Source organism: Cibotium barometz, chromosome 63 (genome assembly GCF_041138505.1).
Source record: "Cibotium barometz isolate CiBa-2024 chromosome 63, ASM4113850v1, whole genome shotgun sequence".
Taxonomy (NCBI): domain Eukaryota; kingdom Viridiplantae; phylum Streptophyta; class Polypodiopsida; order Cyatheales; family Cibotiaceae; genus Cibotium; species Cibotium barometz.
Window position 1 is genome coordinate 32,108,420 of NC_141108.1, and position 72,089 is coordinate 32,180,508.

General features: G+C 40.8%; 1 protein-coding gene across 3 annotated transcripts; it reads right to left on the reverse strand.

The window, feature by feature from the left end:
- Window positions 1-28,218: 28,218 nt before the first annotated feature.
- Window positions 28,219-47,772, reverse strand: LOC147603957 (N-terminal nucleophile aminohydrolases (Ntn hydrolases) superfamily protein). Of its 3 annotated transcripts, none has more exons than XM_086796024.1 (7): window positions 47,612-47,772; window positions 47,362-47,512; window positions 46,820-46,884; window positions 45,963-46,373; window positions 45,749-45,807; window positions 28,823-28,927; window positions 28,219-28,626 (listed from the first exon to the last, which is right to left on the reverse strand). In XM_086796024.1, the coding sequence occupies exons 1-7, from the start codon at window positions 47,678-47,680 to the stop codon at window positions 28,395-28,397; spliced, it is 1,092 nt and encodes a 363-aa protein (XP_086652150.1). In that variant the 5' UTR covers window positions 47,681-47,772; the 3' UTR covers window positions 28,219-28,394. The 3 variants fall into 3 exon arrangements, with proteins under 3 accessions (XP_086652150.1, XP_086652152.1, XP_086652151.1); XM_086796026.1 differs by having other exon boundaries at window positions 28,818-28,927; XM_086796025.1 differs by lacking the exon at window positions 28,823-28,927.
- Between the last annotated feature and the right edge of the window lie 24,317 nt (window positions 47,773-72,089).

Here is a 72,089-nt window from a genome sequence, read left to right on the forward strand (position 1 = left end):
ATGCACTAGAAGAACCAAAGTGGCTAAACTCGAAGAGAACTCTTTCTAGGAAAGATAAATTTTGTCCACAATATGAGAAAGTAATGGAGGGGATGAAAAAAGGATAATGGTTAAAAGTTAGAACCGTTACATCTATAGAGGGGCTCTAGAGGGGAGACTACCCTAAACCCTATGAGCCATCACATCCATAGAGGGGGGATCTAGAGGGGAGACTACACTAAACCCTATGAACCCTTACATCTATAGAGGGGAGACTACCCTAAACCCTATGAGTCAAATCAAGTCCTAGAGCCAAGGACAAAGGAAATGCCAACTTAAACCCATAGAGTTAGAACCATTACATCCGTAGAGGGGAGAATACCCTAAACCCTATAAAGCAACTCAAGTCCTAGAGCCAAAGGAAATGCCAATTGTTAAAACCCTAAAGATCTCTTTAGCTAATAACCATGCATAAACATGCATGAACCAGGCATATACTCATCCACCCAACCACCCCCGAGCCCAAGGGCGAGCCCAAGGGTGCACACATAAATATAATGAAGTATCACATATCTTACCTTCGTGTCCCATACCACCAAGAGATATGACTTCACTCCATCAGCACACTTAGCTCTAGCTTGAAATGGCAAGAGAGTAGACACAATGCTCTACACGGGAGAACATCCCTTGAGAGTGCCCCATGCCCCTACTATATAGGAGGGCCCTCAAGTGACTCTTAACTCTCCATTTCTTTGTGTGACCCTTTGTTGCCTAACCCTAACCTCAACCCAAGGTTAGACCTAACCCTTGCCCCACTAGAGCATGTTCCCATGCTCCCATGTTCACATGCCTAGGGTGGGTTACCCTCCTAGTATATGCACATATAATGTGCACATAACATACTTCCCCTCTCTCAAAACATTGCACTCTTGCAATAAAAAGAAGGAAAACTGCGATGAACCTTCTCACAACAACTGACTCCCAAGTCGAATCCTCAATTTCCCTGTCTTTCCACTTAATTTTAACCTTAGGGATTAGGCGACTATGAAGTTTCTTTTCCTTGAATTCAAGTACCTTTTCAGGTTCATGTGGAACATAAGACAAATCTTCAACTTCAACGAGTTCTTGAGGAGTAACTATGTTATCCTCACCTCCCAACTTCTCTTTCTATCTACCGACATGAAAGACTAGATGAACTCTGACATGTGGAGGTAGTTTTAATTCATACACAACCGTGCCAATCCGATGTATAACTCAGAATGGACCACAATATCTAGGAGATAATTTTGAGCACTTTCATGTTGACAAAGTCTGAGAATCTTTAAGAACTTTCAAATAAACCAACTCTCCTGGCTCAAAAGATCGAGGTGAGCATCCCCTATCAGCATAAAATCATACTCTATCCTGAGCACTCTTGATAGAATCTTGAGCTTGGGTCAGCATTTCCTACCCTTGATGCATCAAGCTCAATGTCCTTAAGACTGACATCAACAGGTGCCCTGGGTTGATACCCATACATAAGCATGAATGGACTATAACTAGTAGCCAAATGCTTAGAACTCTTATAAGCAAATACCATCATTGGAAGATATTTTTCCCAAGTCGATGGTTTTCTAGAGACATATGCATGAAGCATATCCTCTACAATCCGATTCACACACTATGTTTTCCCATCAGACTATGGATAATCAAAGGAACTCATACTGAAAGTAGTTTCCAATTTCTTGAAAACTTCCTGCCAAAAATGAGCCGTGAACTTAGAGTCCCGATCACTCACAATATCAGAAAAGGTAGACCATATACTCTAAATAGTTACTCGACAAATTGGTAAGCCAATTTTGAAGCTTTAACTGTTGTCTTTGTGGGTAAAAACCTAGCCATCTTTGTCAATCTTTCCACGACTGCCCAAATGGCATCATGACCCCCTGCTTGTATGTGGAAGTCCCGTAATGAAATCCATGGAAATACTTTTTCACTTTCGAGACAGAATATCCAAAGGATGTAATAACCGAACAGATTTAAGGTGCTCTACCTTATTAATCTAACACTAATGACATTTGACCACATAATTATGAACAAAATCCTTCATTTTTTGCCAATAAAAAATCCTTCTAACCAAAGCCAAGGTACGTTGTATGCCCGGATGTCCTGTCGATGGTGCATCATGACACTCAAATAGGATCCTTGGTTTAATTTTTAACACATCCGGTACACAAACCTTATCATTTCGAAATAAAAGACCATTCCGAATAAAAAATTAGTTGGCTTTTCCTTGATTCACCAAGTTTTAATCTACCTCATAGTTGGTGGACCCTGATTTTACCAAATTCTAATATTTTCCAAAGAAAATATCTGTATTGCATTTTCCCCTGAGTGAATCGTACAAGTTAGACGTAATTTCCGTAAAGCTAAGTTCATTAACTTCAGCAATTCAACTCAACGCATCAACAATGCTATTCAAGCTACCTTTTCTATATTTAATCATGAAATCAAAATCCTGCATCATTTCAACCCATCTGGCCTTTCTACCTTTCAAGTCCGGTTGATCACAAATGAAATGCAAAGACTAATGACTGTCAAGACCATAAATTGAGACTCGTAGTAGTAGAGATACTGTCTCCATGCCTTTAAAGCATAAATAATTATTGTATATAACTCTTTCTCCTGAATTGGGTACACGTAGTCTGTGCATCGTTGAGTTTCTTGCCTCTAGAAGGCCACAGGCTTCCCATCCTGGAACAAAGCTGCGCCTAATGCAAAATCACTAGCATCAGTCTCTTCAATGTAAGGCCTACTAGGATCTAGTAAGGCTAACACAGGAGTATCTCGAACTTTATGTTTCAAAGTATCGAAAGTTTCCTGTAGCTTCTCATTCCACTCAATTGGAGAATAAGACTTCTTATTTTTACCCTCAAGAAGGTTGGTAAAAGGCACTATCAATTTAAAATAATCCTTAATAGATTTTCAAAGAAATACCACAAAACCTAAGAAAGATCTTAACTGCTCGAACATACGTGGAACTGGCCATTCCAAAACCTAAGAAAGATCTTAACTGCTTGACCATACGTGGAACTGGCCATTCCAAAACCTTTTGGATGCGATCCAAATCTATACTTAAGCCATCTCAAGAGATCTTATGACCCAAGTATAACAATTCCTTTTTAAAGAAATCACACTTAGATAATTTACAATACAATTTCTCCTTCCTGAGCCTTCCTATAACCTCTTTAAGATGATTCTCATGCTCAGCCAAAGTTTTACTGTATATCAAAATATCATCTAAGAAAACCACCACGCATTTTCCTAACAGATCTTGAAATATATCATTCATAATCTATTGGAAAGTTGTTGAAGCATTAGTGAGACCAAAGGGTAACACAAAATTCATAATGGCCATAACATGTCCTAAAAGCAGTTTTAGGAATATATTCCTCTACAATACAGATCTGATGATGACCTCGCAAATCAATCTTTGTGAAATACTTAGCTCCTTGCAACCTATCAATAAGATCATCTGATCTAGGCAATGGGTATTGTTTTTTAATTATAATTTTGTTAAGACGTTTGTAATCAATACACATCCTGCATGGTACCTTGATCTTTTTTCTTAACCACGAGAACTGGTGCACCCTAAGGAGACTTACTTGGTCTAATTTGACCCATCCTCAAGTATTCAGCTAGTTGCTTTGCTACCTCGTCTTCCTCAATCTGGCTAAGCCTATATGGAGGAATACTAACAGTTTCTGCACTCGGGCGCACTAGCTCAATTTTATGGTCACCCTCTCATTTAGGAGGTAATCCATGAGGTAATTCATCAGGAAATACATCCTGAAATTCGCTCTTAATGGAATTTAACACTTCACTTTCCCAAACATCCATAAAAACAGTGTTTAAATCAAAATGAACACTGGATCCATAACCAATTGGAAAAGTTTATAGTTAAAAATATTTTCCATTAACTCCCAGCTCATTAATAAAAGTTTCCTTGGGTACAGCAATTTTTTCCTTAAGAGTAACAAGGTTTCCATTGTGATGGAAAGACATCAAATGTTTGACCCAATCAACAAAAAAATCCTTATTTTTTTAATGAAACCATTCCATCCCTAGAATGATGTCTACATGACCCAAGCTCATGACATGAAAATCAAGTCTATCTGAGTACAACTAGATGTCTAACAGCAGTTTTGACACCTTCTTGTCCCAAAATTGGACTTGTCCTCCAGCCATCCTGACCTTGTACATGTGATCATTCTGTGTGGTTTCCAGCTTCATCCTCTATACCACAATGTTATTAATAAAATCATGGAGTACTACCAGGATCAAACAAAATATGAACATGATGTCCATTTATTGATCCATAAACACGAAATAATTCGTTCGGACCAAAAACCTCTTTACTGAAAGTACAATCTGAACATTGGCTTCCTTCAAGATGTGTATTATTGACTTTAGAAAATTTACCTTGAAGTTTTGTAATGTGTACAGATTTCTTTGGTATGAATTTCTTCGGAAGCTTCTTGGGAGGAACAAGAACCAGAGACTGAAAAATGCAAAAGGAACGAAGAAGGTCCTAGCCCTAGTAAGAGAACAAGAACCAGAGAGGAACAAGAACCAGAGACTGAAAAATGCAAAAGGAACGAGGAAGGTCCTAGCCCTAGTAAGAGAAAGAGACTAGATGCCAAAAAAATCCAAGGTGGAAGGTCCTTAGACTATATGGAGATGCCTGCTGCTACTGCTACTGATGTAGGTACATTCCTCAAAGAGAGTATGGAAGGTCTTGACAACTTGATATTATTCCAGTTCCATCATGAAGCAGACAGTTCAGCCTCTACTAGCTCATCTTTATGGTCACAAGAACAAAGAGGGTGGCATTGTCACCCTCGTTACCACTCATTTACTGCATGACAGACATGTAGAATTATGGAACAGATCCAAGACAAGACAAACCAGGTGCAAGCCCTCAAAAACCAATTAGCTACAGCTAACGCCACACACAAGGATGTCATCATTAAAAGCTTAAAGGATTCCGAAGAATAGGAAGAAAAGCTCACAACCATGGAAGGGCACAATCAACTTTTGTGCTAAGCAAGACCATAGTTCGAACAACCAAAGAGAGTGAGGAGCTCAAAGCTCAATTAGATCAAGCCAAGGAACAACTTCAAAAGGAGGTGGCGCACACCAAAGAGAAAGAGGTTCAACACACACAATAGCTGAAGGATGCTCATGCCACATTCCAAGTCAAAGAAGAGGGGTACACCGGCCAAATCCATGAGCTAAAGGAAGCAATTGCTGCCTTGGAACAAAAGGTAACTAACCTCCAAATAGAACGAGAAAAACTGAACAAAGCACATGCAGAAAGACTAAGAGACCCACACAAGGTATGATCATCAGATTTGGCTTTGGCTAGCCAATTGTCTAAATTTCTGCACATAATTGTCAAAAGACTGATTTCCCATGCTATTTTTAACAAGCTTGGCAATTATTTTGAATTCATCCTCTGGTGGGACAAACTCTTTTTTAAAAGCTTCCTCAAAACTTCGCCAAGTGGTAGGAATGGAATCATCTTTGCGATCCTTCCACCAAGTTAATGCCTTTCCTTTCAATAAACCCTGCGCTATGTGCAACTTTTGCGCATCTGTGAATGGATGAAAAGAAAAATGTGTAGTCCACCTATTGAGCCAGGCATCTACACATTCCTGAGTCTTCTCCTTTTTCTTACTGCCATACACTTTTGGTGCAAATGACGAAGCAACCGCATTGGTAGGAGCACGAGGTGCCGCCAAAAGAGCTTTTTGCAAAGTCAAAATCTACATCTTTAGTGACTCCATCTCGTCATGGCATTTGGCAATAGTTGCCTCTCTAGACGCTCTGTCGCTTCCAAAAATTCACTCTTTCCAATAGCCTCCTCTTCTTCAAGTTGGAATTTTAGATCTTCCCCACCCAAGTTGGGATGATCACTCATCTCATCAACATTATCATTGACTGAGAAGTCAATACGAGCCATGGTAATAAAGTTCTTAAAAAATCAGGATTCACTTGAATTCAACTTCACTTGCTCTCTTTTGACCAAAATGATCTAGCAAATCAATTTGCTAGAACTGACTACACATAAGAAAAAATGCTTTAATTAGCATTTGGTGGCTAAGAGCGAGTCATAAAAAATGTTCACGAGTGAGTGACTAGTCATTTGTAATAGGCTATCTTGATTTTTCACTAGTCCTAAATATAAATCGATTTTACAATCTTTTGGAGACATTAAAGAGAACTTTTTTTATAACTTTTTGCAAAATAAGCATAGTTTTAAACTGCTTTTAAAAACTGTACATATTGCTAATTTCAAGGTGAAAATTTTTTCACTTTTCATGTCAAATAACAAAATGGAAAAAACAAGGTTAATGACAAGATCTAATATTCTTTAAAACTACTAATAATTCACGCATGTCTATGTAATCTATAATACATTCTTTACTTAGGATTACAAAAATGTGCTTTTTCTTGTACAAGAATTTAACTAACTTCATCCCAATCATTGCACTTTATCCCAATCATTGAATTAGAGCATATATTTTATATTAAGATAAGAAGGTATATGGAGTCCATCGCCATAGAAGACGCTTATTGAAAGAAACAATTTCTCTAGATTCAGATAGAAAACCAATGATCCAAACGGTCAAATTTTAGATGGTAGTGAGTACTACAATTTATTAGTTTACGTTATTTTGATCTAATAGGTTGATTTAAAGTTAGTCTTTGTAAAAACATAATTTTTAGTTTATAACATTTAGATTTTGAACCATGAAAATGACAGCAGTTATCGTTTTGAAAAATTAATGGAAATTTGGATTCTAGAATCCACTTTGTTGGACAAAGTAGATTCTGAAATCCAAAAGACTGACGTTTCTATCATGACAGTGAAATTTTCGTCCGAAAAAGAGAAATTTTGGTCCATAATGAAAAAAATTTCACTTTTATAAGATGAAAAATTTAGTTCGTCGACGGTAAAAACTTTTGTCGATGAAAAAAGCCGATGGGAAAAAAATTCCGTCGATGAGAATTCGGATTCTAGAATCCAAATTTCCGTTGATGAAAATTTCAATTCATTGATATAAATTTGGATTCTAGAATCCGAATTCTCATTGATGGATTTTTTTTCGTCGACAGAAAAAAAATTCGCTGACAAAATTTGAATTCTAGAATCCAAATTTTCATGCGCAAAATTTTTCCGTCAATGGAAAAAAATTTCAATCGAAGAAAAAAAAAATTTGATGAGAATTTGGATTCCCTCAACAAAATTTTTGAACGAAATTTTTTTTTCCGTCAATGAAATTTTTGACAAAAAAAGTTTTCAACAACAAAAAATTCAATCCATCGATGGAAATTCGGATTCTAGAATCCAAGTGGATTCTGGAATCCAAATTCTCATTGACAGAAATTTTTTCCATTAAACGAAAAAAATTCCATCGACGAAAATGTTTTCCACTGATGGACTAAATTTTTCGTTTAATAAAAATAAAACTATTATGGACCAAAATTCCTCTTTTTTTGAATGAAAATTTTACTATCCACGATAGAAATGTCAGTCTGTCTCACAGAATTTTGGATTCCAGAATCAACAAAGTGGATTCTAGAATCTAAATTTTCATTAATTTTTTAAAACAACAACTATTATTATTTTTATGGCTCAAAATTTAATTGTTAGAAACTTAAAAATGTGTTTTTGCAAAGACTATAACTCAAAATCAAACTATTAGATCAAAATAAAGTAAAGTGATATATTATAATACTCACTACCATCTAAAATTTGACCGTTTGGATCGTTGGATTTCTATCTAAATCTAGAGACATCTTTGCCTTCAATGAACCTCTTCTATGGCCAAGGACTCCATATACCTACCTATCTTAAAATAAAAATATGCTTAAATTCAACCATTGGATCAACTTTTTATACCAAAAAAAAATATTTTCTTAGATAATGCACTAGTCCCATGTAAGAGAGTTTCATCAAATTATATTGGGTCTAAAAGTAACGTCAATTTTACCACCTGTCAGTTTGTAGATAATACGCTACATACAACACGTAGTCTAGAAACGTGTATTGGTACAAAACTTATCCATGCTCAAGAGAAATTATGATCTAGAGATGCTTAAATAAAGCAAAAAAGGAAAGAAAAGTGTAATTCATCAAAGTGTGGACATACTTAATTTGTATGATATAGAAATTCGTGTATGGATTTAAAAAAATTATGGACACGTGTGTCAAAAAACACACGTGCCAAAAAAGTGTGGACATACTTAATTTGTATGATATAAAAATTCGTGTATGGATTTAAGTTAAAAAATTATGGACACGTGTCCCAAAAAATAATTGATATTTTTAAGCAAAAGTTCCAATGACTCTTCTAGTTGATTGGAAGAGTTTCTTCTCCTTTGTAATTCTTTTTTTAAATTGGATGTTTTAGAGTTTAGAGTAAAATGTAAGTAATGTTTAAAGCATTTTTTTCCATAAAAGAAGTAGTTTTTTTTAAATGCTTGACATGAAAGTATGTCTTTTGTCTCTATAAATTTAAAAAAGGTACATTTTTTGTTTTTTTTTCCAAAAATGGAGCTGAGTGAACGTTTGCACGATTTTGTGAACATTTTTCATGACTCGATATTGGCTAAACAACGGTAAAAAATAATGAAAACATAGTCTAGAATTAACCAAACGAAAATAACTACAAATACGAGGCACACTCGCATTAATTATACGTAAATAATCTGCATCTATCTAATGTTGACACGTAAAAAACGTACTTCAATACTAGATAACCCCTGAAAATAATAAACTCTCAAGAAAAAAGAATTATCATAATTTTTTCCTATTTTTCTAGGGCCTCAAAATTTGCTAATTTTTAAATCCACCAAATTCTATCTTATGGCACTCCAAATCTAAATTTTTCTAGAAAAGTTTAGCAATAAAATTTTACCAAAATACAATTGATATTTCAAAAATACCAATTTCTAAGATTTTTAAAATAATTTCTAGATTTTTTTTTATTTTTGGTAATTATTAAAAAAATTTACCCTGAGAATCCCATCGAACACAAAATTTTTTAATTTCACGTGACAATTCTCAAATCGAAGTTAAATTTGTAATTTTAATGAATTTACTAATTTTTTGGATTAAAAAAAGTTTTTTTAAGGAATTTGAACAGTCACAGGCGCCTGAACGAACACACCACATGCCGGTCACCAAACTGGATATTCCAAAAATTTGAAATAACCTTTGTCTCATCTCCCATCATCGCAGGACCTTCTCGCACCAGCTCAGTTTTACAACCTTGAGCACCATGTCACAGCAGATGTATTAGGGTGATATGAGAGCTCTCTGCTCATGTATTAGGGTGTCATGTCACAGCAGATGTATTAGGGTGATATGAGAGCTCTCTGCTCATGTACCTAGATCCGATTTTATAGTACCTTTGTCTCATCTCCCATCATCGCAGGACCTTCTCGCACCAGCTCAGTTTTACAACCTTGAGCACCATGTCACAGCAGATGTATTAGGGTGATATGAGAACTCTCTGCTCATGTACCTAGATCCGATTTTATAGTTCTAGATCTTTGTTATCTTTCTTTATTACTATTTTGTACCCAGGATGATGTACCTCATGGATATGATGTAACCTTTTGGTCTCATAGGTTATTTTGGCCTTTTGAAGACATTAATACAACTTTTTCTTCTCTCTCTCTCTCTCTCTCTCTCTCTCTCTCTCTCTCTCTCTCTATATATATATATATATTCCACGATAGAATTCAAGCCTCCATAGCTCTAGCCTTAAGGCCTGTGGCCTTCAATTGGTATCAGAGCTAACGCTTCCATCACCTACTCGCTAACTTGCCTCGGCTGTCACCTCATCTTCGCTACCTTTCAACAATTGTCTACATCTGTAGTGCGCTGCTGCCAAGATAAGGTCGCCCTTCGTAGCCCGTCTACATCAGCAGCCCAACTAGCCCACCTACATCATCGTGCAGCCACGTATTTTCACCTACTTTATTATTTAAGGTTTTAATAAACCTTAGGTGGCCACAGCACCGTGTCGGGGTTAAACCGCCGACATCTTTGACCAACCAGTGACACTGCCTTCATCCACGCGGCCAACACCCATGTTTTTATTTAAATAGTAAGGCTTATTAAAGCCTTATTGAAAGCCTTATTAAAAAGGCTTTTGACGGCAAAAATAGCCTAGTTAAAGCCACAACAGCTCTAGAAATTTAGGGCTTTTCTTGTTTTGACCTTCTACCAGCAAAATTGAAGGCCTTGGATTCAACAAAAATTGGGCTTTTTTATTTCAAGGCAAAAAAAAAACATCTAATTGAAGCTCCTTCACTTTATAAAAATTGAGGATTTTCTGAAATATGGTCTCATTGAAGCCTCTACAAATCCTAAAAATTGAGGGTTTCTCTAAAAATCAGAGAAATTGACGTAATTGAAGCCTACAATAGCCAGGAAAATTAGGGCTTTTTGTAAAAATCAACCCTTTGCATCGAAATTAAAGCCCCTACAACAAGATTATGGCTCTCAGCATTAGTGGAATAAGATTATGGCACGTACTCCAAGAGAATGGGGCATAAGGAGGCCAACTGCTTCAAAAAGCTAAAGAAAGAGCAAGAGAAATACCACGCAAATCTTGCAACTAAAGATAAAGAGGAACCTGCTGAAGAGGAGAACATATTTGCAGCAACAGCCCAAGTCTCCCTCGATGAGGTAGACGATGAGTGAGCATTCTAGCTGCCTTTATCAATGTGTGTGTCAAATAAGGGTTCTCTACCCTGGGTAGTCCCCCTAAAATCTGATTGTATCTATGTGTGTTTGCCTTCAGTTAATGAAAGGATTCTTTTTTTTCTATATCCCAGTTAGGAGCCACGGGAGTGACTAAGTGCTAACCTTGCTACCTTGATCTTACCCTAACTACCATGGCACGGGAGGTGCAGATGGTGAGGTAGGGTGGATGGGGTAGGTGATACTAGTGTTGCAACTTCCTTTGCTTTTCAGGTCTCACCACCTTCACTCCAAAGGGGGGATTGTTAGGATATATCGAAGCCTGTATGTGTGTGAACATCCCCTTAAATGGCTGTAAGTGTGTTTTAGAGTATTCACATGTGAACCACCTCTTATAGGTGGATAAGCTCACATTTAATAAGAGTCAAAGGACAGGTATTGCAAGAGAATGGGACATAAGGAGGCCAATTGCTTAAAAAAGCTGGAGAAAGAGCAAGAGAAACACCGTGCAAATCTTGCAACTAAAGATGAAGAAGAACCTACTGAAGAGGAGAACATATTTGCAGCGGCCAATTTTTCACGAATTTTTAAATTTTTTTTAAAAAAAATTAATGCATCCCGAATGCATTAGAATATGAACGGTTTATAAAAAAAATTTGGAACCCGAAAGGTCATCCTGGAATACAAAAAGTCAAGGGTCATGAGAAAATGAAAAGATAAAAAAAAACTCTGGAATATGGAAGGTAAAAAAAAAATTGCACCCCAAAGGTCAAAGGGCTCAACATGAATTTTTTTTTCAAAAAAAAATCATGAATATGAGGATTTTTTTTTCCTCTTTTTTGAAAACTTTAATCAAAGATGAATAAATACTTAATTAAAAGTTAATAAAGCTTTAACTAAGATTTTTTTTAACGAAAGCGTGGGAGGAGGTTGTGTGCCAGCGGCATGCAGAAAAAAGCCCCCCGCCCCCCAATAGCGCGTGATTGAGAAGGAGAGGGAAGAGGAGCATAAAGCTCACTCCCCCACTTCATCCTCCATCTCCACTCTCTCTTCCATCAATTTTTCTTCTCCACTCTCCATTCTTTGTGTGATTAATCCTAATTTTTTACTAATCATGATTAATACTAATGATAATTAATATTAATCAAATCTATCCCACCTAAGAGGTATTCACACGAGGGAGAAGAACATGAAGGAAAACTCGGATTTGAGAGATGGAAAAAATCCCACGCACACGGGAGAGAACCCGATACATCGATATGCTCCCCCTATTGCATTTCGGCAGAAAATCGACGGAAATTTGATACCATGCCCGCGGGAAACCTGTTAAAAATGCATTAAAAATGTCTAAAATTACCATTTTATGCTCAAATAATGTCCTGAAAATTAAAAAAAAATCCTAAATTTAGTTGAGATGTAGAGGAATCCTTTTATAGCAAAATATCCACATTATCATGTGTGGTATTTTGGTTTTAAAAATCCGTAAATGCTTATTTTAACCATAAAAATAAAGAAAAATAGCATTTCCACTCACTTTGAATACCCTTCCAAGAAATTTGGTGGAGTCTATATCCCACAACATTTTTAAGAAGGTGAAAAATGAGAAGTTGGTTTATCAGAGGAAAACAAAGAAGCTTTGATAAATGATGTAAGAAGCAAATAAGTAGAGAGAAGAATTGCAGGAAGAGCGAAAAATGGTAGAAGAAATGAAGGCTTTACTTCAAAAGCAGATGAACGTTAATAAAAGACTAAATAAAGAAAATTAATATTTGACAAGAAGAAAGGGGGACTACACATAGATGAAGATCTTCCAGAATAGTGATATAGAGCATAAAAGACGATTTATTGGTCACATTTCACTGCTTGCAGAGGGAATGATCTCACTTGGAGATATAGCACCAAAATATGGGGCTAAGAAGCATTAATTGAGATTTGAAGAATTAAAAAGAAATGACCCCATGCTAACCATAGTGGCTAACATTACTCTGGATACATGACTACACCCTTTTGCCATATCAATTTATAATGTGTAAAGCACATTACTCTAGATAGACTCCTACACCCTTTTGCCATATCAATTTGTAATGTGAAAAGCACATCATGTGACATTTGGGATATCTTCAAGCTTAAGACTTGCATAATCCTTGATTATAGTCATTTAATTGAGCTTATAGATGGTAGTGGTTTACTGAGCTTACAAATTATATATACTCAAGAAATAAGCCTAGCTTTTGGGTTATCCCAATAATTGGGTCTACTAGCTTTCGTGCTCTTGGGAAATACTTTCACAATTGAGTCTAGTAGCTTTCGTGCTCTTGTGTTCATGCTTACTTTTATGTTTTCTTTCTCTTTTATGCATGGTTTCTTATTTGGATTGTGTGGTAAGTGTGTAGAGTGATGTCCTCTTCTTCTTCTCATTTTCCCTCTCCCCCTCTATCTCTCCCCCATTCTTACACACATTAATATATTGAGGTTCTCTCTTTGCTCTCTACCCAAGTTCTAACATCCCTAATGAACATGTTTTCCACTATGAGGCATCCTAACTCCCTAGTTATAACTAGTCTCTAGTGTTTTGTTATTGCCTGGTGTTGGAATGCAAATCCACTAGTTTGTTTGGTCTAACTTGTTTGCTTTTGATGCTTTTTATGTTTTGATGGAGCTATAGGGCATGGGACTTTGGAGCATTCCTTAATATTGAGAGGTGTTCCAACTTCTTCCCTTTGATTCAAGCATCTTTTTTTTTGTATTGTAACATTTTTTAGTTTTTTAGGCATTTAGAATTAATCAAGCTATTAATAGTTATGCATACACAATTAGATTGCATTGAGAATATTATTAGGAAGGTTAGGGATAACTAAATTATTCTATTAAAAAAACATGCACCATTAAGTAGAAATTAGAGAGCAAAACTTGGCTTTTTTTTAGTTGCATAGATTTTTGGTGGGCCACATGCACTAGTCATGCGGGAGTGTATTGGTAATCCCCAGCCATCATTTTTATTGCTCTTACCTGAGTGACATGTAGATGTATGTTCACTTATAGGAATTCCTATGTTTGGCATAGAATAATATAAAGTCTACTCATTAAGGAGTATAATTAAAATTATTACTTCCATAAATGGACATAACATCCAAAACATTTGTTTCCTATGGTAGAGTGTGTCCTATTAAGAAAGCCATGATGGCACAACGAAAATCTTAACCACTACTAACATTAAGGTGTGGAATCAACCATATTTACAAGGATTTTTGTTTGAGAGCATCCTCTTCAAACTAGCCTAATACCCAAAACTAATGGCAAGTCTTAAATTGCTAAGTGTGAGAGATGGATACATCTATATCGTTACTCTCATGTAGTCGCACAAATGTAAAGCCAAAGAAGATGATTCGGATCATGCTTTGGGAGAGGCATCCATCTCTCTACTCAGGGGAAAGTTAAAAAACATGAGTACCTCAAGCAAGATGGCTATGGTGTGAGCTATGATGGTGGTTGAAAAAGTGCTAAGGTGGGTGAAGTCTAAGATTACTCATGATGATGAGTGTGTTGTGCTAATGAAGATTTAGTCAGTTAGGTTTACAAGATTGAGACTTGTACTCATAGAAAGACTTGAGATAGCTTGCATGATTTGAATGCTTGAAAATATCCCTTTTGTATGAGGTGAGTACAAATTGGCTTTGCTTGCTCATGTGGGATTATGACAGGTGCTTAACTCTCACTCCCTACTAAGACATGCTCCATGGCACCATATTTCTCAACACCCACCCTTTGGTGCCATATTCTTAGGCTACTACAAGGTGTTTGGATGTGAGGTGTTACAACATTTTATCACCCCCCCTTGGTGCCAACATACATAATTCAGGTGGTAAGGTATGATTGCCTACACCCACTCTTAGTGCCAAAATGGTTACTTAAGGTGGTGAGGTGTGGTGGAAATAATAGAATTTAGATCTAGTCATTTTGGCGACCTTTACAACATTTGAGATAAAATGGTTACTTAAGGTGGTGAGGTGTGGTGGAAACAACAGAATTTAGATCTAATAATTTTGGTGACCTTTACAACATTTGAGATTAAAAAACATGAGTTTTTTTTATATAGCTCTTAGAGAAGGGTATGTCATTGGGAATCTCCTCTTTGCTTGATGATGACTCCATGAGGTTGGTTTCTTGGTTCTTAAATCTACACTCCTCTTATTTGTGTCCCAGCAATGATTAAACTTTGGCTTCATTCACATGTGCTTAAGTCTTTATTCACTTGATGAAGTCTCCATGAAGTTGGCTTCTTGGTTCTTAAAGCTACACTCTTCTTTATGTCCTAGCTTCATGCAATCATTGCACTTTGGCTTGTTCTTGAGTCTTCATTCACTTTGTTAGTGTCGAATCCTTCTCCAGTGGAAGCATTTCTTGGTAGTTTTGTTGAAGAGTTCTTGTTCCACAGTTGTGCTTCCTTGATTTAGCTCCTTTTCTTCTTCAAGAAGAGAGGAGACACATCCTTCAAGGTTGATTGTGGGAAATTCTTTAGTGTAGTGCATTGTACTCTTTTGGCATGCTTTTTAAGAGAAGGGCTAATGCATCTTTATCTCCTATTGCACTATTATTTGGGCATTAAGTTTTGGCAGTGTAATGATGGCATTGTTATGTTGTAGACACAATACATAGAGACATTGTTGAAGAGGTTCAATCTTGGAGACTACAAACCTATTGCTACACCTATGGAACCTAGTTTATGACTTAGTCTTGAAAATGTAGATGACCCTTTTTATTCTTACCTGTATCAAGAAGCTATTCGATGCCTTATCTTCTTATGGAACACCAAGCTTGACATTCAATATGGTATTTATGCATAGCCCAAGCACGAAGCATTGGCAGTCTGTCAAATGGGTATTCCGTTAAATGGCACCAATGGGCTCTTAGTATTGAGTATATTTATACATAGCCCAGGCAAAGTATCAGCAGTTTATCAAACATGTATTCCTTTAAAAGGCACCAAGAACTTTGGGTTGTTATATCCCAAGGGAGTAAATCACAGGTAGTTTCATGCATTTACAGACTCAAACTAGGCTGGATGCTACGACACACAAGTGTCCATGAGTGGTTTTTCTTTCACCTTGGTGATTCATGTATATCATGGCTCAACAAGAAGCAACCCACTATGGCCACTTCTAGTTGTGAAGCTAAGTATAGGACAATGTTTACAGCTATAGTTGAGTGTGTTTGGCTCAAACTTATTGTTGATTTGGGTATTAATAAGTCCTTAGCCACTACGATCTTTACTGATAGTCAAATCCCTATGGAAGTTGTGAGGAATCCAGTTTTTCATACTCACACAAAGCACATTAAGGTGCATTATCATTATATCAGGGAGAGATGCTCTGTAGGGAAAATACACTTGGCTTCCACGCCAACACTGGACAACATGGTAAATTTATTCACGAAGGCTCTCTCACAAGAGAAGTTTGAAGTTTTTCGCAAAGCTTTAAACTTACTTCCATTTGGGCTCCCTCTCACAGTCCAAAGAGCCTGGCATATCTCTATACTTTTAGTGCCAGCTCACCCCTTGTTCACATCATCACACTCCCAGGGGAGATTTGTAGCCATATTTGGTAATCATATGTGTGAACATACTAGGACCAGCGGTGAACTTTTTCCCTCTTTAAGAGGTTTTTTCCCTCATGCTAGTATGCAGCCATCTTGGGGTATACTTATCATCTTTGTACACAGCACACACTCATTATCTATCTATCATCTCATTGTGTGCTCCCTTGAGCTTCTCCACTATGTGTGTGCATTATTGCAACCTTGTTTCCAACACATCAAACCACATCTCTTTATGGAAATAGGTGTGGGTGTCCCTTGTGGCCCTACCACTACTTGCCTAAATGATTTAGCACGTTTTTTGCTAACTCCTCCGAGTCACATAGTACACTTCCATAAAATGTTACTACACACAGTTGAAGGATGCAAGTGAGGAGGCACATAGTACACTTCCATAAAATGTTACTACACACAGTTGAAGGATGCAAGCGAGGAGGCACATGGGGGTCCATTGTATTCCTGTCACCGACAAGTACATAATGTATAGCCACGCATATCTATGAGTGCACACCCCGGGCCAATCAACAACATAAAGAAACATGTCCATTCTAAGCACATACATATCTTTATTATCAAGTTGATCGAGAAGGGGGATATACTTCAAGGCCCCTTTTTCACCTCCTCCTTGCTTTCTCGTGTAAAGTTTTTGCCTTCCATTGCACGCAAGAAAGATAAATTTGGATTGCGTGTCACACAACTCCTATTTTCAAAGGCTACTTGCAATGATTGGAGAAGTCATTACTCTCAAGGATGTTTTGTATGTACCTAGCATTAAGAAAAACCTTATTTCAATTTTGGCAATTGCATAAGCAAGCGTTGTCATTTAGTTTGTTGATGGCATATGCATAGTGCATGATCGTTCATTATCATTATTGGTACATCATGCCATGGCTTATATAAGCTGGATGTCTATGAGAGGAGTGCATGAGAAGATGCTTTGATAGTTGACACTGCAGTAATGGCACACACAGAGTTGTGGCATGCTCAGTTTAGTCATCTAAACTTCAACAGTTTACTTCGCCTCCAAAGGCATGACATGGTACATGACTTGCCATCACTTAAAGTGCTTGTAAAACATGTGTGTGAAGGATGCATACTTGGCAAAATGCAATGTGTCTCATTTCCCAAGGATGGATCCGTGGGAGCTCCCACAAATTGCAGCTTGTCCACAACAATGATGTATGCAGTCCTATGTGGATATCATCTATCAGGGACTATCTATATTTTGTTACCTTCATTGATGATGTTGTATGCCACACTTGGTGTATCCATTGAAAAACAAATAAGAGGTTTTTGAATGCTTTAAAGTTTTTTTGGACATGGCTGAAAATTTCAGCGGCGGTAAGCTTTAGACGCTTCACACATATCGAGGGGGAAAGTACATGTCACATGAATTCAATGCATTCTTGAAAGAGAGGGGTATTATACACCAATGTACTATGCCATACACACCTCAACAAAATGGTGTGGTTGAATGCAAGAACATGTCTCTTATGGAGATGGCATGTTGTATGATTAAAGGCAAGAGTCTTCCTCATAAATTTTGGATGGAGGCAATCATGTGTGCAACTTATGTTTTAAACACATGCCCCACCAAAGCTTTGAAGATTGTGATGCCGTATATGAGGCTTGGAATGGAAGGAAGCCAGTGGTGATTCATATGCATGTGTTTGGTTGTTTAGCATATGTTCAAGATTATGCTCTTGTGCCATCCTAACACTGACACAAGCTTTAGGACAAGGCCATGAAATGTATATTTGTGGGATATAGTTCTAAAAGCAAAGGGTACCATTTTGTATCAGCCTATGACTGGCAATATAATAGTCAGTTGGGTGGTGGTATTCACTTGAATACTCAGCATAACATTTGATAGAATGCAAAATTTCTGCCCATTGTGGGTCCACATAATGTGTTTGATTCTTTATTACCTTTGTTCCAAAGTTGTGTACCAGAATCTAACCATGTGAATCAGCCTATTGAGGCTTAAACATTCCAAAGTTGTGTACCAGAATCTAACCATGTGAATCAGCCTATTGAGGCTTAAACGTTCCAAAATTGTCAATGTGAGTTTTAGTCCATTGATCAGGCAAATGTTGATAATGTAGTGGGCTAAAGAACAAGTTGCTATTAGCAAGGAGTCCAAAGCAATCCCAAAATGGCTATTTTGTGGGACAACAAATTGTCTGCTCCTCTACCTAGTAAAACAAGATCAGCTACTCACCATGTGCACAAGGCTATCAAGTTGTAACATACAATGAGAGGCTTGTTTCTTTTAAAGATGATTCAAAAAGTAAACATTGGATAGCTACCATGCAATCAAAAATCAATTTTATTTATAAAAATGGCACTTGGGAGTTATGTGACTTGCTTGTAGAGGCAAGTGTGTCATAGGCACTAGGTGGGTTTATAAGCTTAAATGCACATCAGATGGTAGCATTGATTGCTACAAGGAAAGGCTAGTTTCAAAGGGGTATATCCAAGATTCAAGGAAGAAACCTTTGCACCCACTGCACATATGACTCCCATACATTGTGTCATTGCATTAGTAGCACACTATGATTAGCAAGTGCATTAGCTGGATGCAAAAACAACTTTTGTGATGAATGGGGATTTATAGGAAGAGTTCTATGTCACCCAACCTCTGGGTTTTGTTTAAAAGAATTCCGAGGGCAAGATATGTTGTTTAAGGCCTTGTATGGTTTGAGAAATAGGAACCATGGGCATGGTACCAAAAACTTCATGCTCACTTGTTGATTGCTCTTGGTTTCAGCAACATAGTGTGATAGAGAGCATGATTTATGTTCACAAAGTTGGTGAGGATTTGATTATTCTCATACTTTATGGGGACGGCATGCTTTTGACTGGTCCCACAATGAGGAGTAAATTGCAGCCCTCAAGGCTCCCTCAAGGCTAACTTGGAGAGTGCATTTGATGTGACTAATCTAGGTCTTTTACATAATTATCTCAACATACAATTTGTATTAGTCATTGGGGGTCTTACCATGCATTAGTTTGAAGATTGCAAGCTTATTTCTATACCTATAGAAATCTGATTCAAGTTTTTGCTGCATAATGCTGGAGAACCATTTGACACTTCTCTTTATCAGTACGCTATGGGATTCTTAATTTACTTATGCAACATTCAATATGGGGTTTCTTGATTGAGCAAATTTATGAGCAACCCTGACACAAAGTAGAATTTGACCAATGCCTTTGATGGCATATGAAGCATTCGTGGCACAAAGGACAGTGTGCCCATTAGATGCATCCTGTAAAGAGACAAACAACCAGCTTATATAAGCCATGGCATAATGTACCAATAGTGATAAATAAAAAATCATGCACTCTGCATATGTCATCCACAAATTGAATGACAATGCTTCCTTATGTAATCGCCAAAATCAAAATAAGGTTTTTCTTAATGCTAAGTACATACAAACATCCTTGAGATTAACAACTATTCATTACAAGTAGCAGAATTTGACCAATGTCTTTGATGGCATCTGAAGTATTCTTGGCACAAAGGATAGTGTCCCCATTAGATGCATCCCATAAAGAGACAAACAAATCTCTGCATGAGATAATGTGCTTAGAAGCACCACTATAAAAGTACTAAGCATCTGTGGATTCTACCACTGACATACATTCCGTTGGCTTTGAAGGACCATAAGCACATGTGACCACAAATGCCCCATCAAATAAAGCTATGTTCGCTAACTCATCCTTCGTAGCACCTGATGTGCTATATCTGTGACTATCATGATGTTTTATTTCTTTTTCTTTTCACTTTCAATGCACTTCCGGCATTCTTCGATGAGGTGTTCGAGCTTCTGACAATAGTTATACCTCTTCTTCTTCTTCTTGTCCTCCTCACCCTTGGTTGAGGCTGACTCAGTGGATGAAGAGGCCTTGCCCTTAGGCTTGGCGGGTGATAGCTTTCTTGACTTGCCCTTACCTTTATGTGAGGCAACAAAAGCCTGATCTCTAGAAATAATGCCTGACTAGTTTACTCGGGACTATTCCTCCTATAGCAATAAAGACACCAACTCATCAAAGGAGTACAACTTGGCATTGCCCTTGGCAATCAAATAAAGTGTAGTAGTAGCAAAGCTCTGTAAGGAATCCGAAAATCCACCAAGACATGTGGATACAAGAGCGAACTCTCGGCGAGTGATCTCATCTATGTTTGCCTACTGCTCCTTAAGATCTTTGATCCTCGTGATGTAAGCGTCAAATTGAATCACCCTCTGTCATGTGCTTTATCTCTTACTATTTTCTAAGGTAAGCCACACGTGCCTCATTGTGCACCTGATACAATAAAGCAAGTACATCCCATGCATGTTTGGCCAAAGGACACTACCTTATGTGTGGGATGATATGCTTCTTGCATAATAGGGCAAGTCAATGCATATGTATGTGCAACCTTTCCATCCCACTTGGCTTGTTCCTATGGGGGAGGGAAGCATCGGTAGTCTAAGATGGTGCTCTTGAAAGAGGACACACTTTTGAACTCGATACATGAACCGAAAGCTATTTTGCCCCTAATATGTGTCATATCATGTATAACCACATAGGACAGTTGGTGCCATCCAGCTTATCCTCTATTGGCAAGCATTTCTTGCCTTTATGATGTCCCAAGCAACTACACACTACTGCAAATGCATGCAGAAAGTATGAACAAGAGCGAGGGAAAAAGTGCTGGAAAATTTGCTCGGATTTTGATGAACGGGCAGGCGGGTGCACAGACGATAAACGAGCAGACAGACTGAGATAAGAGTCCAAAACTTGGATGATCGAACTACACGATCAAACTTCAGTAATCGCACGATCAAAGATCCAGAGTCAAACGATCGAAGTCGATGAATCGCACGATCAGACTTGAGGAATCGCCAATTGGAGATAAGTGATTGGACAGTTGGGTCGTCGAGAGCAAAGAGTTGGATCGCTGATTGGAGAGTTGGATTGCCGATCGCGAGAGTTGGATCGCCGAAGTTGGATCACTCATCGGAGAGTTGGATGGTCGAAGTTGGATCGCGAGCATGGCAATAGCAAAACTAAGAATCCTGATCGGATGATCGGAGTGCCTAAACAAGAATCGTGTGATCGAAAGTCTGATCGGACGATTGTAGAGATGGGCGATCGGACTACCTACAGAAGAAATCCAACACACACACACATCTAGCAATTGGAGGAGCGAGCAATTGCCAATTCGATCGATTGCAGAAGCGGGCGATCAGAGGAGCGAGCAATTGCAGATTAGAGCAGTTACAGAAGCGGACGATCGGAGGAGCGAGTGATCGCAAAAAACTTGTCTTATCCGCCACGCATCATCTTGGGGTGAATCGCTGTACCTTAATCGAATTGAACCAATTGCAAGCAACGTGGAATGATCAAATTGCTCACTGTGCTACCGATTATGCTTGTAGAGATGTCGTCTGCAAACTACAAAGCTGGAAAGCTTGGAGAAGAAACCAAGCTACGGAATCAACCAGGCTCTGAGCTCCAATGGAAAGCTTAACCTAGCTCCCGATACCACTGTTGGGTTGAGGGGGACCAAACCTCTCACACACAGAGCTTGAGAGAAAGAGAGCTAGAACAGTTCTTTTGGATGAGAGATATGAGAAGTGATCGTACAATATGCTTTAGGGTAGTCAAGTACCACCACTTAAATAGATATGCTTTAGGGTAGTCAAGTACCACCACTTAAAGAGAGCGGTCACACGGGAAAAAACCCTTCCCAACAAGAAGGTAAAAAGTGTGTGTGTGTGTAAGAAGGATGTGTGTTCCATATGGTATTCATTGTCTTGCAGATGATAGAGATATCGAGAGCTTAACATCAAGAGCGGGAAGATCAAGCACAACTAGGAAATGAACCAAATTATCATCAAGAAATGAAACAGGAAATTCAGAGAGTCAGTGGGGTAGTAGCCAAGGACAAGGTAAATCCATCCAATCAACCTCTGCATGCAAAAGGGTTAAACTACTTGGAAGAGGAAGAGAAGGGAGAACCCAGACTTCCTCTCATTATTTGAAGTGGATGTGGAATAGATCATCATGAGGTATTATCTAGAAATCTTGACTGTACAAACCGAAAAGACCACCTACTCAAGAAAGTCAAGAAAATATAATTGAAGGAGAAACATAAAAGACACTGGAGGATGGCATGAGGAGCTATCAGAATAGGACAAAACCATGATCGCATTCAAATAGTAGGAGGAAAAGGGGAAAAGACACAATGTGAGGGTGCAGGAGAACAAACCCATGCTCACATTCAAATAGCATGAGGAAGAGGGGGAAAGGCACATATCACGATGCAAGAAGATGCACTGACAAAGATCAATCTGGGTGATGATCGAGAGCCACGCATGGTCAAAGTGAGTGCCAAATTGAGTCACAATCTAAAGGAAGAACTACAGAAATTACTAACTTCATATAAGGATGTGTTTGCATGGAGTTATACAAATATAAAAGGAATTGACCCAAGCTTTTATCACAATACGATCAATTTGAAGAAAGATAATCTGAAAAAAGATTCAATTCCTATCAAATAAAGCAGATAGAAGTGGGCCTATGAAAGGTTGATGAAATTTATGGAACCCTAATCAATGGCTATGGGAGTGAACCCTAATCAGACTAATGAAGTTAATCGAATCTTATGGAAGATGAAGCCTAATTACAAACATAATGATGAGTTAATTGAACTAATCAAGCTTGAATCAAGTTCAGTTAGGTTACAAGATGGAAACTCGTACTCATAGAAAGACTTGAGAGAGTAGCTTCTATCCATTGCTCTGTTTATATGAGGAGTGTACACCTCTTACAAATGTGCTCATGTGGGATAATGTCCAAGTGTGATGTGGTTGCATTCTCATGATCTCAGTCGTCTACTCAAACCTTGCCCTCAATAGCACCACAAATTTCAACACCCCCCCCCCTTGGTTCCATGATGAATAGGCTACTGCAAGGTGGTTGGATGTAAATTACAAAAGATCCATCACTTCCCCTTATTGCAACATGCTACTCAAGGTGGTCAAGTGTGGTATTACAAGATATGACCCCCCTGGGTGCATAAATTACTACTCTCAGGTGGTCATGTGTGATAAGAAATCACAATACAAAGGACTAGTGTGACTCATTCGTGACCTTTTACAATCTTGGGCTAATGTCCAAGTGTGATGTGGTTGCATTCTCATGATCTCAGTCGTCTACTCATACCTTGCCCTCAATGGCACCACAAATTTCAACACCCCCCCCCCTTGGTTCCATGATGAATAGGCTACTGCAAGGTGGTTGGATGTAAATTACAAAAGATCTATCACTTCCCCTTAGTGCAACATGCTACTCAAGGTGGTCAAGTGTGGTATTACAAGATATCACCCCCTGGGTGCATAAATTACTACTCTCAGGTGGTCAGGTGTGATAAGAAAACACAATACAAAGGACTAGGGTGACTCATTCGTGACCTTTTACAATCACGGGCTAAGGTGGTGAGGCATGTCGAGGTAGCTTTGGTTTAGAAGAGATGCTCATCAAGGATCTTCTCTTTGCTTCATGAAGCCTCCACGTATTTGGCCTTCTAGTTCTTTTGGACTCAATCAACGTGTATAATTTACAATATAATGACATTTGCCTCTCATCAACTGAGCTCAATTTTGCAATGTCTAATTGCATATAATTTGGCAATGCAGTAAACTTTTTAAGTGCAAACACATGTGATGATATGATTTGAATGCATGTGAGTGTTTGCAAGTGTCAAATATCAATCCCACTTATGAGTTACAGCATCAATTTCTACTCTGGATGGTTAGTTGATTGCTAATTACACTATTAGGCCTTAATTATAATGATTAGTAAGACTAATCCTTGGAGAATTCAATTGAGCAAGAGGAAATAATTTTTTTATAACACCCTTGCCCTTATTAGAGGAAGTGGCACAGGTAAGGTCTTTAGCTCAAATATCTTCCATCCTTCCAAATCTACCCTACAACAGGAGGCGACTGGTTTTTTGTTCCCTGCAGCCAACACAACCAACCATTTGGCTCAAGATTTGATTTGTAGATACCTTATATCATGTATAACATACACCTCAGAGGAATTTCCCTAATTTGTAGTACATAGGACACAATGAGAAAAAGACCAGTCGTGGAGGAAATCACAAAATCATGCAGCGCAGTACAAATTCGGTGGAATGCTCTAGTGAAAAAGGTCGCCTAGGTGTTGGGAAGATGTGGTTAGAAGGTATTTGAAAATGGTGTAAAGAATGGCTAGATCCAAGCCTTGCAATCTCAGCCACTTTCTCAAGCTTGTAGAGATAAGCTTAGGATTAGTGAGATTAGTGATGAGTTTAACAACAAGCTTGAAGTGAAGGAAAACAAGAGTGGAATGACAATGGTGAGCTTGCAAATCTCAACAATGGTTGAGGAGACAAGGTATGTTGAATGACGTGATTAGTGCTAATATGCAATAGGATTAATGAGCTTAGAAAAGCTAGTGTGTAGCTACTAGAGAAGCTCAAGAGGAAAGGGAAGGCTCTGATAGCAAGATGAAATTTATGGAACCCTAATCAATGGCTATGGGAGCTAACCCTAATCACACTAATCAAGCTAATCTAATCATATGGAGGATGAAGCCTAGTTACAAACATAATGATGAGCTAATTGAACTAATCAAGTTTGATTCAAGTTCAGTCAGGTTACAAGATGAAAACTTGTACTCATAGAAAGACTTGAGAACAACTTGTATTCACTGCTTGAAAATGACCCTTTTTATATGAGGAGGGTACACCTCTTACAAATGTGCTCATGTGGGATAATGTCCAAGTGTGATGTGGCTACATTCTCTTGATCCTAGTCCTCTACTCATACCTTGCCCTCAATGGCATCACAATTTCAATAGAATTGACCCAAGCTTTTTTCACCATAAGAAAGGCAATCTAAGAAAGATTCAATTCCTATCAAATAAAGAAGATGGAACTATGCCTATTACAAGGCTCCTATCAAATAAAGAAGATGGAACTATGCCTATTAATGGATACTTTAATTCTCCAATAATTATGAAGGAAAAGAATTTTCCTTGGAATTTGTAGCTGGTACATAGTGTATGAAATCTTCCAAGGACATGAGTAGGTGCACTTACTGGGTAATAATATAAGATGAATCCGAACTATGCAGAGCAAGTGAAGAAAGAAATAGACAAGTTGGGTAATAATATAAGATGAACTTGAACTATGCAACGCAAGTGAAGGAAGAAATAGACAAGTTGGGTAATAATATAAGATGAACTTGAACTATGCAACGAATCGTCTATCCTAACGACAATGCAGAATGGCTATCACCAATAGTCATTGTCCCAAAAAGGAATGGGAAGCTTAGAATTTGTATTGACAAAACCGATTACTCGATAGTTACAATAGCTGGTCCATTTTCTCGTCTTTTTACATATTCCTTGCTAGATGCACTAGAAGGACATGAGATATACTCATTTCTAGATGGATTCAGTGGGTGGGTATAATCAAGTCCAAGTAGCCACACAGAACAAGGAAAAAATAGCCTTATGATTTTATTTTATTTTAATTCTGTTATCACAAGTACATGTATAGTAAGAGTAGGTGGGTCTATTGCACAACTTAGTCGATAGGGAAGGATAAATGACTTATGCAAAGCATCTCCCATGTGCTAGAGCTGGTGCAGTTGTAGATTGGCATGTGGTTCTACCAACCTCCAAGTTTGTGTCCCATCTTTGTCATGTTTATTGCTGTATTATAAAAAAGTTACTTGTTCAACGAAGTGTTGACTTCTTACTTCTCTATTTTCAAGAATAGGGTGAGAAACTTCTCTTATGCTCAGAGACTTTCATTCCCTCCTCTAGAATTCTTACTTGATTTCGTTGATGACAATGCTAGTGTTTTAATTATCTTGATGTTTGAATAGTTATGCTAGAGTAAAATTTGTAGATCTACTCCCGGTTTTGGTAACTACTCTGCATGTGGTGGCATGAGTATTGATACAACTGATAGTCCTACATGCTCATCCAAGTGCTCAAATCTTGGTCCACACAAAGCTAGAGTTAAGTCCCTTGTAGCACCATTAAGTCCCTAAGATTTTGTTCAAAGAGCTCTCCCTAGCCAATGCCTCCAGCAAGCTTCAGACTTCTCGACAAGAAAGTGAAGAAACATGCTAAAGAGTGAGGGAGGGCAACTCAAATCTCCTTCACTTGCACGTCACTATCCCTTTCGCTTGTTGATGTGTCACCCTCAAAAAGTTTGAGCTTTCACTATTCATTCAAAGCGTTGTACTTATCTCCATCATTCATTCTTGCTACCTACTGTGGACGCTTTTGATTGGCTCCTCTAAACCATGACGGGCAAGAAAGGCCATCGGGAGGCCTTTCCGGTCGGAAGGGGCCTCCCGGCCTCCACCGATCGCCCCCCTTCCTCTCCGGAAAGGCCTCCCGACGGCCTTTCCCTACACCATCATGCCTCCTGGTTGTGAGAACACGCATCGTGGCCGTATAGTTAACATGCTTGTTTTTGCACAAAGATTTGGCCAACTTTACATTGCAAAAGTCTATCCTAGAATGTTTGTGGCAAAGATGTAAAACTCCTTGTATTGCAATTGCCACGTGTCATAGATAGAACACAATGAGCATAAGACTGAACCATTACAACAATTAGTGAGCTCCAAATTACTCAGCCTAGCTTCCTATTCTCACTATGCAGCATAAGATTCTTGATTCCACCGGCAACTAGTTATCGCCATATAGCAAGACTTCCTCACAAGACCAGACCATTTAGTGACATAGCAAACATACAATACTACTCAGTACAATTCTCTGTCTCTCTCTCTCTCCCCTTCTACACCTAAGCTCAACCTTTTTCTGTCCATATGAACTCATTCGAGTACTACCCGTTACAAAAGGTTGTTACAAGGAAAGATTGTTGGCTCATAATGAGTCCGTTGGGGGTGAACTATGGAGTTGTTCACCCACCAACACCGGCGGGCATTGTGCCAACAGCTGAACCACTCTCTTGATTTTGAAAACTTTAGAAGATCCGGAAAGTTGGTCTGGAAACAGCTATGTCCGGTCTCAAACCACCAGCCCATCCCTTGATCTCAAGAACGTGGAGCAAAAGGACAAGGTGAGAAAAGTAGATTGTAGGCATGAAAAACACTCTCACAATAAGTGCCACGCAGATAAAACTTTCGAACACAATGTAGGCCCCTCACATCACATGGAACTCCATTTCTCAAGTACTCCATCATAGCTGCAGTATTTCTTCCCTCCTCCCAAATCATATACATCAATCTTCAGTAAATCTCAATGCCAGGTTAAATTTTACTACTGAAAAGATATAAGTTCCCCATCCAGAGTAGATAACCACAATTTTTTATGAATAGTTGAGAAATTCACGAAGTAGGGAAAAAAAAAAGTAATGCTATCAACGAGCATATTAATAACGAAAGTTAAACAGGCTTTCTACACCTTGGGATCCCCTCACAGCTGTAGGGGACGACAAATGGGGTCCTGGAGAATGCCTTGATAAAGATTGCATAGACCAATAACAGCCATAAAAATTATTGACGATGCATGTAAATTTGTTGAATACCAATCAAAAAGTAAAGCTGTGATCTTGACCCTTCAGCCAGCCGTCTACTCTTGGACATGGTACAATTTAAGGAGAAACTGCTTCTTAGTTCTAACTCGTGACTTTTGATAATGTCAATACTACTAGAGTTATTGCTGTGTGCTTGCACGATTTGAGAAGGGTTTGTGCCCTATGGATGGATTACACACACCAACTGTTTTCATAAGATTACATTCAAACATTTCGCAATTGACGAATGTTTCTGCATGTTAGCAGATTCAAATGTACACCTCAAATCATAATTCATATGAGTTTCTCTGATATTACATCCTCATTATTTAAAACCCCACCTCTTAACTCATGGGCTTTAAATCCTGAGAGTGCTCACCAATGAGACACTATATACAAGCACTCTGAAAGGCCCTGCTTCATCATTTTTAAGCCTTAACAGTTTTTTTTGTTCTTTACATGAGGACACTAGTACTTTAAAATGGGATATACAGTGTATACATCAACATCATTCATATCAACAGTTCGTACAGAGTATTGAAATGTCCAGCCATGGCAAGCACCACCATGGTCTCCATCCTTGTTCAAGGCAACAATTGCCCCAATGAAGGCAGGATATCTACGCCTTATCCTTGATATTGCATCTTCAGCAGCTTCAACTGGACTCAATCCCAGCCGCATGCTTTCTACCACTTGATAGCTGCACACACATAACACATAATTTACTCAATAGAGCTGAAGCCTCTTCTCATAGGAAGCCTTAACCTCCTTTAAAAATGCCCCTTGCACACACTTTCCTTTTCGCTAGTCACAGAGTATATCTTCACCTTACTTTGCTGCCCATGCACATCAGAAAAAAAACTAAAAGCAAACGTCAGGTGTGAACCAAACTTAACCAAGGCAAAAAGCGCATCATCACATCTCCATCTCCAGTAGCACCACAAGCACCTACTTCCTGGTCTGCGTAAGCTCCAGCTCCTACTATAGGGCCATCTCCCACTCTGTTGAGGCCAACACCAAGGACACAACAAATCATACTGTTCAGTTTTGTATGCATCTCAAGCACAGCAAAATTGAAACGATACTATAAGGTGAGGTGCAATAGGCCATAATAACTGAATGCATACCCTTGCTTCATCTTTTATGATTGTTTTTATGGAGTACAATGGACTTGCCACATGCATCAGTCCTCTCTCATGCATGTGCCACTTGACATCCTTTGGATGTATACAAGGTAGAACAAGGTGGTTCCAAACGTAGCGAATGATACGTTTGGAAAACATGCTGAAAAGATTCCAAACATAGTGAACGCTACCCCCGATATATATATATATACAAAATTTATAGTTTACTTATAAAATTTTGAAATATGAAGTTTGAAGATTCATCAATGAAAATTAAAGCACTTACTAATATTATACAACCTTTAGTTTCAATTTTGCAGGAGGGAGAGAGAGAGAGAGAGAGAGAGAGAGAGAGAGAGAGACTTGAGCGTGTGCGCCGGGGGGGGGGGGGGGGTCGAGCGCCGCATAGAGACGCCCATAGGAGAAGACTTGAGCGCCGCACAGAGGCTGCCACACGCACGTAAGGAAACGCGGAAAAAAAAACAATATTGACTTGCGTCTGTTTTTTTAACCTATAAAATCAAAAGTGCACGTTCACTATGTTTCCAAACATTAGTGAATGTTCCAAACGTTTGGAACATTTGGATTACATCCAAACGTAGTTTGGATGCAACTATGGGGTAGAATATGGCAATACGAATAGACCTTTGTGAGCCCTCGTAAATTTTCATTATGCAAGAGCTCTGATTTTGATAGTGATCACTTCTCCATCTACTCTCTAGCCCCAACCCTCTAGCCTCCCTCTTTTGTGCAGCACTTTTTGTACTTACTACTACAGCTACATGCGCCTAGAGCGCCTTGCATTGTATGACTTAGGCTTTAGCCTAACATCTATGTATGTTTTCAACTTGGTTTTAATGGAATTTTGGTTTGAGTCAAGACAACTTGTCTTCTCTTTGAACTTGAAAATACTAAAGTTCATAAGTATTTTTTTAAAAGACCCTACGATACCGTACGATAAGAAATTTTTTTTATATCATACTGTATTTTCCCGTACGGTATCGTATCGTACGAACCATACGGTATCGTACCTGACAACTATGATCATGGGACATGGAAAATTTGAGTACAAATTATGCATCATCACTAAATAAATACACTTGCTATTTTCGAAACATCAGGTTGACGCAGGTGACGGCGGCACGTCCGGCTACGGCAGCACTCAACGTCAGCAACGCAGCAAGACAACGCCGGCTATTCCAGGAAAAAAAAACAAGGAAAGCCAAGTTTTTTTAATGCTTTCGGTTTTTTTTTTTAGTTTAAATTTTTTATTTTTATTTTTTAAAGTTTAAATGTCCTCTCCTCTCCAAGGTTTAAAAGTGTTTATTTTTTTTAAGACTTTAGAATATATATATCCATATATATATATATATATATATATATATATATATATATATATATATATTTGTTCAAGAAATTTAAAAAAAACACAAAAGCAAAGGCAAAAAGCCAAGCATAGCTTTTGGGGGCTTTTAGTTTTTTTTTGGGAAACCTTGATAAACCCCCTCAAGTGGGCTTCTTGCCACACATCTCTCAAGTTCTCAAGTTTTCAAGCTCTCAAGCTCTCAAGTTCACTCGCACTTTTGTTGTGCAAAGATCGAATTTTCTCTCCACGTACCCTCTTCACGATGTCGACCCAAGAATCAGAGTTGGAGCCCCTTGTGGAACGTGAAGGCTTGCCGGCTACGGAAGGTACTGATGCCGATCTTTTTGACGATTTTGTGTCAAAATCAGATTTCCAAGAATTCAAAGTAGCTCTCGAAGCTTCTTTGTCGGAACGTCAGGCACAAATCGCAGCTCAGATGCAAGCTTTGCAGAACTCCATCGCTCTCTTGACCACTACCCTCTCTACTTTCTCGGGTATGGATACCTTGGCTTCAGCTTTAGGCCCCAACATTACTCCAGAACCGTTCGGGGGCGAGCAAAAGCAGCGCACCAAGGAGATCGTAAAGCTAGACGACACTCAATCTCGTTGGCCAACCCTTGAGAAGGAGCTTTATGCTGTGATTCATGCTCTCAAGGTTTGGAGACATTATTTATATGGCTCCAAGTTTGTGGTATTGACTGATCATCAGTCAATCAAGTATGTGTGTGATGCGGATGATTTGAGAGGCAGGAAAGCTCGTTGGGCAGAGTTAATGCAAGATTTTGATTTTGAGATCCGTTATCGGAAAGGGTCCACGAATAGTATTACAGATGCGCTTAGTCGGATTAGAGAGGTGAATACTTTGTCGTTCACCGAGATTTCTACCGACTTATTTCAGTCATTGAGAGGGCTTTGCAGGACTGATAGTTATTTTGGTCCATTTTGGCAGAAGATCCAGGACGGGAGCTCATTGATTGACCAAGACTCGATGAGTGAGCAGTCTACCATTCAGGAGGCCAGTGGATGATTCGGAATGGTTTACTGTTCCGTAATGGCAAAATTTGTGTACCACAGATCCCGGACATTAGGTCCAAGATTCTGAGGGAGTGTCACGACGCCCCTTCTGCTGGACACCCTGGGGTACACAGGACACTATCATTAGTGAAACACACTTTTTATTGGCCGAAGATGAAGGGGTATGCAGAAGATTATGTTCTCAAGTGTCAGATTTGTCAGGCAAATAAAGCTGAACGCTTTAGACAGGCTGGGTTGTTGCATCCTTTGCAAATCCCAGGTAATAAATGGGAAAGTATTTCCATGGATTTTATTACCGGATTGCCAAGAACACATCAAGGCCACGATTCTATTTGGGTTATGGTAGATCGCTTGACAAAAATGGCTAGATTTTTACCGACCCGGAAGACTATTACAGCCACGCAATTAGCTCGACAGTTTATCGAGCAATTGTTTAGACTGTGCGGGTTACCGCAAGACATAGTCAGTGATAGGGACTCTAAGTTTACGAGTGATTTTTGGAAACTTGTTTTTGAGAAGTTAGAAACAACTTTGAATTTGAGTTCCTCAGATCATCCTCAATCTGATGGCCAGACTGAAAGAGTGAATCAGATTTTGGAGGATATGCTTCGAGCATATGTATCCAAAAGACAGAGTTCATGGGAGGATTATCTTCCTATGTTAGAATTTGCATATAACAGTACTAAGCATACGAGTACAGGGTTTAGTCCTTTCATGCTTATGTATGGAACCTAGATCACCTGTTACAGTAGGATTCTCAGGACTTCAGCATGATACAGCACGTAATTTTTTGCAAGATATGCAGGAAATGTTACAAGTTGCAAAGGAATCTATTAGAAGTGCTCAAGACCGAGACAGGTTTTATTCTAATAGACATCGTTCACCGAGAGAGTTCTCTGAAGGAACGATGGTGTATTTGCGAGTTCCGAAAGATTCCGAGACTTTATGGACAGGTAGATCTCCGAAATTATCCGTAGACCATTTCGTGTTACACGACGGATTGGTTCAATTGCATATGAATTGGATTTGCCTTCTCATGTGAAAGTTCATCCTGTATTTCATGTCAGTAGACTTAAGGAAGTACTGGGTAGAGCAGATCAGTTAGTTACTCCTCAAGAAATTATAGATATCGAGGACATGACATTTGTTCCGCGTAATTTCTTGAGAAGATTCTTGGATTTCGTGAACGAAGATTGCGTAATTTCTTGAGAAGATTCTTGGATTTCGTGAACGAAGATTCCGTAATACGCTTATCACGGAATACAAGATCAAGTGGTAGGATCGTGTTGAGGAGGACGCTGCATGGGAGACATTGACTACTCTTCAGAGAGATTACCCTGGCTTTTTAGTGAGCTCAGGAGTGAGCTCTTAGAGGAAGGGGAGTATGTCATGTGCACAGTGTGTATCTACTGTGTGCTACACGCACGCAAGACTAGTTTCGAGGCTTGGGAAGGCGAAGTGGAGAATGGAGTTGAGAAGATTCTTGCATTTCGTGAACGAAGATTGCGTAATACGCTTATCACGGAATACAAGATCAAGTGGTAGGATCGTGTTGAGGAGGACGCTGCATGGGAGACATTGACTACTCTTCAAAGAGATTACCTTGGCTTTTTAGTGAGCTCAGGAGTGAGCTCTTAGAGGAAGGGGAGTATGTCATGTGCACAGTGTGTATCTACTGTGTGCTACACGCACGCAAGACTAGTTTCGAGGCTTGGGGACGCTTGGAACTAGGCAGGCTGATTGACGAGCAGAGTTAGGGAAATACTAACGGGCGGGCACCCAAGTATGGACGGGCGGGCACCCAAGTGTGGACGCCCGATAACCGGCCAAGAGCCTATAAAAGAGTGGCCAAGGTTAGTTATTGGATATAGAGAATCTCGCGTGTTTGTGAGAGCTCTATGGTCTTGGAGCCTGGATCTAGTGGAGACGTGCACCTGCTTTATGCAGCCGAGGCCGGCAACAGTCTCGAGGCCCGCGAGGGCAGCTTCGTGGCGGTATGGGACGTCGCGAGGAGGAGATTGGTCGGTACGTCATCCTAGTTAGCTCAGCTCGTGGCTCGGTGGGGACAGCCAAGACTGTGGGCTCGCCCACGGCTGTCATGGTTGGGAGGTGTCCTGGCCCTGTGAAAATGGAACAGCACAAGTGTGGGCATGGTGGTTGCAGAGTCAGAATATTTTATGATTCACATGGGGCGTGCCCGGACAGAGTTTAAGATGTGTGGACATCCCTAGGTGTGAAAGGGGGAACTAGAAACATTAAATTTTAATGTTTATAAAAGTTGCCCCTAGGCCTTAGTGGCCCTAGGGAACTTTTAAAGTTTGGGGCCCTAGGGATTATTTTGGGGAGGAGGGCCACTCCACTTTTGGAGTAGTGCTTCTCTCTCCTCCCTCTCTCTCTAGCTTTGGGAAAGGAGTCGTGGAGGAGTTCTCAAGCGCTAGAGTACATGCGTGGAGAAGCTGGGGAGCAAGTCGACTGCAGATTTTGGAGTGCTGCTGCTGTTTTTCTGAGTGTAAATCAGCCGTACAGCACTGTACGGCCAGATCTGTGCAAGCACACTCTCTCTCTCTCTCTCTCTGGTACAGGCTGCGAGTCTTCTTCTCTGCTGGACTGGCTGCGCACAGGTCCTGTACAGGCTGTGCAGACAAGTTCACAGCAAGTACAGTACTGTGCGACTGCCGTACAGTGTACGGACAGTCAGGTACAGCAAGTACAGCTGCTGCAGGCGGCGCAAACAGGTGCTGGACAGAACTGTTTACTCAGATTCAGGCGAGTACAAGAGTGGACAGCAGGCTGCGTGTGCAAGTACAACTCCTGGCACGTATTCTGAGGTAGTACAGACGGGTACGGGGCTGTTTTGCAGATCTGTACTTTCAAAGACAGCATACACGTGAACACCAGGAGGAGGGTACAGACAAGTACAAGCACATGTGTGAAGCAGGGTTGTGGATACAAGTGCCTGCAAGTACAGATTGGTACCGTTGCTTCCTCCAGTGCTGTTTCACGAGCTGAATTTGGTAAGCTCCGTTTCTGTTCATCTATCTCTCTTTCTACTGCTTGATGTCTGTTGCAGATATGAGTTATCTGGCCCCTTGTGAGAGGAGGGGTATGGCAGATTGACAAGGGTTGAGACAGAGTTTGGACAGAACATGTATGTATGAGCTGAGATGATGTATCATGCACTTGAGTTATGCCAGATGTATGCTCATGGCTGCCCTGCTTAGTGGTCTTGGCTGATCAGAGGGCGGCACAGTGTGTTATTGTGGAACACAGATCTGTGTGCATAGATCCTCTGTGCTAAGAAGGATTTGTGGGCCGTCAGATTGGACATACAGGTGTAATCTCTTGGCTGATTTTTGTTGTACTCAGCCATTCATATTATTTTAATTGAATAAAGAAATACCGCAAGGGGCGCCAAGCTTTGGGGCCAACAGGTGTCGCCTTGTTTTCAGATTTGGGCACTCTAGCTCCAATCTGTTTTGTTTTCACATCTAGACTACAAGTGGACGGGTGACTGCTAGTCTACCGCACTCTGGTTTCTATCAGAGGCCGGTTTCAAGGTTCCGTTGCCGGGACAATCATCAACTTTCTGAAGGGGGTGAGCTCGTGGTTGCTTTGAAGAAAGCCATCGCTGAAAATTCAGCAAACATGTCTGATACAGAGGATGAGTACTTCTATCATGAAGAAGAAGAGCAAGAGACTTCTCCTGAGAGAGATGTATCTGAGGATATTTTTGCAGGAGAACAGGCTGCAGATGTTGAGCCTTATGAGGATGTAACACAGCCAGAAGATGTGCATGGTAAAGAGGATGATGATGCTCGGTTCAAAGATCGTTTGGCTAGTGTTATGGATACTTTTATGCAGCTTACACAGAGTGAGAGATTTGCTGAATTTATGAGATCTCGCACAGAGCCCCGCACAGAGCCCGAGAAAAAGAAGAAGAAGGTTCATTCAAAGAATCTTCCTCAGGGTCATAGTGGTACCACTCCACAGGATCCATCTCCTGCACAGTTTTCGAACATGCAGCATGCTTTTGGTGCTAACCCACAGAGTTCCTTCTATGGACAGCCACCTATTCCTCAGCAGAATATGCATCCAGGATATTTTGGTGGTGGTTCGGTGTTCCAATCCATGACTGGGGGTTACCCTCAGGGAGGCATGGGTATGTATGGGCCTTTTGGAGCCAATTTTCAGCCTGGCATGCAAGGGAATATGTATGGTGGTATGCAGTCCGGTATGCAAGGAAATATGTTTGGAGGCATGCAACCTGGGATGCAAGGCAATATGTTTGGTGGTATACAGCCAGGTATGCATAATGGAATGTTTGGAAACATGGCTGGAATGTATGGTATGCCTGGTGTGGGAATGGGAAATGTTGACCCAAGGATGGGTATGAATGTTGGGGGCAGCAATCTTACAAAACCACTTCCATACGATAATCTAACGCCTATGGGAAAGGCGAAGGATTACAAGGAAGGGGGGGCTGCAGTGAAGTTTGACACTTTCAGTGGAGCCAAGGATAAACTTAAAGCACTTACCTTTTTAAAGCAGTTTGATGCTGCTTTTTCTGGTGGGAATTACACAGAGTCCTCTAAGGTGAGGAAAGCTGCCACTTTTCTCAAGGGCAATGCTTTGCAGTGATGGTCTACTCTTCTTTTGCAGGGCATAGCACCCACTACATGGGTCCAATTCAAACAGGTTTTCTCTTCCGTATGGCTCACATCTACATTCGAGGTAGATGTTATGACCGCATGGCACAAGCTGGATGCTTCAAAGTGTGATAGTTTGGAGGATTATAACAAGAAGTTTTGGGAAGCTCTACTCCCAGTGACTTCTTATCGTGCCGTGCCATTATCTGAGCAGGTAGAGAAGTATTGTTGTGGGCTGCCCAAGGAGGTACGAGATTATTGTATAAAGACAAGAGTAACGAACATGTCACAGATGATTGAAAATGCTATGACAGCTAATGCGTTACTCACAGGTGGTTCATCTGGGTTTAAAGGCAGTAAGAAATTGAGCAAGAAAGCTGAAAAATTTGGGCATACTTCTCGTGATGCTAAAGGGTCTTCAGAGACAAAGTATAAAAAGTTGCCAATGCCCAAGAGGACTTCTGAGGAAAGACAGGCTTTGAGAGATGCTCAAAAGTGTTTTACTGTACTGAAGAGGGGCATATGTCATTCAATTGTCCCAAAAGAAAGTCCCAAAAGGACCCTGACAATAAAGGAGAGCCCAAGCCAAAGAAACCAAAGCCTTCTGCAGGCTTAGTTCCTGATCTTGTGGGGGAGCAGCTAGGTGGTGAAGCTACAGAGTTGTGCAGGGCATGGGACAAAGTGAGAGATCAGAATGCTTTGATCTTCTTTGACACAGGTGCTAGAGCCAACTTCATTTCACCAGATTTGGCTGGCCGATTGGGGATTCGCGCAGAGGAGATGGGGCCGTTACATGAGGCAAATATGGCTTGTCCAGGGTATGCAGAACCCGTTACTCCTATTATTGGGAAGCTTCGGCTTCATTTGTAGGGTTATGTGGACAGCGAGGAGTTCTTCATCATGCCTTTGGATGGCTGTGATGTTTTGTTGGGGATGCCATGGTGCCACAGGGTACATGCGGTGGTGGATACTTACAATAGGACAATTACTCTGACTCATAGAGGGAAAGAGCATGTATTGGATGTAAAACTCAAAGGGGAATCTGTTCCTATTATATCCGCTTCGGCGATTTCATCGGTAATGAAAAAGCATCTTTCCGCGTACTTGATTTATGTAAAGGATGCACAGGATGATGAGTCTAAGTCTAATTTGTCTATGTTAGATAAGGACAGGACTGATTTCTTAAGTGGGTTTCAAGACTGTTTTTCCGAGTCATTGCCAGGAGAATTACCTCCTGAGAGGCCAGAAGATCATGCCATAGATCTGATTCCTGGTAGTACTCCACCGAATAGACCGCCATACCGTGTTAGTGCAGCCCAACAGGGAGAGATTATGAGTCAGGTGTAGGAGCTTTTGAATAAAGGGTTGATCCAGCCTAGCTCATCACCCTTTTGCTCACCTGTGCTCTTAGTGCAGAAGAAGGATGGTTCTTGGCGCATGTGTATTGATTACAGGGCGCTGAACAAGAATACCATCAAGAATCGATTCCCCATACCGAGGATCGATGACATATTGGACCGCTTACAGGGCTCCACAGTTTTTAGTCGTATTGACTTGAAAAGCGGGTATCATCAGATACGCATTAGACCCGAGGATGTGCATAAGACAGCATTCCGAACCACGTTTGGGTTGTATGAGTTCTTGGTTATGCCCTTTGGTTTGACGAATGCGCCTGCCACATTTAACAGAATGATGGACAGGATTTTCAGGCCTCATAGAGAGTTTGTGGGCACATTCTTTGATGATATGGTTGTGCATTCACAAACTGAGGAAGAGCATAGAAGGCATTTGGCCATTGTGTTTGCAGAACTCAGAAACCATAGATTGGTGGTTAATGGCAAGAAGAGTGAGTTCTTTTTGCAGGAGATACATTTCTTGGGGCATATTGTGTCTGGTCATGGAGTCCGTATGGATCCAGCCAAGGTAGAAGCAATACTTAATTGGCCAGCTTTGAGGACCGTGCATGATGTACGCAGCTTTTTAGGATTGTGTTCCTATTACAGGCGGTACATACGGCACTTTGCTGAAATTGCTTCGCCTCTTCATGCTTTGACGAAGAAAGCAACTCCGTTTAGACGGGCTGATCGGGAAATTACAGCATTCAAAAAGCTCAAAGAAAAGCTTACTTCGGACCCAGTATTGGTGTTACCGGACCTCCGAAAGGCTTTTGTTGTCCAGTGTGATGCATGTGGAAGTAGCATTGGTGCAGTTCTCATGCAAGAGGGACATGTGATAGCCTATGAGAGTAGAGTTTTGCAAGATGCTGAGAAGCATTTACAGGTGAAAGAGATGTTGGCTGTAATTCACGCTCTTTCTACTTGGAAACACTACTTGCTTGGGGCTGATTTCACTGTGCAGACAGATCATCAGACCTTGCGTTATTTCCTCACGCAGACTAAGCTTTCAGAGAAGCATATGCGTTGGGCAAACTTTTCGTCAATGTTTCACTTCCAGATTGTGCATGTGGAAGGCAAAAAGAATGTAGTGGCAGATGCTTTGTCACGCAAGCCACAGGTCTCTGCAGTTTCACTTGCTTATCATCATGAGCTTGATGAAATGAAAGAGCAGTATGCCCATGATGAGGATTTTGAAAGGTTGTATGATCAGATGTCTGAGGGTCAGCGGCATGAGCACTATACTCTCAGAGATGGGTTTTTATTGATGCATGGCAGACTGTGTGTTACCAGGCCATTGCGACTCAAGGTTATGATTGAAAGTCATGCTCCACCGTATGCAGGTCATAGAGGTATTGACGCCACGGTCAAAGCAGTGGAGACTTTCTTTTATTGGCCAACCTTGAGCAGAGATGTTGATGCCTTTGTGAGGCAATGCATCGTATGTCAGAAGGTAAAGTTTGACCGTCAGAAGACACCAGGGTTATTACAGCCTTTACCTATTCCGGATAGACCTTGGGAGAGCATTGCCATGGATTTTGTATTTGATCTTCCACGGACACAAACGGGAAATGATGGCATCTGGACTATCATATGCAGGTTCAGTAAGCAGACTCATTTCATTCCCGTGCGGAAGACAATTAAAGTGGACATATGGTGAAGTTGTTCATGGCGAACATCTTCAAGTATCATGGCTTGCCTACGTCTATCATTAGTGACCGTGATCCACGGATGACGAGTTTGTTTTGGAGAGGGTTGTTTGACAACATGGGGACAACTCTCAAGTTTTCATCGTCATTTCATCCATAGACAGATGGTCAGTCAGAAGAGGCTAACTCTACAATGTTGGATCTTCTCAAGTGTTATGTGTCAGAGCACAAGCAACAATGGGAAAAATATCTTCCTTTGGTGGAGTTTGCATATAACAACACTGTACATAGCTCGACAGGCAAGGCGCCTTTTGAGATTGTGGAAGGAGGGAAGAAGGTACCACCCATTTTGCATACAAAGGATAAGATCTTTGAGGCTGATCAGTATGTGGAGAGCTTGGATGAAGCTTATCGGAGAGTTAAGTTGGCCCTCCAGAAAACTCAGCAAAAGCAAAAGAAAGCCGCAGACTGTCACAGACGTGATTTACAGTTTGCATTGGGTGATTGGGTTCTTTTGCGTTTTGAAAAGGCTAGACTCAAGAAGATGAAGGGTAAAGAGCGCTTATTCCCTAAGTTGAGCATGCGATATTATGGTCCTTTTCAGGTTTTGGAAAAGATTGGTGAGGTAACCTATCGATTGAAGTTACCAGATCACTGGAGGATTCACAATGCTTTTCACGTGAGTCTTCTTAGACTTTTCCATGGGGATGTGCCTGAGGATGTATCAGATGAGGCTCAGCCGGAAGTTGAGGAACTTGATGAGGTTCTGATTCCAGAGCAGATACTGGCACATAAAGAAAGGAAGGTACGAGGTAAAGTTTCCCGTCGCTATCTTGTGAAGTTCAAGAACTATTCACCGATGGATGCGAAATGGATGGAGGAAGGTGACTTAACAGATTCACCTCAGGTTTTGCAGCTTTATCTCGATGCCTTTGAGTTAGAGCCGACTCTTATTGTGGCTCATTCAGGTTCAGCAGAGCATGGGTCTGGAGCATTACCTGATGCTCAAGAGGGGGGTAGCACCTCCACTCCCTTGGTACAGACAGGCTCAGATGACATCTAGAGGTCGCTTGGTGCAGTTTTTTATCTCACCCGAAGGTACTAAGGCTGACAGTACATCTGTTTATGGGACTTCTATGATATATGTGTACTAGTCACATGAGATTTTTGTGGATATGTATGGTTCACAGTGGTATACAACTTGGACTATTACTATGCCATTGGTTTGCAGTGAATATTGATACATGTGTATGGCTTAGAGAGATTGGGACGCTGATCTTGCCATATTGTATATTTCACTATGGATATTTTGATGCATCACCAGAATGCAATCGAGGACGCTTGCCATTTTTCAAGAGGGGGGTATGTCATGGCCCTGTGAAAATGGAACAGCACAAGTGTGGGCATGGTGGTTGCAGAGTCAGAATATTTTATGATTCACATGAGGAGTGCCCGGACAGAGTTTAAGATGTGTGGACATCCCTAGGTGTGAAGGGGGGAACTAGAAACATTAAATTTTAATGTTTATAAAAGTTGCCCCTAGGCCTTAGTGGCCCTAGGGAACTTTTAAAGTTTGGGGCCCTAGGGATTATTTTGGGGAGGAGGGCCACTCCACTTTTGGAGTAGTGCTTCTCTCTCCTCCCTCTCTCTCTAGCTTTTGGGAAAGGAGTCGTGGAGGAGTTCTCAAGCGCTAGAGTACATGCGTGGAGAAGCTGGAGAGCAAGTCGACTGCAGATTTTGGAGTGCTGCTGCTGTTTTTCTGAGTGTAAATCAGCCGTACAGCACTGTACGGCCAGATCTGTGCAAGTACACTCTCTCTCTCTCTCTCTCTGGTACAGGCTGCGAGTCTTCTTCTCTGCTGGACTGGCTGCGCACAGGTCCTGTACAGGCTGTGCAGACAAGTTCACAGCAAGTACAGTACTGTACGACTGCCGTACAGTGTACGGACAGTCAGGTACAGCAAGTACAGCTGCTGCAGGCGGCGCAAACAGGTGCTGGACAGAACTGTTTACTCAGATTCAGGCGAGTACAAGAGTGGACAGCAGGCTGCGTGTGCAAGTACAACTCCTGGCACGTATTCTGAGGTAGTACAGACGGGTACGGGGCTGTTTTGCAGATCTGTACTTTCAAAGACAGCATACAGGTGAACACCAGGAGGAGGGTACAGACAAGTACAAGCACATGTGAGAAGCAGGGTTGTGGATACAAGTGCCTGCAAGTACAGATTGGTACCGTTGCTTCCTCCAGTGCTGTTTCACGAGCTGAATTTGGTAAGCTCCGTTTCTGTTCATCTCTCTCTCTTTCTACTGCTTGATGTCTGTTGCAGATATGAGTTATCTGGCCCCTTGTGAGAGGAGGGGTATGGCAGATTGACAAGGGTTGAGACAGAGTTTGGACAGAACATGTATGTATGAGCTGAGATGATGTATCATGCACTTGAGTTATGCCAGATGTATGCTCATGGCTGCCCTGCTTAGTGGTCTTGGCTGATCAGAGGGCGGCACAGTGTGTTATTGTGGAGCACAGATCTGTGTGCATAGATCCTCTGTGCTAAGAAGGATTTGTGGGCCATCAGATTGGACATACAAGTGTAATCTCTTGGCTGATTTCTGTTGTACTCAGCCATTCATATTATTTTAATTGAATAAAGAAATACCGCAAGGGGCGCCAAGCTTTGGGGCCCACAGGTGTCGCCTTGTTTTCAGATTTGCGCACTCTAGCTCCAACTGTTTTGTTTTCACATCTAGACTACAAGTGGACGGGTGACTGCTAGTCTACCGCGCTCTGGTTTCTATCAGAGGCCGGTTTCAGGAGGTGAGTCAGGCCAGCACCCCCTTACTTGTTTGTTTGTTCGTTTGTTTGCAGGATTCGAGTTTCGAACCAAGATCGATCACGAGGAGATCCGTGGGGATTTGACAAAATGGATCCTCCTGCCAACTCAGGGCTGCCTCCCAAGCCACAGAAAAAATGGGAAAAATAGGGAAAAAATGCGGAGAGTGGGAAAAAATGATAAAACACCTCATAAGGGCGGGCACACCCACAACAAAGGCCCTGGTGTATAAAACTAGACAGGAGATGACTTCTAACACCCCCTCTCAGCTCCTGGCTGTGAAACTAACCACAGGGAGCTGGGGTGCCGCCTAAGCAAATCCTGAGAGAGCGACTTCGTGAAGAGGTCCACCGTACTGTCCTCCGTCGAACAGAACTCTAGCAAGATGTCATCAGCCACGATCTGTTCACGAACAAAGTGCCTCTGGAGGACCATGGGTTCCTCCAGTGGAAGCCCAAACCTGCAATGCAACCTCTGCATCCTCACCACCTCACAAGCAGCATCACAAGTAGCCCAATACTCTGCCTCTGTCCGCGACAAGGCAAAAGATGACTGCCTCTTACTGCTCCGGAAAACTGCTCCTGGGCCTGAAGTAGATCTCCTCGTGTCTGGATCTCCTCCCCAAACCGAGCACTCCATCCGTGGAGTCGGACTCCATCCAACAATCCCCCTCCTATGTACAAGAGTCCATGATCCTTTGCATGTCGCAGAAACCACAGGAAACGCAATCCTGCCTCCCAAAGAGTCATCCGCAACCATGAGCTCAACCGCCTCATCAGGAAGCTCCCGTCCAATCTGGTGTCCATCAACCAGATCCATGAACCATACTGCTTCTGAGTCAAAGTGGCGTCAGACTGCTCACAAGGATCAACACCTGTTACGGTGCAAAAACAAGTCCTGGAAACCTGATGAAGACCACGCAATGCCTTCTGAAACCTGTCAACCACCCCCTCTGAATCCAAAACCACAAAGCCTGGAGAAACCACCTCCTTCTGCAAGTAATCAGCTGCCACCTGCCTGGCTTTCCGAAAGGTCCCCGTGGAAAGAACATCCTCATCTACTGGAGGTTCTTTGACCGAATACGACGAGACATCAGAGCATAAGTGACCTGTTCAGTTTCCTCTGACTGACGAACACAAGAACTACCAACATCAGTACTGGAAAGTTCCTGCCAACTGCTGCCATCTACTGGTAAGCTATCCACCATCTGGTCCCGGAATGCCTGTACCTGCAGCGTATCCACACTTGAGTAGCCATTACCAGACTGCCACTCATCACAACCCTGAAGACCTGGGAGAGAGAGTGCTGAAAGCTTATAAACTCCATTCTCCACTTCGCCTTCCCAAACCACCTGGCCTGTTGCTTTGTCCCGGAGAGCAACAAAATGCTCATCAAACTCCACCCGTACGCCAGTCTTGCAAACCTGATGCACTGACAACAGATGAAAACCGAGTGTCGGAACATACAACACCTGGGAGGAATGCTTCCCCCCTCTGCCATCGGGAACTATCTCCATCCTGCCCTCACTGTGAACTAGGGTAGTGGATGTATCCCCAGTAAGAATATGACCCGAACACCTGCAGAGATCCTGTAAACCGGAACAGGAAGGAGTCATGTGCCTGGAAGCACCACTATCTAGAATCCACTCCCGAGTATCCGTTGCGGAGAATCCTCCAATCTCCTCCTTGCCTGAAGAAAATGAAACATCGGTGTCCATCACCTCCAGGTGCACAAAAGCCAGAGTCTTCATGATTGCTGCTGAGGAATCTTCACCCTTCTCGGTCTTCCGCTTGGGACACTGCCTCCAACAGTGGCCTTTCTCGCCACAATCATTACAGGTCCTCTCTGCCTTCAGTTTCTCGCGGTCAGCGTCGGACTTCTTCTCAGAAGACTTCTCCAATGAAGCCTTCCCTTTGCCCAAGTTACGGCCTTTCGACTGTTGGCCAGTTAAGGCCTCCGAACCTCCACCCTGAGGAGGGTTCGTGAATCGTTCCTCCTGGTCCAGGACCATGGGCACAAGCTCCTCCCACGTGATGGTGCTGAGCCTGCCACTGGTAATCAAAGACGAGTAAAATGCTGAGTACGAAGAGGGCAAATGTGACAGCAACGTGATGGCCATGTCCTCTGACGATATCTCCTTCCCAGCCTGAAGAACTTCTTGCTGAAGAGCCTGCAGGCTTGTTAATATGCTCCCGCATCGTCGACGACTTTGCAGGGCTCATAACCCGCATCTGTACTTCCAAGGAAATCCTCTTCATGGGCGATACCCTGTTGTGAAGAGAAGCCAAATGCTGCCATATACCTCTCGCCAGCGTCATATGCTTTACATGATTGATTACCTGTGGTGTGCAGTTGAGGAAAATAAACGAACGGACCCTGGCGTTGACACGATCCCACATCTGTGTCTGAGCCTCCCGGTCCTTCCGGATCGACGGTAACTCCCCTTCCTCAACTTCCGGCCGTGGAACACCAACAACGACGAAATCAGCGAGGTCATAAGACTCCAGAACAGATTCCATCATAACCTTCCATATGCCGTAGTTGCTCCCGTCCAACTGACGGTCCACTGGGAACGTGGGGAGTGTCGGGATCTTCACATGCCTCTCGGCCATCTCAAACAGATCTGCCATTGCGGGGATGTACTCTGAAAAGGATGGGTGGGTGGGAACAAAGAAGAACTAATACCTCCAAGTGGCTGTCCAGCAAATCAGCCCGCCGTCCTCTTGCTTCTCCTCTTCCCGAACAGTCCAAAACAGTCCACCAATCAACCACACAACAGTCCCCCTCTTGCTCACACAAATCCCAAGAACTATCTAGAGCCTAGGCTCTGATACCATGTCCGAATACGCAGCGGAGATAATGACCAGATTTGGGAACACGAGCAAAAAACGCATGCAGAAAAACAGCACAAGAGAGAGAGAGAGAGAGATGTAGGCGTGTAACTCTGCTCTGATATACACAAGAAGATCCCGGTATGATACACAAATGGTATGGGGACTGGGGGCCTATTTATATGCCCCCAGATGAGCAGTCGGCCTGCTGAAAAAGGCTCCACGACTGCAGCATCAGTCGGCCAGCAGCATGCATCCAGTCGGCCAGCACTGAGGGTCCACGACTGGTCAAGTACAGTCAGCCAGCACCTGTACACACATCCTGATGTAGTCGGCCAGCAAATGGTCCTCCTGCCAACTCAGGGCTGCCTCCCAAGCCACAGAAAAAATGGAAAAAATAGGGGAAAAATGCGAAGAGTGGGAAAAAATGATAAAACACCACATAAGGGCGGGCACACCCACAACAAAGGCCCTGGTGTATAAAACTAGACAGGAGATGACTTCTAACAGGTCTATGTTATACTACATAAACGGCTACAAAGCTCATCTTTCAATTCTCATGCAATTACACCTTCTATATTAATCCTAGAAAGGCTTACATAGCAACTAACCCTTCTATAAAATAGGATGCCCTGAACTGAGCTATGTAAATTGCTGCTGTTTGGGCTGGTTTCTCCCTTGGCTCTCTACTCCAAAAGACATAAAGAAGATGTGTATAACAGGCAGAGAGAGGAGATTATATATATACCTAGATGAATCCAGGAACATGCCCAAATTCGCCTTATAAGAAAGTGCAATTTATAACCCTCAAAGAGGAACAAAACACTTCAGAGTTTCTACTTCCAGCCTTGTGGGATCCCATCTTATCGCCCTGAACCCTTCATACATCCATAATCTCAAAACAAAAAGTTTGAAGTTTTCACTCATAAGCAGACTAGGTACTGTACCTGCCAGGGATCTTATAGGATGCTCCATTTGTTGACGTGCCGGCAGCAATCCTTCCTTCCTAAAACCATGAGCATGGCCATGGCGCATAAACAAAGTCAATCAAAGCCATAAGGCACAAAACTTATAACTCCCTTTCAAGTGAGGGTTCTTACAGGTTCTTCATACAGAGAGAAATAAGCAGCAGCCAGCCATATGTACCAAAGATGCAGTTACCTGATCAATCACTGCCATTGATATTGTGTCATGATTGGAACGATCAATTTCCTTCTGCATGCACACCTCTCTATGCCTAAAAAGGTCTCCATGACTTGACAAAAGTTCAGTGCTTGCACCATTTCCATTGAGGACACTTGTGCGATATGGCCCACATGAGCTGTCACTGTTCGGAATCACATTGCGCCAAAAATTAGGTTGGCATCCATTTCCATTCCATTTCAACCACTTCTCTAAAGAGTTTTTGGTGCTAAGATTGGAAGGTCCAGAGAGTCCAAGGGATAATGCAAATGCTGTGGCCTGATCTCCAACCAGGAAAGTGTGTTCCGTGTGCTCCAACACAAGCTTGGCAGTCCTTATGGCATCTTTCACATGTCTTAATGCCCCCACAGCTCCAACATCCATGGTACCCTGGCCATGTATAAGAGACAGGTAGTTTCAGCTTCAAGGTATTGCACCTTTTAAAAACTTCCATCCATGAGTTTGATCATGTATAAGCATATGTCCATGTTATGAGTTCCATGCATGCATCATGACTGCTCGAAAAGGGTGTGGATAAGATAAGTATGCATGTGTCCACCAAATGAGTTACACCATACTAGAGTGGGTGCATGTGAGATGAATAACTTGTATGCATGTATTACCACTTCATTACTGCGTACACACTCTAGAAATATCACTCAACGAAGGAAAGAGAACAAGCTTAGCGATACTAAAGGCTGGCACTAGAGGGCAGAGCTAGTCACGGGCAATCCTTCCTATTCAGTCCACAATCTTCATAAAAACAAAACAGGACATTGTAAACATTACAGCATACCCAAAAAAGTTCCTCTTGACTATACTAAGAAGAGGCTTACCCCATCCATGATCATTGCATCAAGGGTAGTCTCCCCATTTTCATCTGGACTTCCACCGAAACCCACTGCATACACATCAAGGCATCATAAGGGTGTCTTATCCCTCAACACTGACCTAGATGCTTCAATTTTAAACTACCCTACAAATACTTCAGAGTCCTTCAGACAACAATGCAAGTGATATGCTCTTATCCATGTTTCTTGGCCGTACAGACATGCATTTAGACAGTTAAGCAAACTACATGCACAAATCATCTTGACCATTAAAACATACACCATACACATTATATACAAACTATAAAGGCATACCATATGCCCATGCCATTAACATATTAGTAATAAAGTAAGGCTTGTTTCACGCATGTCCGGCACCAGGTATGATGGAGATTAATTCTGCAGGTACCGTGGCTTTCGACCAGGGGTGTCCAGGAATGCATCTGAAGGCAGCCTACGACAAACCATACTTGTACTATACAAGGTACAGACAATGTATGCATACTGATACAACTGTACCATCACAACAAGAAACTAGAGACCCTTACCTGTGCCATCGCATTGCAAGGCTTCACAAGCCGAGCAGCCTTCTACAACAGCATCAACCGCTGACATTCCTTGCTGCACGGCATCCCAGGCTGCACGAACTGCATCCTTGAAAGGCCAAGTGCTCACCACGATGGGAATCCTGGCAGAGCTCTGCGACGAGCGATACACAACAGTATGTGGGTATGTAAGCCCATCTGTGTACGTTCACCATGCTTGACATGATCATGTAATCAGAGTGGGAGCGCTGACCTGAAAGGCTTGCGAGAGGAGCAAGAGCTGCAGCAGCATGGTGAGATGCTGCCATTGAGAAAGTACCATGCCTGCTCTCTGTCTGTTACCGATTGTTGGAGAGTAATGTACTAATGTTGTTTCTTAAATTATAGTGAATAAAGCTGATCTCGATACCAATCTATTAGATTAGGGCTAAGAGTATGATGTTATTATAATTATAATTAGCATTGAGCTGTAATCATATTAACATCAGCATCTTAAGCTGTTTCGGTAGAAGATGCTGATCTTAAATAATTATTATTGATCCCAAAAAAAAAAAGATCAGCATCACTTACCATAGCATCCTCATTCAGTTTATTATATAAATATATATAATTATTGTTAAAAAAGATCAGCATCACTTACCCTATGTTAAGGGGTGGGGACGATAGTAGGGTGGTTAAGGCAACACCTTTCTTCTCCTCGGATGCTAAGTTCTATTTTGGCACACCCTCTTCTCTTGGGATGCGAGTTCTATTTTGGCCCACCCGTCAGTGATCTAGATAGACCCTGGATGGAGGATGTCTTCCTTACAAGAGTGCTTAAACACAATAAACTCGATGAGATGAACAAAGGCTACTAAACTAGTAGCGTCAACATGGATGTAGGTCGGCCATGTCGACCAAGCCACGACCTAGTCCAAAATGACCAATCGCCTACATCATTTGAGTGGGACCATATTACAACTAAGTCTCATAGGGATTTTATGCAGCTCCCATGGCCATTTATCACAACTCAAGAATGTTATGTCCTCCGTTTGCTGTTGAGCATTCATTACTAGTATGGTCTCACACAAGCAAAGTGTTGTGTGTCTACATAAACCATCTCCTAACCATCTAGCCACATTTTATTACCATCTAGTATATCCAAAACTGGGTGTGCCCGGGTGCTCATTATAATGGCTACTCCTCATATAAGGAGGCCTTAAAAAATAAAGCACATCCTTCACCTACAGTAATAACATGAGTGTGAGCAGCATTGAGCAAATTCTTTTCCAAACCCCCCCTCAATGTATAGCCATTGGTGAACTACCTCCTCAAGTCAAATGAAGATGACTCTCTAACAAATTTCTCCTAATAGCCTTTGTGAAAATATCTACACAATTCTCTATCATTGGGTAGTAGACAAGCTCCACCTCTCTATCCATGATGATAAGATCATGACGTAATGATATTTTATCTCAATGTGCTTTGTGTGACATGAAACATTGGGTTTCTTGGCAACCGTCATGCAACTCTGATTGTCACATACAACAACATTGTTGCTCCCTTTTGAGCAACACCTATGTCTCCTAAAACCCTCCTCTCAACTAGAATGCTTCACCAACCTCGGTATAAGAAAGTGCCACTATAGGCTGCTTCTTACTAATCTAGGATGTAATTCCATACCCATTAAGAAAGAAATAGATTTCCTATTATCACAATCTCCTGCCCAATACGAGTCGCAAAATCAAGTCAAGGTATTTCCCAATGTGTAAGTGATGACATAGCTAATGGTTGATGAACTTTAACAAATGCATCCTTTCCTTCCATTGATTCTCTTAGGGTTGATTGAGAAGTTAATAAGAACTATACAGCTGATATGAAGCCATGTATTGCATAAGAAAGATCAAGTCTCCCCACCAACTTCTTAAACATGCACAGATGCAGCAAGTAAGTAGAGATACAAAGAAGCAACACTCAAAGTAGATTGATGAGAACGAGTGAAGTACAAGTGAAGTGACATGATAAGGTTACTTATACACTCACTCATAACGCTTGATGGAAAAAACCTCCTAAGGAGAGAAAAAATGCCCCATCCCATTATTAGCTTGTGTCCATACATCACTACCATATAAATGGCCCCACCATTAATCCTCATTTAGTGATGATGTGAACATGTACAAGGATCGTGTGGCTGATCAATCCCTAAATGGCAATAAGCCCAAAGCTTTGCAGAAAGCTTTTAACTTCTCTCATGAAAGAGCCGTTCATATCTCACATTGTCATGTGTAGAAATATAGGCCAAGCTAATCTCTCCAGCAATGAGCCTCTCCCTGGCACATAATGATAATGTACCTCTATGTGCTTTGTGTGAGTATGAAACGCTATGTTCTTCCCAATGGGTCCAATGCACTTTGGGTTTGTCACTAAAGATGGAGGTGGGGGACTGTTTCCCAACACCAAGATGTGTCAAAAGGTAGTTGAGGTATACACACTTCACAATGGTTGTAACGGCTTCCGTCTATTTAGCTTCATAGCTCGAAGGTGGCCACTCACCTAAACATGCTCAATTGGGGGACCCTAAACTTAATGTCTAGCCTTGTATTGCATAGATAGGCGAGGCATCCAACAAACTGCTGATGATAAAGTGATACATTAAATGGTTCATCCAACAAACTGCTGATGATAAAGTGATACATTAAATGGTTCATCTGCATCCTCAAAACTGAGCCTAGCACATGTCTCTACTGGTCTAGTAATATGTTTACAACCTTCAAGACCGAACCATGTAAGCAATCTCTATTTGTACTATGACTCTAACATCACAATACCATCATTAAGCTGTGTTACATAAAATATATGCCTAAATAATAATGTAACGAGCCCAAATCTGCCATTTCAAATGACACATATAATTCAGCCTTGAAGACTAAAATCTTCTCCTCATTAGGGCTTGTGAGTAGCATGTCATCCACGTATAAAACAATCACCAATAAACGTCATTCACGTATAAAACAATCACCAATAAACGTCATTTACGTATGAAACAATCACCAATAAACAATTCTTACTCCTCCTTTTACATAAAGGGTACTCGTAGTTGAATTGTTTGAAAAAACCACTTGCAACTAAGTATGCATTTATCTTCTCGCACCATGCTATCGAACCTTTCTTAAGACCATATATATTTTCTCAATTTGCATACTTTAGACTCATCCTTTCTAAACAAAACCATGAGGCTAAGATACATAAACCTCCTCATGCAAATCACAATTCAGGAAGGCTAAGATACATAAACCTCCTCATGCAAATCACAATTCAGGAAGGCTAAGATACATAAACCTCCTCATGCAAATCACGATTCAAGAAGGCAATCTTGGTATCCGAATGATACACACTCCATCCATGATGCACTACCAATGCAATAGTACATAGGAGTGTAGTCATACAAGACATGGTGGCAAAGATCTCATCATAATCTTTGGCCTTCTCTTGAGCATAACCCTTTGCAAATAGGCCTTGCCTTGTAGTGGTCACAATGCTACCATCAACTTTTATGCTTAAGCTTATAAACTCACTTCATACCCATGACAGTATATACTGTAAGATCCCTGTTCCCACCGAGCAACGGATTCGGGGTACTAGCAGCGGAAGTAGCACTTCTCGCGTGGGACAGGGGTCCCACACTCGGGGCCTCACCCACGGATATCCGGACAAGAGACTAATCCGTCGGTTGTTCCAAAACCGAACCCGGAAAAACTTCCTTTACCCGGAAAGCACGGGCGATTCCACCAGGATAACTTTTTACTCTAACGTAGTCAAGACCATTACTGATCAAGCTGATCCGACTGCATCTATAAAGATACTCGGTCAGATCAAGGAAGAAACTTGCACTTGGATCATTGGGATCAAAGCTTTTTTCCCCATTCAAGAGGCACAGCCGTTGATTCCTATCCATAAAACAGTTACTGTCCGGGATTTATTTTATCTATCGTAAAAACAAAAGTTTGAGTCTCGATTTACGGATCCATCAGTCCAGCCTAACCCCATCCGATCCCATGGGTTAGCCAACCGCCCAACCACTGTAGTGATGGGATCCAATTAAGAATTTGGTTAGGTTTTGTCTCGCGTACCAAGGAAAAGAGTCCCAAGGCTCCCTAGCCGGATGTTCATGCAAAATAAAACTAGTCACACCACTCACACACCCAATATGAACTTACCTTTTCACAGATTCAACCAGTTTAAAACAATCCTTTAATAAAACCATAGTATCACTCATCACCATCTTCCAATTTATCCAGTTGATTCTTGATTTTCCCATCATTCCTTCATCAGAGTATCTATGGCATCATTGGTAACTAGGACGCTCACCACCTGTCCACTCTCAGGGGCCGTTTCCTAATCCCTAGCCCATAATACTCGGCAATATAATCACTTATCAAGATGGACTCTCGTTGAAGATCAGCAAGATCATTAGTAGATCCATATAAGGAGCCATGGACTCATCCATTGAAGACCAGCAAGGTCAATCAACCAGATCCATGCCCGATTTCAGAAAACAACTCTTACTCTTGTTCCAATATCTTCCTCGACGCACGCGTGGGTATCCTGGGCGACCCAGAGCCCGAGCACCGTATGGTCAGCACCCTCTAGGATCCTTCGCAGGTGACCTAGCGCTTCACTCATAGGCCGCTTCCTTGGCCCCTCATCCACCGTACCGGAAGCTCACCATTTTAATCGCACCGAGGCTGGTCAAGACCTCGGCCGACCTTGCTACGCGAGACGTCCTTCATTGACTCTCCGTCAGCAGTTGCAACTTTATCAGTTAGGTCTCCACGACCTTAATCACAAGATGGTCACAATGCTTTCCCAGCAATCTTGACATAAAACAATCATTTACAAACAGCATTTACAAACAGTCACAAAATACAGTTTCTATATTAACTCTCATTTTTCCACATTATCCCTCATCAATCCACATTGCTTATTCCACATTCCAGTTATATGTGTACTCATCCCATCACATCATTTTCCATCTCATCACTTCAGATTCCTTCACATCACATATCATATATTCACATCCATACATATATCCACCTCCACATCCATACATCCACATCTACATCCATGCCTCTACATCGACATCCTCATTTAGATCCATACATCCACATTCACACTCACATCTACATGCATACATCCATACATACACATCCATACACCATTTCCTCATTCCCATTCATACAACCCCATACGCCTTCTCATCTATTCTTTTTCATCACATCCATTCTCACCCTATCACAACCCATATTCATCTTATCTCATCACATACATTTCTTATCTCATCTTTTCACATCTCATACACTTCCTATCACATCTTAACTCATCTTATCACATCTCATACACCTCTTATCACATCTCATACACCTCTTATCACATCCTAACACCTCTTATCACATCCTAACTCATCCTTTATGCATACCTCTATGCAAGAATTTCAATTGTGATAAAAGTAACACTTTTATAATAAAATAATTATTTTTTCTGTGATATTTTTATAATAAAATAATAATTTATTTATTTTATTCATTTCTATGCACGAAATTCAATGTGATGAAAATAACTTTTTATAATAAAATAATCATTTTTTTTCTTTACAGTTTTATAATAATAAAATATTCATCTTTTATGCATACCTCTATGCATGAAATTCAATTATGTTAAAAGTAACACTTTTATAATAAAATATTTATCTTTTATGCATACCTCTATGCATGAATTTCAATTATGCTAAAAGTAACTCTTTTATAATAAAATATTCATCTCTTATGCATACCTCTATGCATGAAAATCAATTATGCTAAAAGTAACTCTATTATAATAAAATATTCATCTCTTATGCATACCTCTATGCATGAAAATCAATTATGCTAAAAGCAACTCTTTTATAGTAAAATATTTATCTTTTATACATACCTCTATGCATAAAATTCAATTATGTTAAAAGTAACACTTTTATATTTATCTTTTATGCATAATATAAAAATTTAATCTTTCCATGATTACTATGAAATTCTTTCAATTAATCTAGGATGATAATTCCTAGAATATGATAGGAAATCCTCTTTTCATGCTTTGAATGAAATTATTTTATGTGTATATTTTTATAAAATTTTGCCATAGCTCCGCTACTATAACTAATAAATCTCAATTATTTTAAAAGATAGGTTATCTTTAAGAGAATGATTAGAATGATCCCTAATTGGATCATTAACCCTTATTGGATTAAATCATAAACTAAATGCATAGAAAAACTATTAATTTATTCTCAAGCATAGATTAATCTTGGATTAAGAAAAAGCTTTATGAAAAGCTTCATTTGGATTGAGAATGGGTCATGAGTATGACCATTTCTTAAGTGAGAGAGAGAAAAATCATTAGAATTAAACATAAATAAAAATTTATGTAATTCTTTACTATCATTAATTAACTAACTTCAATAGCATTTCAAAAACCATACCAATTAAGCTTCTCAAGCTTGAGAGGGGTTGAGAAGAGAGAAACATTGAGAAATTATAAAAAATATCAAAATTCACTATACTTACCCTACAATTTGCTTGATTCTTTGTTCACGGTAGAGGCCCCCAACCAATCAATTGGTTTAGTATGTTGATGGAGCCACCAATGGGGATTGAAGAAAGAGAGGTGTCAAAAACTAGTGAATTATTAAAGAATTCACAGTTCTTGGCTTAGGTGGAGTAGAGTAACAAAGCATAAGATACTATATTTTTTTCAACAAGGGGAGGCTTCTATTTATAGGAAAATTTGAGCTCCTAACCAAACAAACTGATTCTAGAATTTTCCAAGTCAGTTTGGTCACTTTTTGACCATTTTTAGGTCAGTTAAGCTAACTTTTTGGAACTAGACTTGAATGAGGAGAGAGGAGAGATGAAATATCTCAACTTTTATGATTTTAAAACTCATTTAAGCATGTGTTTTAGGCGCCTCATTGAAGGCTCTCCTTTTCCTTACTGATGTGTCAAAAATGGAATCCTTACACTCAAAATATCTCATATTTTTATATTGCTCATAGTTTTTTACTAATAAACCTTGTACATTTTCAACTCTTCATCTTATGTGAGCATTTAAGGGACTCTCCTTCCTTACATATGTGTCATAATAAAATTATTATACCCAAAATATCTCATATTTTTAATATTGCTCATAGTTTTTTACTAATAAACCTTGTACATTTTCAACTCTTCATCTTATGTGAGTATTTAAGGGACTCTCCTTCCTTACATATGTGTCATAATAAAATTATTATACCCAAAATATCTCATATTTTTAATATTGTTCATAGTTTTTTTACTAATAAACCTTGTACATTTTCAACTCTTCATCTTATGTGAGCATTTACTCATTTTTAGGTATTTTCTTTTTTACAAATTTGATTTATCTCCTCCCTACACATGGATTGATGCTATTGGTCCATATGAACCTTAATTGGACCATAGTCTAAAGATTTCTGAAAATCTAGACCCTTAGACTAAGGTTCTTTATACCTATGAGTCACGGTAGATACACCAAAGGGTCATACATTCAAGATATGAAGCAATAGTATCCAAAGCTACAAGTTGGACGGGCGCCCATAATGGTGTGACGGAGTATTTATGGCAATTCCCGCTTCAGGAGCGTGTGGTAGCAAGTTAGGATGAAGTCATAAGTGATATACTTCATGGATATATTATAAGAGTGGTCATTGTAATTGCATTAGGCCTCTTATGAGCCTAAAGTGCCCGGCTGACCACAGTTTAAGTGAGTGTTAACACTTATGGCCATGTATATAAGTGAATATCTCTCATAATACAACATACTCTCCCATTATGTAATTGAGTCTTGCTCTTGCTAATCCCTCTCCCTAATGCATCCTAGTGAGTGTGTGTGAGTGAAGTGAGGTGAGAGGAGGGACGAGTACCCGAAGTGCAACGCAGTGGTGTGACAACGCTCGCGGGAGGCGCGGTGGAATTGCTTCTCAAGGAGTTGTAGAGCTTGGAGACCTTAAGGGTTACAAGCTCGGCCATCGGAAAGATCCTCACGAGACAGTTGCAGTTCACAAGGTAATCTCTTTTTGGATGTGTTTCAAGGAGGGTTAGGGTGAGTCATAACATTTTTGGCGCCGTTAGGAACCATCCCTTGGCTTTTTCCATCGTTTTTTCTCTAATCTACGCATTACCCATTGCCCATTATCTTGATTAATGGTTTCCCATGAAAAAGATGTGGATTGGATGGTGATTTGTGTGAGATTTGGTGTAGAATAGCTCTCTTTTTTTGTTTTTGAAAAGAATGCTTTTTAGTTGATTTTTAGATTAGTTTGTTATTTTTGTTGTTGTTTTTGTGGTTTTTCATGTTCTTAGGGCTTGCACATAGTTTGTATTAGGCTTAGTTTGCATCTATTACATCAAACAATGCAATAGAATGCAATTTTTAGTGAATGTTAGCTCTCTTTAATGTTAAACATAGAATTAAGATCATTAATTTTTAGTGAATGTTAGCTCTCTTTAATGTTAAACATAGAATTAAGATCATTTTTAGTGAATATTAGCTCTCTTTAATGTTAAACATAAAATTAAGATCATTAATTTTAGTTTAATTGTGTGTTTGTTATTGAAATTGTTTGGATTAGAGTGTTAGCAAGCATTAAGAGTAGCTTAATCTTTTTTTAAAAAATTTAAAACCATAAAAAAAAATCCTTGAATTTGACTAATTTATGTAAATGGACTGGTTTTTGTCATTAAGGGTGATTAATCTTACTCAAGAGGCAAAAAATTTAGAAAATGTGTTAATTGGGGTCTAAATTGATCATATGAGTAGTCGAAATTGGTGTTTTTGAGTGTTTTGAGAGCATCTAGATGCATTAAAACACCTAATCACATCAAATTTTTCATCAATTCGAGAAATTTGACTCTCTTTGCTTAATTTTGCCTTAGTCTAATTAATCTTCTATTTTAGAATAATTTACACATTTATTGATGCACAAAGATTAGCATTCCCTTTCTCTATCCAATGATGTGCTCAATTGTATGAATTAATTAGGGATTAGTGGTTAATCAGAGTCCTTGATTAGTGTGGAAGAGAAAAAGATTAGTGAAAGAATTAATCTTGGATTAATTTTTAATCACTTTTTTATATAACTCATTAAGGCTAATGAGCATTTAATGAGTAGATGCTCATGAGTTGTCAAATTATCCATTTTGGGGGTCATTTATGAAGGGTGTAAGGGGTGTTATTAAAAGGTTGACTTTTTTTATTCCCACTTACCTTTTTGGAAAAATACCCATATCCCTTTCATTTTAAATTCAAAAAATATTTCCTCCAAAAAGAGAAATTCGTATTTTCCACTAGACTAAAAAAAATCAAATTTAATATTCTGTAAGGTCCGGTTCATGGGGTGAACCATGTTTTGCAACTTCATGGAACTAGAGTTCACGCCCAAAAGGTTCACGTCCTTAGAAACCGTGCAAAAAATAAAATTAAAAAAATCGAATTTAATATTCCATGAAGTTCGGTTCACGACGTGAACTATTTTCTGCAACTTCACGGAACTAGAGTTCACGCCCAAAACGTTCATGTCCTCGGGAACCGTGCGCATTAAAAAAACGAATTTAATATTATGTGAAGTCTGGTTCATGGCGTGAACCATTTTTTGCAACTTCACGGAACTAGAGCTCACACCCAAAAGGTTCACGTTCTCCAGAATCACGCAAAAAAAAATCAAATTTAATATTCCGTAAAGTTCGGTTCATGGCGTGAACCATTTTTTGCAACTTCACGAAACTTGCGTTCATGCGACTAAAAGGTTCACGTCCTCGAGAATCGCATGCAAAATAAATAAATGAATAAATAAATTAAAAAAATATATATATCGAATTTAATATTCCGTGAAGTCCGGTTCATGGCGTGAATCATTTTCTACAACTTCACGGAACTTGAGTTCATGCCTAAAAGGTTTACATCCTTGGGAACTGCGTGCAATATATATATATATATATATATATATATATATATATATATATATATATAAAATCGAATTTAATGTTCCGTGAAGTCTGGTTCATGGCATGAACCATTTTTTGCAACTTCACGAAACTTGAGTTCACGCCTAAAAGGTTCACGTCCTCGAGAACCACGTGCAAAAATAAAAATAAAATAAATTTTATATTTCGTGAAGTCCGATTCACGGTGGTGTGAACCATTTTTTGCAACTTCACGAAACTAGAGTTCACGCAAAAATAAAAAAGTTAAACAAAATTTATAAAATTCGTGAAGTCTGTCGACGTGAAAAGGGGTACGTCGGCCAAAAAAAAAGGACTTTGGAAAACACCCCTGTTTGGAGACCGGTATCTTCTAAACCGTATATCCGATGAAGGTGCTCTAGGGCTCTAGAACGTATATCCGATAAAGGTGCTCTAGGGCTCATCGAAAAGCTGACATTAAGCTCTTCGACTTTGAACATGGTCGTCCGAAGTTAAAATCGACCGTTTTGGCCTTTGACCAGCAGCCTCAAAATTTGACCCGAAAATCGAGGTAAAAATAGCCCAAAAACCACGAAAAATCACAAAAAAGAGCACGAAAACGATGACCAGTCCTGTTCGGGCTACATTTTGAAGGTCTAAACGACAAAACCACGGATGACTCAGGGAAACAAAGTTGTAGTACTCCAAAAATACTACAACTCCCTCATACAGAGTTTTTCAAAATTCCTTTTGGAACACCCTAAAAAGCGTGGTGCGAAACAGAAAAAAATCGTTGAAAACTTTTTTCGTCTTGAGACAGTGATGGAAAATAGGTTTTAGGACCTCCTCTTCCATCTAGGAAGTTACTAGCATACGTTTTTTCTAGAAAATTATCTCTAAGGTTGTTCACGTGCATATAGCGCCTAAGGATCCAACGAAGAGCACGCCAAGCCTCTTGAGGCTATAACGGGCTGTGGGAGAATATAAAAGCCAAAAAAAAAACTTATGTTTTCTCATTAAGGAGCATTTAGGCGCTCCGACATGGCCACGATAGAGGGAGTGCTAGGGATTACACAAGGACTAAACCCAATGGCTGACATCTTCGAGCCATTGAGATCTATGCCGCAAATTCATCTCCCCATACCATTGGCCGTGCCTATAACAAGCGTATCATCGGGTTTTACATCACTTCGATTCCACCGGGCTTTGGTTCCTTACCTAACATTCTTGCAAATCCTATAAGTACCAACCCTTTCCTGGATGCCCACACCTTGGATATACTGACTAGTCTAGGAAGGGGGGTAGCCCAAGGACTCAGTGAGTCTCTCCCAACAAGAGTACTTACATATGGCTTTAGTAACTCATACAGAAATAGGGCCGTACAAATTTTTAAAATTATGGGCAAATATGACGGAACAACAGACCCTGTTCAATTCATTCAAATGTTTGAATAGAGATGTGAAGCCTTTGGAAATCCCAACTGTCCCACTAAGGTACATGCGTTGAACCTATGCTTAGAGAAAAAAGCTAGTCGATGGTTCATCACATTGATGCTGCCTGCGATCAAGACCAACTTCAAAACCTTGAAATCAGCCTTTATACATAGCTTTTTCAAACAAGGTGATCGGTGGAGTGCAATAACAGAACTCTATTCAATTGAGCGTCAACCAAATGAATCCATTAGAGATTTTATCCTTCGGATAAAACTCTTGGACTCACATGATGAGTCATGGGAAAAATTAAACGATTTTCAATTGAAGAGATGTTTCATAAGATAGGCTTGAAGAATAACAGCTTACACAACTTGATCATTGTATCCAATCCGGAAACATTCGATCAATGTTGTAAAGAAGCAATACGTTTAGATGACAACATACTGGAATATGATCATGCTACGAGGTGTTCCTCTTCTAAACCAAATGAAGCAATGGCAAAAGAAAGATCGATCTCGGAATTGACATTCCCTGAACTCTATGCAGCCTTTCTTAAAACTTTCCAATCTACATCTCTAAGAGAGAATGAAAACCTTCAAAACCAGACATCCTTAATGCCTCTACAAGTAAGGAACGAAATGCCTTGTGTTGAGTGCAATCACTACGACCATCCCAATCCCCATTGTGCATACAAAGTACCTGTTCTTCTATACTACATATATTGTAAAACCTTTGACTACGATACTAAAAAGTATCCCGCTTCATCCACAATTGACTCAAAACCTCCATCTCTCGTGCACCAAACAGAAACTGTCCAAAGGGTAGAAACTGCTTAGGAAGCAGTTAATCAAACACTTCAATGTTTCTATTGTCATGGACCTCACAAGGTGGCAGACTGCACAGTTTGGAATACTTCCATGCCCATAGTCACTGACCCCTTGCGACCCATGTGTGAACGATGTGGCATTGAACACATGCTCCAGGATTGCCCAAGATGAGTTGCGTCAATGCAACTTGTCTTACAAAATACAACTCTTAACATCTTAAGTGTACAAAATGGGCAATTGTCCATGGTGCCCTTGAATGTGCTTACATGTTTACAAGCCAAGGCATGAGAAACAGTAAAAAAGAATGCAAAAGACAATACCTCAACATGGGTAGAAGAACATGCTTTAAAGCAGAACCCAAAAGAGAAAACAAAACTTTCTAAACCTAAGAAAGATAAGGGATTACAAACTATCAAAACCAAGGTCGAATTAAAAGACAAGGAAAAGGAGCCTATAGAGGACATAAACCCAAAAGGGGACATAATTCCAAAAGAGCCAAAAGGGGACATAATCCCAAAAGAGCCAAAAGCTATACATAATGCAGTAGCATCCATCTCAAAGACCCCCACACACAAACCTCAAAACCCATATGTGTGCGACACATGGTATAAAAGCCCAAATGAAAATTCGATCTTGTCGCATGGGCAAACATGATGAAAAACTGACAATCCAAAGAAAGTCAAGAAATAAAACAAGTTCTAGTACGTCACTAAGCAAGGATGAAACAAGTTCTTACTCTTCGCTCAGTGCACCACATAGACCAATCAAGAAACTAGAACCCACCCAACCACCCCAAATGGATAATAATGATCACATGACATGTGGAATGCAAAAAACAAGCTCAGGAGAGTATGCTTAGCTTGGTTGAATGTCTTACAAGGTCCTCGGTGGTGATTGAGCCTCATAATGCCAGTCCTAAAATAGCAACCAAAATACAAAACCTAGAGGAGTATTGCTTTCCCTTTCAAGAGGAATACATACTCTCTACAGAAGAGTCATTTAAAACAGATTGTACGAACTATACGCTTGAGAAAGCACATGAGGAATTCAATAATTCTCTTATAAGATTAAAACAGTCTCTCAAAACCTCATTTGGAGGAATGCTCTTCTCTTATGGTGGTGAAGCCAGCATAACATCTGCACTTGCACCATTAAGGGCTCAACCTAAGTTATGCCAAGACATAAAGAACTCTATAGAAGAGGACTCACAAGTTTCCAAACAGACCTCATTAAGAATTGTCAGAGAGTCAAGTGTGCCAGTGTACGTATTGGGTACTCTTGAAAAAGCTGAGAGCCAGGATGAAAGTGAATGGGAATATGAAACAAAAACAGAATCTGAAGTTGAAAACAAAACAGAGACACATCCATGGCTCCTTTGGAAGATTCTATCATGGTATGGTTAGATTTCCCTAATACAAGCAATGATGTTAAGCGCAAACACGCATTGATTAGCCCTCGAGCTAGTCATAACATCATGACAATAGACACTTGGGTGCCATTGGGACAACCTAAACTCATCCCTACAAACAATAGCCTTGCAAGAGGAGCCAATGGACAAAACATTGAAGTTCCAAGTTACTTCAAATGCACTACTCAAATAATCGATGACGATATGGAATTTACATTCCATGTTACCCTAGATTCCCTTAAGTATGATGTCATCCTTGGTGGAACTTGGATAGGTGAATCGTTGTATTCAATAGATGAATCCATGCAAACAGTTGCCTTAAACACTCCTGCAAGCAATGTACAATTGCTATTACAGGAGAAAGAGACCTTGCAAGAGCTGGAACTTCCAACATATCTTACTGAAAAGATCCCTACGATTTTAGTTGGATTGGAAATTTCAAATAAAATCACCACAGCTCAAGCACAGCTTTATCTAACACAAGAACACAATCTCATGATCCTCGAGCTATGGGATTTGTTAGGTCAACCAACACTTACGGCATATCCTGAAAGGATTACCTTTACACAAGACTTGAACATGCCATGTTTGGGGTACTTTGAACATACAATGTATATTGAAACTAACTATGTGTTGGAAGCAGATTTGATCTTGGGGAATATGTGGACTATTGCTGCCCAAGCACCACTGTGCTTTGCTAGCGATAGAGTTATCATGATGGTCAATGACAAAAAGTTGACAATACCATACTGCAAGGAAGAGGATCCAACTTTAATGGATATCTATGATGATGAACGCATACAAGTCTCTTCCACAAAAGCCCCTCTACACAATGACCTACCATCTTCATCAATGACCGACTCTGATAATTCCTGAAGAAGTTCCCACTACTCAACCATCTACCTCTAGTGGCAAAGAACTCAAAGGAAAGGCCCCGGAGCCTATGCATCTTCATTGACAAACCTCACCAAAGGAGATAACCACATGCTCAAAGGCATCGTCAAATCGACAGCCACTCCACATGAGACTCTAGCCTCATCATCATCACAACAATGCCCATGAGTCTCAAACCTGCAGCCTTAGCGCTAACCAAATTCAAGGAGGGCCCCAAACCTTCCACATCAACCCAAAAGAGAACTCCACCAAGACAATCACAATCACGGTATCTTAATAGTATCAAGATGTGGGTGGAGAATCAGCTACTTGTAGCTTAATACTACTATGAAGGTGCCAATCAAATTTGGATGCCTCGACAGTCAAAGCCTCTTCCTCAATGCAACACCTGGAGGCCAAGGAAAAAGAAAAGTACTCCACTACACAGTCCACAAAAAGCCTATGCAAGTTCCTCAAAAAACTCCACCAAGTCATCAAGTGAGGGTACCAAAAACACTGCTGTAGGCACAAGAGTACTACCAAAGAAATACCAAAGCTTGGGTCCCCAAGTGCATCATAAAGTCCCCTAAGCTTGCACAAAGAAGGAAGCCTCAACACACCAAGCACATCGGCCACACCAGTTTATAATGTTCATCAAAGATGGGTGCCTATGCATGTGCTTCAACAACAAGAATACTATGATGGTAATTCCTTCATATGGTTGCCAAAATCAAACAATGTGAAGAAAACCTTACCATCGACGACTTCAACCCTAATGGTTTCAACAAGAGCTTGTGTGTTCAACCAAATAATCAGCAGTCTTACCTACTACTGCCAAAACCCTTTGAGCAAAAAATTCAAGAAACTATACCCATGTCTGCAACGGAGACTTATGAGCGCATCAAGGATAAAATAATAATGCTCATGTCGCCCCTCTGGATGTGAGAAATAAGTGCACAAGAAATTGTTGCTCGCAAGTCATATGACCCATAAAATCAATTAAAATTAAAAAACTATCGAGGTCAAAACCTGTAACTTCACGAGGTCAAAACCTGCAATCTCATGGAATTCCTTTTTACAAAATTACCTCTCACGGAATTCCATCTCACGAAATTACACTTCACAGAATTCCATCTCACGGCCTGCAAATTCACGGAATTAAATCTCAAGGAACTACACTTCACGGAATTCCATCTCACAGCTTGAACTTTCACGGAATTCCAGTTCACGGCCTGTAAATTCACAGAATTAAATCTCATGGAACTACACTTCACAAAATTCCATCTCACGGAATTAAATCTCATGGAACTACACTTCACGAAATTCCATCTCACGGCCTGAACTTTCACGGGATTAGGCTATCTCACGAAATATCCCTTCATGGCCAAAAAAGCTACAATCTCACGAGTTCAGGTTTCTCACGAATTATAGTCTCACGGCTTAAGAACCTGCACTTTCACGGTTTAAGCCTCATCATGGATTAAGCCATCTCACGCATTAACCTTTTCCAACGAACTTTAATAGCCATTGTACATTTGTTAAGCATATTCCTTACAATTCTTTTGGCTAAATTAATGTAACAGCTGCTCCATGAGTACATATCCATACTCATGCACTGGAGAACATTTGCACCAAAGCCTTACCATCGACAACTTCTAGGTACATCCCTAGATGGGGGGCCATGTTGGGCGAAAGCCTGGTCACTGTGGTACAACCCATCGCCTAGAATTTTCCTTCAAATTACCAACCTCTCCAAACGATGCTACCATCTTCACAAATCAATGATCTTCGATCTTTAGTGAAGATATCTATATTAGCCTCGAAAGTCGACATAATTCTTTCAATCCTCACCAACACATGGCTACTTCAACACAGAGCAATTTAATAAGAGTCTATACGACTCAATTTTTGTACTTCATGTAAATCTGCTTCATAAGAGCACTTAAATACACATAAAAACATAAAAAGCACATGAGCAAAAGATGATAGGAACAGGTCCTACTCAACAACATTTGACAAGAATGCTGCCACACAAAGGAACATCATCAAATGCCAATTACTTCAAATGATGAATGTCGCTTCAATGAATCAAATGAGGAACTGAGAATCACCATCTCATTCTGATGATTAAGTCTATGTTCCTCCAGATCCTTCCCTCTCTTCTCTCCTATTATTAACATCTCTTAGAGTCCCCATTAACAAAAATCACATGTAACCTTGCTGATGATTGCCAAAAACAAATTAAGCAAAAAAAAGGGGAGCTCACACAAATATAAAAATGTAATCATTTGCAAAAACCCCACCCCCCACCCTATTAGGAATTCCCAATACACCACTGACCTCTTCATTCATTAACTAGCTTTTCTTATGCCTTCCGGAGGAACAAAGACCATTGAACGTCACTTCACATCAACGCCATCGACAAAACTTGTTTATTCTCCCCACACAAAGGTCTTCAACACGATCACGAGGATGCGATCGCCATCAGGAAGGGGGGGATGTTAACCCAATTCTAGGGTTAACAAGAGCTACCGCCATTATCTTATATCAAGGAGTCACGCTAGATACACCAAAGGGTCATATGAAGTAATAGTATCCAAAGCTACAACTTGGACGGGCACCCGTAATGGTGTGACAAAGTATTTATAGCAATTCCCACTTCAAGAGCGTGTGGTAGCAAGTTAGGATGAAGTCCTAAGTGACGTACTTCATGGATATATTATGAGAGCACGTAATCTCTTTTTGGATGTGTTTCAAGGAGGGTTAGGGTGAGTCATAACACCATGGCCTTTTTACCATAAGGCAAATCTACTAAATGCCTACAAGGCCTACATCTACGAAAGGCAAATCACTTAATACCATAAGGCAAATCTACTAACTGCCTGCAAGGCCTACATCTAAGGAAACAGGTTCCTTTGCATGATATGAGAGTCTGCATGTGTCTTGCTAGGCAAAGGAATAGCTAATTTACTATCCCTCAATGTCTACACCAATAGCTATTTCGACATATGCTTGGACATATGTATGGCTGCCATTTCCACATCCATTGTATCATCTATAGCTACCTCATCAATAGGCTGATCTATGGGCTAAAATTCAAGCCGTTTTTTAGTCAATATGGGCTGATTCGCAACATCTTGTTGAGCATTCATTTGCTTCACATATGGTTGTCTCGCATTATACAAAGGTGGGAGTGTGTCAAAGATATTATGTGCATATACATTTTGCTATTTTTTTCATAAAAGCATGGACTAAAGTGAGTTCTCAACAAAGACAACAACTTTACTCACCAGAAACTACCTTGTGGTGGGATGGTAGTGTCTATACTCTTTGCTTTCTAAACTGCATTCTACAAAAATGCATTTTACCAGCTTATCATCCAGCTTATTGCATTGTTGCTTAGGCATAATAGCACAAGCAAGAACACCCAAAAAAAAAACAAATGAGACACAAAGAACGTCCTACCATTTCAAGCTTCATAAAGGGTAATTGTCTACAAGGCCTTGGTGGGGCATTTGTAGCATATAAGTGGCACACATAACTACCTCTAACCCAAAACATGGCCTTTAACCATGTAACATGATATATACATAAAACTCCATTGACATATATTTTCCCCCTCGCGATTTGTACAAAGGGTGCCAACTTTCTTTACATGCAAACACATTTCTAGCCATAGAAATAAAGTGTCTAAAGCATGTAAAAACCTTAATGGATATGTGCTTGGAGTAGTCATCAATAAAAGTCACAAAGTACAGATCTCCCCCAAACGATGGTGTCTTCTCATAGGACCACATATATCACTATGTATAAGCTATGATTTCTAGACAGCCTTTACTAATCTATCTTTGGGGGGAATGATGCCCATTGCATCTTGCCCGAAATGCACCCCTAATATACGTGTTTGACAGGGGTGTCAAAGCTCTGTCAAATCTGACACCACCTCATTAAAAAAAAACTATCAAAATTTAAGCTACCAAAGCAGGCATGCCATAGCTCCACATCACTCATATCACGTGTGATAGTAACTAAAGAAACATTATATGCAAATCTCTCATACATGTCTAAACTATAAAGCCCATGGCCTAGAGTATCGTATACTAACGTCTCCATTACTCCGGTCATGAACTATACACTTGTCTCATCAACAAATCTCACAACTACCCCATCTTAGCAACGGTAGAGATTGATAGCAAGTTCTTTTTTATGCCTAGCATAAATAAGTCTTTTGAGAGAGTGATTATCTCACTATTTGTAGCAGTGAGCACAACCTTACCAACTCCTTTCATTGGATATGAGGAGTTGTTTACACATGTGATTATGTCTCCTTGAGAAGTAGACTTACAAGAGGAAAACAAACCATAATTAGGAGTAATATGCTGGCTAGCATCACTATTAAAATACCAGACATGCTGACATGCATACATTATGGACAAAAGGGTCATAAATGTAGTTCACACAACAAATGCCCAATCATCATATGTGCATAGTTTATTGAGTTTGATGAATCCTTCATATCATGCATACATCATGGACATACAGGTCATTAATTGCAATGCACAACGAATGCCTAATCATAATATGTGCATAGTTTGATGACTCCTTCTTATCTGCTAATGCACTAGCCACATACATGCCTGACTCTTTCTTCTTCTTCTTCTCTAGCCTTTTTTTGCACTCATTAATATAATGGCCTGGCTTTAGACAATAGTTGTTGCATTGGCATTTCTTCTTAGGCTTGCCAGAAGGTTGGGCTGATTCTGACTTTTAGCTTGTAGCCACCCTGAGAGAATGTTGGCCTGATTTTGACTTTTAGCTTGTAGCCACCCTGAGAGAATATTGGGCTGATTCTGACTTTTAGCTTGTAGCCAGAAAGTTGGGCTGATTCTGGCTTTTAGCTTGTAGCTAGACGATTGGGCTGATTCTATCTTTTAGCTTTGCCTTTAGCTTTTTGACTATTAGTGAATGCTTGATCTTCCAAATGCATACTAGTTTGGTTTTACCAATATTTTTTTTCTTGCAAGAGCATTGGCTACAACCAACTAATCAAATGTAAAGAGCATTGGGTTTACCCTTTATCATACATCAAAGTGTGGATGCAAAACCCTGAGAGAATGTTGGGCTGATTCTGACTTTTAGCCTGTAGGCCAGAAAGTTGGGCTGATTCTGACTTTTAGCTTGTAGCCAGACGGTTGGGCTGATTCTAACTTTTAGCTTTGCCTTTACCTTTTTGACTGTTAGTGAATGCTTGATCTTCCAAATGCATACTAGTTTGGTTTTACCGATATTTTTTTTCTTGCAAGAGCACTGGCTACAACAGCATTGGGTTTACCCTTTATCATACATCAAAGTGTGGATGCAAAACCCTAGTATGTTGTGAGAAAAGTAGACACCAATGAACTGTCTAGATAGGCCACATCACTATATGCAAGGTTCTCTCTAAGATCTAGATAGGCCACATCACTATATGCAAGGTTCTCTCTAAGATCTTTGATCCTTTTAAGAAACTCGTCTATCGAGTCTCCCTCATTCATATAAAGACTCTAATTTCTTGCACAAATAGGCCACACAGGCCTTGTTATGCACCTAGTAAAGCACGATAAGTGCATCCCAACCTTTCTTGACAATTTTACATGAGCCAAAATATGAGAAATAATGGTCCTTTTTTATAGAAAATGCCACCAATGCATGTGTATGTGCATCCTCGCCATCCAAACTGGCTTATTCTATTGTGAAAGGTGCGGAGGCGGATGCCACAGTTACATTTAAACCATTTTCACCATCCAAAATACTTGTACTATCCTTACGCTAGTGAGACAGGGCATGTATCAATGTTGATAAACAACAGCCCAAATCCATTTGATAACCAATACATGATGCATCATATAAGGCCACCAATGGGTAGTTAGTCCCATTAAGCTTATCCTCGACGAAAAGCATCACTCCTACCATTTTTAACCTACAACAAATATCGTGTAACAGTTTGCTAATACCCACTATTGATGAATGTAACCGAGATAGTTACCCCCAGTAGATGATGAAGAGACCTGCAAACTGTATAAAAAATGGCAGAGTGTAAAGTGTAGAAATGTTGTTAGCAAGGATGTAAAAGTTGATGATAATGCTAGCAAAGTTGTTGATGATGATAATGTCGTCGAAGCGGGCAATGACGTCCCTATAACACTTACAGCATATACACATAACTTCTTTGCACACTAAATTTATGTTGTTGCACTGTAAAAAAAAAACTAAAATCAGAGAAAGACAATTCACACATACACTCCCTAGGATGCTTGCAGAAACCTTACAGCAATTGAATGGGCTCTGAAACGGCCTACAATATTTTATTAACTTTGTTAACATCACACAATACGGTAAGAGGATAGTTTAATCTAAGAGAATCAAAAAAGCACCTCAAGGAGGTGATGACAAGAGCAAAGGATGGAGGCAAGAGCCAAGAGAACTCGCTCTAATATTAATTATTGGAGTGGTATCAAAACAGACATAGATGTATGCAGCACAACAAATAAGCAAATATATTGATAAGAACAACATTCAGATGGAATGCAAAGAAGCAAGCACAACACTCAAATTACATCACACAATACGGTAAGAGGATAGTTCAATCTAAGAGAATTAAAAAAGCACCTCAAGGAGGTGATGACAAGAGCAAAGGATGGAGGCAAGAGCCTAGAGAACTCGCTCTAATATTAATTATTGTAGTGGTATCAAAACAGACATAGATGTATGCAGCACAACAAATAAGCAAAGATATTGATAAGAACAACATTCAGATGGAATGCAAAGAAGCAAGCACAACACTCAAATTTAATTAATGAGTGAGTGAAGTTCAAGTAAAGTGACATGATAAGGCATGGTAAGGTCACTTACAACCTCACTCATGAGAGTGTGTATACACGCTTAGGGGAAAAAGGCTCCTAAGGAGGGAAAAAGCACCTCAGCTCATTATTAGCCTATGGCCACACATCACTACCATTTAAATGGCTACATTCACATCTATAAAGTGGAGAAGCATCTCCCATAGATAGCTTGCATCAACATTCATAGGTGCAACCACTAACTTGCACTCAACCATGCTAAATGCCTTCAAAAATTCTCCTGCATAATTTTGGTGAGAAATGAAGATTCCATTTGACTCTTGTCATACCTCAACTCCTAAACAAAAATGCATATTCCCAAGGTTTTTCATTTTAAACTCAAAACTCAACATCTCCTATGTTCGGATCTTCTTTTCTTGGTTCCCCATCAAAATGAGGTCATCCACATATAGACCAATGATCATGTACATGCCCTGCGAAGAGAAAATAAACAAATTTACATCTAAGGGGATTTTAGAAAGACCAAAAGCATCTACTGGTACCATGTCTAGGGGGCCTATTTTTAGCATGTATAATGCCTTCTAGAGTCAGCACACTTTATTTTCTGAATTGAGTATCTCAAACCCGAATGGTTGCACCACATATATCTCCTCCTTGAGATGGCCATTCAAAAATACTAACTTCACTTCCAAATTTTGACCACTTACCATATGAGTGGCCAAGGCTACCACTATACAAATAGTGGTTGTGAGGTGAAAACAAGAAAAAAGACCATGCCTCTATAGCCCTTCACCTCCCAAACTTTGAAAATACTAACAACAACGGGGGCACCACCAGCCCCACCGGCTGGAAACTTTTCACGGTTCACCACCCACCCACACCAGGAAGACAGCGACAGCTCAAAACCACGATAGACAAATGATCATTCAGCAAAAACATACACAGCACCATCCACACCATAAAACTTTGGGAAATCCAGCCCATCTTCACCACACTTCAAACAAACTCAGCAACAATTACACCAAAAACCAAGACTCTGGCTTGGATTTACTGCCAAGGGAATTCACCCTTGCGTCTGACAATCTAAGCCTGAGTCTCCCGGTCTCTGTTTCTCTTTAGAGGGCGCCCCACTAGCAACCCTCAACTTCCTCTGCAGCCTGTCGGACTCTTTGTCTAGCTGTTGCCTGCCAAGTGTCGTAGGCGAGCCCCACCTATCTCCAGCCCACACATCAGCACCTGTACTGCAGCCAACACACAACACCCAAGGCTCTCTCTCTCGTCAGCATCCACTCTCTGCCACACAAAAACCGGCCACTTCTCTCTTCAGAGGGCGCCCCACCCAGCAACCCTCGACTTCAGCAGCTCTCTCTCTCTGTGTCACGACCAGCACAGCAGCGCCAACACAAGAGCCTCTGCAGCTCCTTCTCTCTCTGGTTGGCTCTGCGCCCCGCTCAATCAAGAGGCATCCTTCCCTTCATACAAGGCGGAAACTCCACCTTCCCAAACGACCCGCCACTTCTCTGGTCACTGCGCTCTTTCTCCCACAAGGCGGCTACCACTTCTTAAGTCCCCCGACTCACCCCTCTCTTGTCTTCGCTTTCCCCAGTTAGCTCTGCAGCGGGCCTCCCTCTCCTTGCGCCTGCACTTTCACCCCATGGTCGGCGCCATCCTTCAGAGGCGGCTCCACTCCATGCTAAAACGGCCCCCATTCATCAACGTCGCCCACCTCCTCTACAGCTCTCTCCTTGCGCCTCACCTCCAACTTCAGAGGCGGCTCCTCACTCGACCGCTTTGTATGTGTGCCTATCCTTAAAATAACTGGTTACTCGTAAGCTGTATTCGAAGGTGTGTGGAAGCATGGGGGGCAATTAATAATTGAAGGAGCCAATGTTGCCTTTAATATGGTGTAAAATGAAAGGTTTGAGGGTGGCTACGTGTGCTGGTGACAACTAGAGGCAAGCTGGCGGGTTCTTCTGGAAAGAGGTGAGATAGCGAGGAGCTGTAGCCTGGGCACATCAGCATGGGAAGCCGCCTTTGGAGCTAACGGGTGGCCGCCTCATAGAAGGGAGCAGCTTTGCTGCGGTGGCTGATGGAGTGTCGACTGCGAAGAGAGCCGGAGGGCTGCAACCAGAGAGAAGGGGTCTGCAGGGGAGCCGCCTTGGGTTAGCTGGGGGCCTCTGGTGTGCGCAGGAGAGGCTGAGAGATGGCCGCCTTTTGGGATGTGAAGGATGGCACCGGAAGCTGATTGAGGAGGCAGTGAAGCGGGTGCGATGGCTGGCAGCAGCTGAAGCAAAGGATGGTGCCAATGTCAAAGTGTTCGCTAGTGGTAATTGAAGAGTGAAGGGCTGTGGTGGCTGGTAGCTGAAGCAAAGGATGGTGCTAACGTCAAAGTGTTCGCCAGTGGTAATTGAAGAGTGAAGGGTTGTGGTGGCTGGTAGAGACAGACGTGAGGGGGAGTGTAATTGCTGCCTGACAAGTGCAGGGGATGCCTCTCTGGTGAGCAGCCGCCGTGCAGGTGACTGAGCAGAGGAGCCGCCTCCTCTGAAGTTGGCTGGTGAGGCGCAAGGAGAGAGCTGTAGAGGAGGTGGGCGACGTCGATGATTGGGGGCCGTTTTAGCGTGGAGTGGAGCCGACTCTGAAGGATGGCGCCGACCATGGGGTGAAAGTGCAGGCACAAGGAGAGGGAGGCCCGATGTAGAGCTAACTGGGGAAAGCGAAGACAAGAGAGGGGTGAGTCGGGGGACTTAAGAAGTGGTAGCCGCCTTGTGGGAGAAAGGCTGGAGCGCAGCGACCAGAGAAGTGGCGAGTCGTTTGGGAAGGTGGAGTTGCCGCCTTGTATGAAGGGAAGGATGCCTCTTCAGTGAGCGGGGCAGAGCCAACTAGAGAGAGAAGGAGCTGCAGAGGCTCTTGTGTTGGCGTTGCTGCTGGTCGTGACACACAGAGAGAGCTGCTGAAGTCGAGGGTTGCTAATGGGGCGCCCTCTGAAGAGAGAAGTGGCCGATTTTTGTGTGGGTGGCGACTACAGGCAGAGAGTGGATGCTGACGAGAGAGAGAGAGCCTTGGGTGTTGTGTGTTGGTTGCAGTAGAGGTGCTGATGTGTGGGCTGGAGACAGGTGGGGCTCGCCTACGACACTTGGTAGGCAACAGCTAGACAAAGAGTCGACAGGCTGCAGAGGAAGTTGAGGGTTACTGGGGGGCACCCTCTAAAGAGAAACAGAGATCGGGAGACTCAGGCTTGGATTGTCAGATGCAAGGGTGAATTCCCTTTTGGTTTTTGGTGTAATTGCTAAGTTTGTTTGAAGTGTGCTGAAGATGGGACTGGATTTCCCAAAGTTTTATGGTGTGGATGGTGCTTGTATGTT

What these genes read in the sequence shown, in the direction of transcription:
- LOC147603957 (XM_086796024.1), bottom strand. Translation starts at nt 47,680, where the DNA reads ATGGTACTTTCTCAATGGCAGCATCTCACCATGCTGCTGCAGCTCTTG. An exon ending in ATGCAATGATCATGGATGGG is followed by an intron (nt 46,374 to 46,819) that starts GTAAGCCTCTTC and finishes ATACATGGCCAG; the next exon opens with GGTACCATGGATGTTGGAGC. An exon ending in CAATGGCAGTGATTGATCAG is followed by an intron (nt 45,808 to 45,962) that starts GTAACTGCATCT and finishes TCATGGTTTTAG; the next exon opens with GAAGGAAGGATTGCTGCCGG.